Genomic DNA, 72,089 nt, shown 5'->3' on the forward strand with positions numbered 1-72,089 from the left:
CCACTGTATTCCTCCGCCAAAGGTGAGGGTTTATTAATAAATAAATGGAGGTGCCGCCCTCTTTTACCAAAAAAAAAAGTCCTCATAGTGTGGACACTTGGGGAAAATGTATTCCCTTCACGATCTCTCCTAGAAAATTGTCAAACCATTATTTAAGATTGTGCATATTGATCAATCTAAGCTTGGAAATATAATCCCTTGTCAAGGAGGGGTTAAGTGGCAAGGATTTACTATGCTATCCAAAAAGAGTCCATAACTAGGGGCAATAGTAAAACCCTTATATTAACATCCTTAGTTATAAAGAGCTTAAGGATCTTGTGATGAATGGTGTAATCCTAAGAGGGGGGGGGGGGGTGAATTGGAATTTTAAAACTTTTGCAAATTATTTTGTCGATTCACCGACAATATCCCAATCAAATTTAAAGGCATGTATGTAAAACAATCACAACAATAAATAAGCAATCACAACAAAATAAATGTAAACATACATGTACAAAAATTTAAATGAGATAAGGGAGAGAGAACGACACTGAGATTTTTACAAGGTTCGGCTATCCCCGCCTACGTCCTCGCTTTGAGCAAACCACCCAAGGATTTTCACTATACCTGTAATGTCCTAGAAAATGATATGCTTGGGAATGTAAAAATAAAAATAAAAAAATTAATTAATTAATTATTATATTAATAAAATATAATATATTAATGTTATATAATATATTATTATATTATAATATAATAAAGTATATGATATATACATATAAGAGTTCAGGAAGTCTCAAAGAGAGACTTCCTAAAAAATCCAATGACCCCCCTCCCCTTCTCTCTCTCTCTCTCTCTCTCTCTCTCTCTCTCTCTCTCTCTCTCCTCTCTCTCTCTCTCTCTCTCTCTCTCTCTTTTTGTCTCCACTCCCTCTCTTCTCGATTTTCTCCGCCAAATGGGCGCCGATCGAAAAACAAAAAATATCACTGAGATCCTATCTCCGCCACCGACATTTTCACTGGAGTGGATTTGTCGTAGGAGTGACGTAGGCACCACTCTTGGGGTAAGGTATAATCCATCTCTTTCCTTAATTTTTCCTTAAATCTCCAGCCAAATTGACGATTGGACACCACCACAGGGTCCTAGGTTCAATTCTCGTCATGTTGGCCGGAGTAGATTTTTAATTTGGGTTTCCGAGGCACCACTCCAAAGTTAGGTAGGATAGTGGAAATAGGTTTGTTAGTTATTTTTAAAGATTAATTAGTATTGGGAGTGTGTGGGCCTAAGAAATATTAAAATAATTATTATTTTGGGAAGTTGAATTGATTGGTCTGTGAAAAATGTGAATTTCAGGGTTTTGAGCATCGAACGGCGCGGGACGTAGAATTTGTTTATTTTAGCGAGATCTCAGTAAGTCAGGTAAGGGGAATAAATTATAACAGTATTTGTTGAGAATTATTGACTGAGAAATTATGTGAAAACGAAATATGATATTTTGCCTGAAATTATTATGATATGACTATCAGATAAAAATTGTGTGGTATATGAGTTATACTGAGAACATGTTTGAATTGGGTTGTGTGATTTGCATAAAGAAAATGGGAATTTGATATAAATATATATAGTGAAAGGTTTTGTACAAAGATGATTTAAAAGAAACCCAGTGCTATGTATACACTAAGTTGAAATGAAATGAGAATTGTTTTGTTGAGAAACAATGAAAATAATATATGTATATGTATATTGAAGAGTTTTCTGAGAAATGATGAAAAGAGAAACATGAATATGTATATTGGAAAAATAATGAAATGTTTTATTGAGAAATGTTGAAATGTGTGAAATGATATATATGTATTAGTATGAGATGAAATGTGAATATTAAAAATGGGAATATTGCAATGTAAATTTTGCAATATGAATATTGAAATGTGGAAATTGAAATGTGATTTCTGAAATGTGAATATTAAATTGAGAATACTGATTGTAAATTTTGGGAACTGTGAACACTGCAAAGTGCGAAAGCTACAATGGGATCATTGAAATGTAAATGATGAAATTCCAATACCGCATAATGATTGCGGGTATATGGTAATGATAACCCTGATGGATGTTCATGAAAACCCTAATGATGGGTTGTGATATTGAGCACGGTACCGTTGCTAGTGATGATAGTGCAACCACACGGACTCTTGGAGCATGTGACATGACAGTCGACTGAGCCATTTAGTAGAGTTATTGTACCCCCTGAGTCCGGATCAGGGTTATAGGCTAGCCAGTTATACTATAGATGTAGGATATGTGATATAATATTTTGATCTAACCGGGTCGGCCAACTGCTGTTAGATCCAGCCTTCTAGCTGCACAATCCTAACCATGGGGGGAAGCATGGCGTGGAAAAGAGATCCTCAGGGCAGTCATGAGTTACATACGCGATATTGGGACTGGGAACCAAGGATACTCATGTGCTAGATAGTAAAATGGATATGTTTGAGTTAATAACATAACTAATTGAGGCAAAGTAAAACTCTTCGCCCGAGGGCTTACTGAGTAAGGTGAGTGCCCTGATGAGTATCAGTTATAGTCGAACCCGAGTTAATCGGGTAAGGTTACAAACGATATCAGAGTAGAGGGGAGCTGCATGTATGGGCATGACATCTCCCCTATCCTTAGAAACTTCACTAGTAAATATGGGTTGTGTAAGAATGAATTTGAGAAATGGTTTTAAAGCTTGCAAAAGTTGGTTTTTTATATCTATATGATTATAAGCATATATATCAGTGTGTTTTCTCAGATGAATTGATGATTTGAAAAGTAAAATATGTTAAAACTGAATTCATATTGCCATACACTATAAATAATTTATTCCGTCTTACTAAGATGTGTCTCACCTGAATTATCTAAACTTTTCAGGGGACAGAGACAGACCAAGTGATAAAGCTCCGTGTTAGTAGGAAGCTGAGACCCTGATATACAGGGTGAGTTTTTGAACTAGGGAGGTGTGATTCCCCTAGGGTTGTATTATTTTTGGGTATGAGATAGAAATGTATGTATATGGATATTGATACTATGGATATTGTATTATGGGTGGTATGTACATTATGTCTTCCGCTGTTAGGTTGATATAAATAAATTGTCTGTTTACCCGGTACCCAATGCGGGTCAGGTCATGTGAATGGTATCAGAGTGGTTGACGTGGCCAATGTCATGTTTGATGTGTATGACTTATTTATCATTGAATGAAAAAAAAAATGGTATGAAAATCGGGGCGTCACAATACCACTTTTTTAATTGGGCGGAGCAACCACTTACACACTCCTTATAGGCGGAGCCACCTCTCCGAGCAATATTCCCTCACTCAGTCCACTCCTTATAGGCGAAGCCACCTCTCCGAGCAATATGCCCTCACTCAGTCCACTCCATATAGGTGGAGCCACCTCTCCAAACGATATCCCCTCGCTTGGTCCACTCCTTATAGGTGAAGCCACCTCTCCAAGTGACATCCCCTCACTTGGCCAGGGTTCACAACCCGAACCGCAAAGAGTATGAATGAAAATGAAATTTACGTATAATGAATACTTCTTCACAAGCTAATTTGTACAATGAAAAATATAACTAAATGCATTCTCAAATTATTTGAAATGTGAAGCTCAATAGAGTTTGGCGGAAATGATTTTTCTCAAATGACTTTTGAAATATTAAATGTAAGAAGGCTTTCAAGCAATATATATTTGTGTGAATATATGCCCTAGCCTTTCAAGGATAACTCAAAAATATTTTATCCAAAAGATTTTTTCACAAGAAGAGTAGGATAAATTTAAATTTGATGCTTAAGAAGACTTTTGAAATATCAAATATAAGAAAGCTATGAGTGTAAAAAAAAAATATGCTCAAAGCTTTTCAAGAAACACTCAAAATATTTTCTCCAAAAATGTTTTTCAAAAAGAGTAGGAGAAATTTGGATTTGATCTTCAAAAAGGAGTTTGAAATATGAATAAGAATGAAATAATTTTCAACAAAACTTCCTAAACGTTTTTCTAACATTCCCCAAGTGTTTAGGCTTAATATATATTGGAAAAAACCAAATATAGTCATTATATAACCATTGGGGCTTTAAAATAATAGTTTATTTTAAAGAACTAGCTGTTTTTCAACCGTTGGGTCACTTTCCCAAGAGGTCCGGTTGACTGTGTTGAAGATCCAGTCGACTGGATCTTCAAATCCGCGAGTTTCGGTCGACTGACCAATGATCCGGTCAACCGGATTTGGGGTTTTGCGTGGACACCTTCAGTTGTTTTGACATAACTTTTTCTATACAACTCCAAATTGGATGTTCTTGGTATTAACAGATAGCTAAAAAAAAATCCCACAACTTTTATGTTGAACACTGTTTAAGATAAGAAGTGATTGATTGAGAAAATTGCTCATGAATGAGACAAAAGAAACATGAAGGGAATTTTCTACTGCAGACACCTTTCGGTATTTTGGGCATTAGTTTTTCTATAAAAATCTAAATGAGACATTATTGGTAGCAAAATAATGCTAAGAGAAAATCCCATAATTTTCATGTTGAACATATTTTAATATGAGACCAGATTGATTGAGAAAATTACTCATCAATGAGACAGCAAAAACATAAAGGGGATTTTGAAAAACTAGTTTTGGAGTTCTTCATTCCAAAAATGATTTTGACACATGAAATAATTTTTGCACATTTGTAAAATGATGTTCCATGAAATATAGTGCCTAGGGTCCAACTAAGGTAATGGTTGAGAGAGAGCTTCAATTCAAATCAAATGATATGCATGCACATTTTAAACCTATAAACAATATAACTGAAAAATATAAAGTCTTCAATCTTTTCTCTTCACAAATCCATGGAATGTGCCAAATGATGTTATCTTTTAGGTTTTTCAAGACTTCCATTTTGCATCTGTCATCTTTGCTTACATAAACATAAACATGTTCAAACACTTAGCACACAAATGAGATACTGTGATTTGTCATTATCAAAACGAGATAGGACTCAAAAAGTCAACAGATATTTTGTTATTTGAGTATGCCAAAGAAAATGAGGATCCTAAACTATCTTACAAAAAAATAGGATTATCTATAGGTTGATTTCATTTAAAAATGAGAAGAAGAAAAAAACAACCTTAACCTATTGACTAAGAAGACTTCAAAGATCCTTTACTAGTCAATTATTGTAATGATTATGAGGATCCTTGTGCATGCTACTTTTTGATTGGGTATCTTTTAGCTTATTAAAATATAGTTATTGCTTTTGATTATACAATTGAGCAAGTTAGATGCATTAATTAAAATTTTTCCTTGTTTTTGTTAGTTTTTCTTGATAAGGATAGGGTTTTTTGGGCTTCTAAGCACCTTAGAGGACAAGGAAGGCACTCTTGGAAAAAGAAAGTTTTAGTCAAACCCTAGCTCTCATATTATAATAAGAGGCTTAGAGGGGCCAACATTGGAGCATACATTGAATATTTAGTGAAGACTCTATGTTCACTTAATGGGAGGACTTATGTTGAAGCACATATGCACTTGAGCCAAGGAGCTAGAGGGAGGAGAAGGAGATATTGGCATTCTTAAAATTCTCATTCTTTAAGGTATGATGATCTAACTTTATTCTCTTTTCTTTCATTTTTGGTACTAAATGAATATCTGTGCTAATGATTTTTTCATTATTTATACTTGTTTAAGGTTGATACTTCTATACCATCCCTCTTGTCTTCTTCATCATACTTATCACTTACCATCACTCTCATTATCTTCATCATACTCTTCATCACCATTATAATCATCAACACTATCTCTCCTTCATCACCACCATCATCATCAATGTCATCCTGCACACATCACAATCAAACATCATATATGTTATCACCGTCACATTTCTATTATGGTTGAGTTACATATCTTAAAAGGAGAAGAGAACATAGGAAGCAGTAAAGAGAAAAAGAGAGGAAATAGTAGAGAGAGAGAGAGAGAGAGAGGGAGGGGGTGAAAATACAATAGAGAGAGAGAATGATAAAGAGAGGGGGATAAAATACAATATAGAGAAACATTAAAGAGAGATAGACAGAGTGCTTTAGAAAGAGAAGCGTTTTAGGATTAGAAGAAGAGGAAAAAGGATATAGGCAGTAACAGAGCACCGACGAGATATTGACTGGCGATAACGAGCCTAACAATGGTCAAAAAGAAGCTTGAGGGTGGCTAGATAGCCATGGAGGAGTTAAAGAATAATTGGGGGGAAAAAAAAAAGAAAAAAAGGTGGCTTTTCTAGTGGATGTAGGCCACCAAAGCATTGTTAGAGTAAGACAGGTCCACGTGAGGAGTCATTGAGGTTGGATGATAGGTAGATGCCAGTGGTGGGGAGGCGCTGTTGTAGTGGAGCATTGCTAGGGTTGTAGAAAATCCTAACACTACATGCATGGAAGAAGGTGAAGGAGGGGGTCACATGCCCCCTAATGTTTTTAAGCTCGTAATGAATCGGTCAGCCATTTTTTCCAGATTGGTCAACCAACCTAATTTTTTTTTATTAATTATTTCTTTATTTTAAATTCTTTTAAAATAAAATAAAATAAAATAAAAATCATGAAAATAGGGGAAAAAATTAAAAATTATTTAATTGGGAATTTATTTGATTAGTTTTTCATTCGAGTAGGCATTATCATTGCTATTATTAATATCAACGTTATATTATTATTATTACTATTATTATCATCATTATTAATTTTTATTATTTATTGATACCCTAGTTTTTAATATTTTATTTTTATTTTCTTTATTAGTAGTTTTTTTAATTTCATTTATTTGTAGAAAAATCTTAGAAAATCCAAAAAAATTGTAAATAAATTTTTAGAAAATCCCAAAAAAAAAATCAAGAAAACTATTTAAATTCCAAAAAAAATAGAAAAATCCAACACAAGCCAAAAAAAAAAAAAAAAATGAGGATTAAGAAAATTTATTTTTATCTGCACTTAGTTTAAATTTCGTGCATACCTCTATTGCATTTCGACTTTATAGCATGCTGTATCCATTTTGCTTGTATAAATTAGGAATTTTAAGCGTACTTTTGGTTTCATAGATGTTAGGGTGTCTCTATGTTGTCCTTTGTGATTTTCCCTCGGCTTATGATGGAACAAGCAAGAAATTCTCATTGTATGATGTTTTCCCTCGTCCCTCCCTAGGCATGGTGAAAGTGCTCTTCCTTAAGCTCGTATAGATGAATGAAAGTAGGTGCCTTCACCGACGAGATTGGAACATGAGGGGCAAATCAAATGTTTCCATTATGTCATTCTTTCTAAAACGTGTCGGTTTTCAAATCTGATCATCGTTAGATCCCTTAATTTCAATCAAATCAAATATTGTCTTTCCATTTTTTTAATTTCAAATTTAAGGTTTCTTAAGATTACTCCTTTCCAAATAGAGTACATTAGGATTTTTAAACATATTGTGTGGACTCTTTGATGATGATTTTTCATCGAAGGATATAAAATGAATTTTTTTCCCTTTTTGGTTAAGATGCACACATACATACATATTCAGAAGCGACTGTTCTTAGAATGAATGTTGATAGGGGTGCTAGTTGATTGATTTCCTTTAAAATAGTTGGTCAACTACCTTCTCTATGCATAAGTATACTTCTGACCCTTTTCTTTGATTTCTAGATCTTTTAATATTTTTCTTTGTTTTATTTTTAAAAAATAAGGTGACAACTTCATTTTTCAATAATTCATGTCATCTTAGTTAAAGTATTCATTTTCTTTAAGTTTTCTTGTTTGGGGATTGCCATGCAACATCTACTCATTAGCACCCCTAAATAGAATCTAGTGTCGACAATCCAAAATAGGTTGATTGTGGAGGCCTAAATCCTTCTACTAAGGCTGAGATTGTTGAGAATTCCACTTGTGAGCTTGTCCCACATTGGAAAATTAAAGTGAATAATGGGTGCTTATATACATGGATGGACCCAAGACCCAATAAGCTTGAGCTTTTGGGTCAAATTGGTGTTCACCCAAGTGTATTAAGCCCACCCATGGGCTCCTCCGGTCCTAACAAGTGGTATTAGAGCCGACGGTTCGTAACTCTGGGTGAGCGACATTGTAAAAGTCCAGACAAGAAGCTAATTCTCTTGATGTGCTAACAGTTGGAGGACCAAGTGTGTGGCTGAGGCCAATAAGGATCATCTAGGCTGCAGATGGATCTGAATAGGGTCAAGACATGGGAGGTAGGATTGGTTTGGAGGCACGTGGAATGCAATCTGAGGCACGTAAGACGCCAATAGTAAGGCCCACTTGAGCAACTGTTGGAGAATTGTCCCAAAAGGAATACGGTTTCCTTTCAAGGGGGAGCAGGAACTCACAAGTGAGGGGGAGATTATTGAGAATTTCACTTGTGAGCTTGTCCCACATTGAAAAATTAAAGTGGATAATGGGTGCTTATATACATGGATGGACCCACGACCCAATTAGCTTGAGCTTTTGGGTCAAATTGGTGTTCACCCATGTGTATCAAGCCCATCCATTGGCTCCTCGAGGAACCTATGAGCATCCAGATCAAAATGACACTAAAGATTTAACGTGGTTCGGTCAATAACGACCTACGTCCACAAAGCACACACCATGAATTCACTATCTCGCCAGAAAATATTACAATTCTCTCTCTCTCTCTCTCTCTCTCTCTCTCTCTCTCTCTCTCTCTCTTTTTCTCTCTCTCTCTCTCTCTCTCTCTCTCTCTCTCTCTTCCTCCCTACTTCCTCTCTGCTCTCTCTGAGCTTCTCTGTGCTCTTTTTGCACTATATTCTGTGCTGTGTATTACAATTTCCACAACCCTCCATTTATAGGCTTGGAATTTAAATCATAATTAAATAAAATCAATACAAATGGAAATTATAACGAAGAGTTTGATGAAGAGATAAATTCCACCGCGTTTCTGACTCAGCAACGCATCTCCAGCTGTCTCCTGGCTGTCTTCTGGCTCCATCTCTAACAACCTCCCACTTGGAGATAGAGACACCTCCTCAACCAGAGTATCATGAATAAATTATGTGCTCATAATATGTGTCTTCAAGCATGAAGACCAACTGAAGTTGAACACAACTTTAGTTTCTTTGTAGTCACCATCTTCTTGTCTGCTCGATTCCTGCGAACTAATCTGATGGCTGTCATCTTCACAACTGGTGTAAAAATGCCGGTGTAATCAATCCCTTCCATCTGCTCAAAGCCTTTGATTATCAATTGAGGCTTGTACCTTCTGGAGTCGTCATGCTCCTCTTCAATTCTGTACATCCACTTGTTGTGAAGGCCTTTGGGCAACTTCCATATTCTGTTGGAGGTGAGGGACTTCATCTCATTCTTCATTGCAAGCTCCCACTTGCTCATATCTACCACCTGACATGCTTCATCATAGCATTCGGGCTCTCCTTCATCTGTAGGAAGTAAGTAATCAATATACCTCCTGTCTAGTATATGGGACCAAGTAGATCTCCTAAGCTCCGAAGCTGGAGTAGGAGACGGTGGTGCGACGATCTACTCCACTAGTTCATCCACCTGAGGATTCTCGGTATTCTGCTAATGTGTCCCAACACATTTTAAGTGGACCAGTTCTAGTCCCTTCTTCTTTGGGGCATGGGTGTTTATCTGGAAACTAACCCTCTTTTGTTTCCTGACTATACAATCCTCGCACATGTCAACCTACACTGACTGTAGACCACTCAAATTTTCCTTTGAGTGCATCACTTTGAGTCCCTTCTCGCTCATGTGACCAAGTCATTGGTGCCAGATGTTGCTGTCATCATTTCTTGCAACAACTGAAATAGACATGGAGGCATTGGAGGTTAGAAAAAGTGTTCTGCTTTTCTTTCCTCGTGCAATCATTAGTACACCCTTTGAAACTTTCCATTCATTGCCAATGAATTTCGTCGTGTATCCCTCATCTACCAGCTGACCAATTGAGATCAAATTTTTTCTCAGGTCTGGAATATACCCGACATCCTTCAGCTTCCATGCTGAATTTTCACAACCCCCTTGCCGGTTACATCGCAAGGTTGATCGTTGTCAAGGTACACCTTACCAAAATTACCTGGTGTGTACTCCTCTAAGCAATCTCTACAGCATGTGGCATGAAATGAGGCTCCAGAGTCTAAGCCCCAAGACTCATGCTTGCTCTCCAAAGAACAGATCAACATCTCATCATTCTCGGAAGCAATATTTGCTTCTATCTTTGCCCTCGTCTCGAATTTCTTCTTCTGACTCCTGTATTGGTTCCTGTAATGACTAGTCTTTCCACAGTTCCAGCACTCAATAACTTTTGTGCTCTGGGAACCTGTGTCTTGAGTATCTCTGGCATTTCCAGATTTAGACCGCATGGGCCTAGATTTTCTGTGGTTGTTTGATCGTCCATGCTTGTTTCCTCTGCCTCGACTCTCTATGTTCAAGGTTGAACTCAAATTGGAGCCATGGTTCGGCTGCATTCTTATTTTCTCCGTCAAAAATCATGCTGACGACCTCATCATATACAAGTTTCAATTTTCTTGTGGAGCTACTGATGGCAGTGACGACACCATTCCAATTTTCAAGCAACTGACTCAGAATCAGTAGAGCCCGAATCTCATTATCAAACGTTATCCCGAGTAAGGCTAGTTGATCAAACAACTCATTGAAGTTATTCAAATGCTTGCTGAAACTCTCACTTGCAGACATGTTCATTGTAAATAGTCTTTTCATGAGATGTACCTTGTTTGCGGCTAAAGGTTGTTCGTATATATTAGAAAGCGCATCCATCGGAGACTTGGTGGATGTTATATGCTTGATATTGAATGCCACAGATTTTGACAATGTCATTTTGATGGCTCCGAGGGCTTTTCGATCAAGCAATTCCAACTCATCCTTGTTCATGGATGTTGGCTTACCCTTCAATGGTAAGTGTAATTCCGTCCCAAACAAATAATCTTCTATCTGCATCTTCCAGAAACCGAAATTGTTTCCATTGAACATTTCGATTTTTGAGCTCTTTTCATTTGACATCTCGATTTACTAATCTAGAGATGGAATTAGCTCAAATGGATAGTGTGGTTGGATCCGGAATGATTGAAAACCCTAGAAATGGTTAAAGTCACTCGAAAAATGGACCCAAAACGACTCTGAAAAGCTGAGTCAAAGTTTGGTCAAACCTGGTCAAGCTTGCTGACGTGGTAGGTGGGGCCACTGATGACGTGGCAGGGGTGGTCCCACTTATGACGTGGCAGTGGTGGGACCCAATGATGACGTGACAGAGGTGGGCCCACTTATGACGTGGCAGTGAGGTCTGCTGACATGGCACTCTACCGCTGACATGACACTCTGACGCTGACGTGGCGCTTTGATGACATGGCGCACTGAGCGGAGTGTCAGACCTGGGTCAGGAACTGGATCTTGGGTTACCCCGGGTTTGAGTGACTTTCCAGGTCGGGTCAGGTAGTGAACTGGGTCGGGTCGGTGCAGATCGGGCAAAGAAGACGCGTGCAACGCGTTGAGCGCATAAGGGACTGGTCGTAGGCTCGTGGCCGGTGCGTGGAGAGGCGTCTTGCTCCGGCAAGGTGCGTGGGAGCACGTGAAACTTCTATGGAACTCCGTTCGAGCTTCAGATTGCACCTTTCTCTTCATATCGGCGAGCTGAATGCGATGGTGGCCTCAAAATGCAATTTTGATCAACTGGACAGAGCTCTGAATTTTAGGGTCACTTCCGATCAGGTTTTTCTACTCCAACCGGGCTCTGATACCACTTGTTAGCAACTTGTGAGCATCTAGATCAAAATGACATCAAAGATTTAACCTGGTTCGATTAATAACGACCTACGTCCACAGAGCACACACCAAGAATTCACTATCTCGCCGAAAAATATTAAAATTCTCTCTCTCTCTCTCTCTCTCCCTCTCTCTCTCTCTCTCTCTCTCTCTCTCTCTCTCTCTCTCTCTCTCTCTCTCTCTCTTCCTCCCTACTTCCTCTCTGCTCTCTCAGAGCTTCTCTGTGCTCTCTCTGCACTATATTCTATGCTGTGTATTACAAGTTCCATAGCCCTCCATTTATAGGCTTGGAATTTAAATCATAATTAAATAAAATCAATACAAATGGAAATTATAACGAAGAGTTTAATGAAGAGATAAATTCCACCGCGTTTCTAACTCAACAACGCGTCTCCAGTTGTCTTTTGGCTCCATCTCTAACAAAGGCCTTTACAATTAAAGAAATCCTTGATTTTAATGCAGTTTGATTTGTTGGAAAAATTGTTGAATAGGAAAAAAGTCCCTTTTTAGCTTGCTTGAAATCAAGTATAGGGAGGCTAAATTATGTCTTCACTACTTGATTGATCAAACATACTCTGAGGAGACGTCTCATCTTCCTTTACAATTAGAAGTAGAGCTGTGGAGGATATTGTTGATGCCATAATTTAATCAATCAAGAAACTAACCAGCTAAGAAAACAAATACATGTTTTTTTTTTCTTTTCGCGGTGGAGTGATATGGCATAATTTCTCTTTTGTCATCCCATCGCCAAAAGAGAATACAGAGAACGCAAAAGAAATTCTTTGGACATTACATGTTGATCTGGAAAACCATCCGCATGACTCGATACATCTTGAAACGCTATGGATTCAAGTACGCTTCCGCATTTAATTTAATATCCTTGATGATTTGACATGATTGATTTTAGCATGATGATGATTCTCATTAATTAAAGAAATACTCTTTAAGTTCTTAAGAAATTAGTGATTTTCCAAATGGTCGGGGTGTATTCGAAGTTTGACATGCGCAATCAAAAGGGAGGTAAAGCCAACTAAACTTTGGACAATACTTGATTGCTTGACCACTCAACTTAGAGTTACAAAGGTAGTTTTTCAAGAGAGTGTGGGCAAGCGTACAATGTGATCAAATGTAAGATTTGACTGTGTAAAGAATCAAACACTCTTAAAATATGCAAATACTATGGTATATGCATGACAAAATTGAATATTAAGTTGTCCCATATATATCTTATAAATGAGTACATACCATTGCTACTATTGTTTCCATATAAGGATAGAGGTAATTGGGTTTATAGCAACCTTAAAACAACATAATTGAAAGAAGGAAGAAACTAACAGAATAGATGGACAAAAGATTTTAGTAAAAAATACCCAGGAGAACTTTGTTAGTACTGAATTATGTTCAAGTTAACCCTAAATAATTTGCCAAAATCTAGGATAGTTTAAAACCTTAATTGCCTTCACTCTCAATCTATTTTTTGTCATTCAATTAACTTTTCGTCTTTTTTTACCCTTTTTTGGCAATTCAAGGTCATTTAGAATGATTTATGATTCATTACATGAAATTTGAGAATCTCTTATCGATTGTTTAGCCTCCCTCATATTTTTTTAGATTTTTGGGCAATTTTCCTAAGAAATATTTAGAATTTTTCTTCTCATTTTGGATGCTTGTGTACTTAATTATGTAATTACGAACACTTCGATTTGAAGATATAATTATGCATAATGTAATTAATTGGTTTAATTATCTAAATTAATATATATATATAATTAAAATATGCACATAATTATAGACAATTTCGTTTAGATCTGTATGTAATTATGATATCCGTTGCTCCTGTAGTTTGAAACTAGATTAGAATTACATAACTAATACTGTAATCCAAGTGTCTATGCATGTCATTTTATAATTTTGTATGGTTTAGTGCAAATATATATGTAATTACATTAAATACGTACAAATAATCAAATTTATTTTAACCCGATCCATATTGATACTCATCTAATATGCTTAATTTGGTCCAGAATAGTTTATGAAATAAATTGTTTTGTAAAAGGGATTTTAAGAAAAAAAAGCCCATTCCTAAAAGATTAGTTGAATACTGTCATATATTTAACAAGGAAAATATTTAATCTAAAGAAATCAACATTCTAAAATATATATAGTAACCAAATAACATAAAAAAAAAAACACACAATTACAAGTCCACTCCAACTTGGATCCCTTTCATGAAAAATGTTATTAGTGTCCATTTTGATAAAAAAAAATTTGTTTAAAGAAATATAAGAGAACAAAGTAAAATAGAAAATTTATTTTTCATTCTTCTTCTACATCAAATAATATTAAAAATAAATTTTTTAATGTGATTAAAAATGAGAAAATAAATGTTAATAATAGATAAAATTAAATTTTATTGACTGATTTGATATATTTATTTTAATTTTTTTACACTTTCATATCAAAAAATGATTGTTCTTATTATTTTTCCCCCCTTTTTCCTTTTAAATGTTTTCTATGTTTAGGCCTAAAAGTTTATCATAAATATAGAGGAAGATTATTCCCAGAATGATGCTCACATAATCTCATTGTTTGATCCAAATCTCGCTGGACCAAGCAACGAGATTTGCCACACATTAGGACCAACTTATTTTTCCAGACAAATCTCACTAGATCAAGTAGCAGATTTGCTTGCCACGCGTCAAGACTATGCTTGTAAGATGGAATGTTTTAATTTTTTGTGTTCTTCTTTTTTTATTTATAATAATAATAATAATAATAATAATAATAATAATAATAATAATAATAATAATAATAATAACAATAATAATAAATTAAATTTTTGGAGCGAATAATCATTTATTAATTTAAATTTTCACATAAAATAAATGAAAAATTTTAATTTAATTAAAAATATTATTTTTATCATAAATTAATATAACAGTCATACGTTATAATATACACTAATAACAAGATTATTTTTAATTAAAAATGGAAATCTTATATTATTTTATTTAGTAGAAAATATTTAAATATTAATTAAAAATAATAATTATTAAAATTATTAACTAAAAATCTTAATAATTCTAATTTCAATTATCTTTAAAACTAATAATAACATTTATTTAGATACAATCAAACACCACTCATAATTTTCAGGGTTTTTCCAATCTAACACTAATTATCAACATTTATTAAATTCAACACTTTTATATAAGTATTTCAAACGATTCTTTAGTTTATGTTATCTAAAAAGTTGCATTTAGATTGAAGATGATATTTGAAATTTTAGTATACAATACTCTTGAAGTTGAAAGTAATTTTCGAATGAGGAGTTGGGGTAGTTGATAGGGGGAAAAATAAATCTACAACTAGAAAAACCTTATAGCTCCATATAATTAAATTAAATGCACTCTATTGCGGGGTAAATATAGCAGGGATGCTCCTTCGACTCCCGTTGACTTGAAAGAGGAAGAAAAGAAAGGCTTGGAGGACCCGGGGTGTACTCTAGGGGATCACTCCGATACATAAGTAAGAGGAATACTTTTAGAGAGGCTAAATGCAACAGTATAATTGTGTTGAATGACTTACCTTTGCCTTTTCTCCAAATCCCTTCTTATAGGGACTTGAGTTGACCACCGGTTGGCTAGGATTTATTGCACGGGGGCGTGAATCGCTCTCCCGCAATAAGTGCGTGCGTCTATTACTCGGTTATTAAGGGCGTTGGCGTGGATCTCTCCTCCTCTTTATTGGGTCGGAGCCAAGCACTCGTCCGAATGTCAAACCTGGAGAAAGTGCGAGATAGGCGTTGACCTGCCCTCATTAGCTAGATTATTATGGGCATATCAGTTGTCCCCCCTTCAGTTTCAAATTTCTGGATAGAATTTTGAATAATGGTGTTGTCTGCATCTTTCCCCTTAGAGGGTTTAATGCTCCATCGTGTTCCTCCATTTTCTCTTCTTTTTTTTTTTGGCGGAATAGTTGAGCAACTCGTACCGAGCTGTTTTGCTGAGCTGATCGTGCCGAGCTACTCGTGCCAAGCTGCTCGGGTCGAGCTGTTCGTGCCAAGCTTGTCTTGCCGCGCTATTTGTGCCGAGCTTTTTTGCTGGGCTGCTTGAGCCGAGCTATTTTGCCGCGCTACTCGTGCCGAGCTTTTTCGCCGGGCTGCTCGTGCCGAGCTGCTTTGCCGAGCTCCTCGTGCCAAGTTATTTAGCCGAGTCGTTTTGCCGAGCTACTCGTGCCGAGCTGTTTTTCCAAGCTGTTTCTACCAAGCTGCTCAAGCCAAGTTGCTTTGCCGAGCTCCTCGTGCCAAGTTATTTAGCCGAGCTGTTTTTTCGAGCTCCACATGCCAAGTTGTTTTGCCGAGCTCCTCATGCCCAGCTCCACATGCCAAGCTTTTTCGCCGGGCTGCTCGTGCCGAGCTATTTTGCTGAGCTCCACGTGCCGAACTGTTTATGCCAAGCTTTTTCGCCGGGCTGCTCTTGCCGAACTGTTTTGCTGAGCTCCTCGTGCCAAGCTGTTTAGCCGAGCTCCTCATGCCAAGCTGCTCGTGCCAAGCTTTTCCGCCGAATGAGTCGTGCTTGTTAGTTTGGCCTATCCTCTTGATGAGTCGTGCTCATCTGTTGGGCTGTTCTGGCCTCACAAGTCATGCTCGTCAGTTTGACCTATCCGCCTGATGAGTTGTGCTCATCTGTTGGGCTGTTCTGGCCTTACGAGTCGTGCTTGTCAGTTTGGCCTTTCTGCCTGATGAGTCGTGCTCATCTGCTGGGCTGTTCTGGCCCACGAGTCGTGCTCGTCTCTTGGTTGTTTCACCTTTCTGAGGTGTCATCGCACGCTTCTATCCTGCAAAAGATAGATAAAAGCAGGTTTTAAATGCATTCTACCTCGGGAAGTGGGTTGGAGGAAACGTTCTCATTTATGGTCATCCGTTTAATGTTGTGTCCGAGGCAATGTGGTCTTTCCGAGGCACCGTTTGTCCGTGGGAAGCCGCAGCTGTGCATTCGTCAGAGATTTTCTGTGTCCTTTTTCTCCCTCGAGACACAATCCTTTTTGTAGATGGAAATTCTTGAGATTCTTGCCACAGGGATTCGTGCCCTCCTCTCTTTATAAAGGCCAGGGGACTCCTTCATTCTGCACTCATCTTCAATCTGAGTGGACTCCTTCTTTCTCTTCTCTTCTTCATTCCACGGGTCCCCCTTTTGGTGTTAGGTACGTTCTCCCTCTCTACTGCATTTTTGTTTTGTTGTTCTTCGTTGTTCTTGCGTTAACTTTGTATGTTTGATCTTTTCTTGTAAGATGGCCTTGCTGTTTGTGTGTGGAATTTTACTGTCTTGATCTATCTTGGCATCTTTTCCTCTTTTTTTTTGCTGTTGCTTGCCTGTTTGATCCTTAAGTATAGGTATTGTTTTGTTCACCTCTTGTTTTTCCTATGGAGTCTTCCTCATAGCCTTTGAGGGTTCCTACTACAGTTCGGAGCGCTCGTTGTGACCTCACTTCCTCCGATTTGCAGAATGTTCGTTACTTTTTTGCCATACCATCGAGTATTACTGTTAGGTTGCCATCTGCTTCCGAGTCAGCTCTTGATCCAGGCTCCGAAGAGCTCTGCCTCTATACAGATTATCTAGATTTGGGTCTTAGACTCCCTTTTCCCCATTTTGTCTCTAGCATATTATGTTTTTACTACATAACACCTTCCCAACTTGTCCCGAACTCTTATCTTTCGCTCACCTATTTTGCCGTCCTTCTGCTCCGCTTGGGCTACCAGCCTGCAGTTCCTCTTTTTAGAAGTTGTTTCCAGATGCGATCCCATTCTGTCGAGAATGAGCTATATTATTTCAACTCTCTACCCGGCCATAAACTTTTTTCACCAGGCAGTTCTTCCATCCATAACTGGAAGTCTCGTTACTTCTTCGCCTCAGGAGAGTTGAATTACACAGGCTCTTTGGTCTGGTCCTCTCCTCTTAATGGTAACGTTGTCTATCCCTTTTCCTCCTTCTTTTGCAGGGCTTACTAGTAGGTTATCCGCTGACTCATCTTTTCTCCTCTCACCCCTTTTTCCTTTGTAGTTCGGGTGCGCCACCTTCTTCCCAGACTTTCTCCCGAAGAGCAGGCCATCTTGAAAGAACTTCCTGTCCTTGGTGAACAAGGTATTATCCCTCATGAGGAGCTGCTCCAAGAGCGTGTCCTCGTGCAGTGGGGGATCAGCCCCGTTTCCTCAAGTCTTTCCTCACCCCTGATTTCATATATATATATATATGTGTGTGTGTGTGTGTGTGTGTGTGTGTGTGTGTGTGTGTGTATGTTCGGATATTGTCTCTATTGTTGGTGTTTTTACTCCTTTTCTCTTTTATCCTTGTAGATATGGACTTCACAAGGTATGAATCTCTCATGGGAGAAGCCAGGAAGCAAAGGGTGAGTAGGAGTAGGAAGAAGAGAAGGGAGATCGAAGGAGAGTCCTCACAAAGGGACGCACCTGCCGTAGGTGATTCGGGCGCCCTTACTGATGAAGTCAATGCTGCTTCTTCTCCGACCCCGCAGGCTCATATTGAGGTGATTTTTCATGAACCGACCTGCTCTGCCTTTGCTCTCTGTCGGGCTGTACACGCTGAGGATTTTGTGTAGGCCCAGTGCACCCTTCCTGATGCTCTTTCAGTGAAGATCCGCCACACCTCATACCAGGTATCTATTCTTTAGGTGGCTTTATTCTTCTCGCCTTATTCATAGTCTTGTTGACTGTTCCATACTTTGTATTCTTCTGCAGCTGGCGACGATGGCTCTAGCCCAGGAGGAAAAGGTTGCTGAGATGTATCGGCAGACCCTCGATGCTCGGGAGAAGTATGTTGTTGCTCAAAATGAACTGCGTGAGGCTGAGGTCCGTGAACGGGCTTAGTAAGCTGAGGTCGAGCACCTTCGTAGGGAGGAACTACCTGCCAGAGAAGTTGTTGCTGCTGCTACTGCTTCCCGAACTGCAGTAAAGGAGTACAAGGACTCCAACCAGTTCGTCATTGATACCTCTAAAGCTTACCGGGTGGGATTCAGGAGGTGCCGGGATCAAGTCAAGACCAAACATCCTGAGCTTCTGCTGGACGGTGTGAGCTCTCATGGTTATGGCAACGAGAGTCCTGAGTCCGTGGAAGATCTGGAGGAGGATGAGGAAGGGGAGGAGAAGGAAGTTGGAGAGGGGAGTAACGCTAACTAGTCTGTAGGAACTGAACTTGTAATATGAATTTTTCAACTTTATTGACATAGTACAACTATTGTAATTGGTACTTTTATTACTGCAATGTAAGAAGCACTTTTTAGGAATAGTATTTTTTTAACATATCCGAGTTCCATGTGTTCTTAATCTTTTTCCCCCCTACATCTTCCAACTTGTATGTCCCTGGCTTTATCTCGTTTGTGACTCTATATGGACCCTCCCAGTTTGGTTTTAACTTGTGTGACCCTGAATCCAACGGGTTATTTCGCGTCTTCCTCAGGACTAAGTCTCCTGGCCGAAATTCCGTACTTTGACACGATTGTTGTAATACTTTGCTACCCTCTACTGGTACACTGCAACTTTTAAACTCGCCTGATCTTGTCTCTCTTCCAGAAGGTTTATTTCTGATTTGAGTTCTTTATTGTTGGTCTACTCGTTGAAGTATTGCCTTCGCCAAGAGGGCATCCCTACCTCTGCTGGGATGACCGCCTCTGCGCCAAAGACAAGCATAAAAGGGGTTTCCCCTGTTGCTACTCTTTTGGTGGTGTGGTACGCCCATATTAATGAAGGGAGTTCCTCTGCCCATCCACCTTGCATGGATTCGAGTCGCGTCCTTAGTCCGTGCAGTATCGTACGATTCATGTTCTCTACCTGTCCATTGCTCTAGGGGTGGGCCACTGACACGAATAGGAGCTTAATAGATAGGTCCGAACAGAACTTTTTGAAGCGTTCGTTGTCGAACTGCCTCCCGTGGTCTGTAACTATCGCCCAGGGGATGCCGTAATGGCAAACCAATGATGTCTAGACGAAGCGCGTAATGTTCCGCTCTGTTATGGTGGCTAGAGGTTCAGTCTCTACCCACTTAGTGAAATAATCTATTGTTACCAACAAAAACTTTCTTTGACCAGTCGCCTGTGGTAGAGGTCCGAGGAGGTCTATTCCCCACTGTGCGAAGGGGCAGGGACTAGTTAGAGGGGAGAGTAGATTAGAGGGTACATGTGGTACAACCGCACATCGTTGACATCTGTCGCATCTCTTGATGAGCTTAACCACGTCTTTCTTCATTGTAGGCCAGTAAAACCCTTGCCGCATGGCTTTGTGGGCTAGGGCCCTACTGGCTAGGTGGTTTCCGCATACTCCTTTGTGGATTTCCCTTAGTACGTACGTCCTTTCTTCATCGTTTAGACAACGAAGGTAGGGCAGTGTTAGAAATCGTCTGTACAACTCCTGACCTATCAGCGTATACCTTGCTGCTTTCCTTCTCACTCTCTGAGCTTCCTTGTTGTCTTCTGGTAAGGATCCGTCTTGGAGAAATAGGAAAAAAAGGGCCCTCCAATCATTCTTGTTGATTTCGGACTCTATTGAGTTAACTTTTTCTTCCTCATATGAGGGTTTCCCTATTCGCTTTAGATAAATAGCATCTTTCCATTCCGCACCGGTCGCTGAGGCCAATTTCGCGAGTGCGTCAGCCTTTTTGTTTTCTGCCCTTGGTACATGTTCTACATTGAACTGAACAAATGCTTTCTCGTATTCTTGGGCCTTAAGGAGATATTTCTTCATTCTTGGATCCCTAGCTTCAAATTCTCCTTTCAACTGCTCTACCACCTGCTGAGAATCACTCAATACCTTGATCTGTGCCACACCTAATGCATCTTCCAAGCGTAGGCCTGCTAACAAAGTTTCATACTCCGCATTATTGTTGGTTGCTATGAACTCAAGTTTCAGTGCGAAAAGAGTTTCGCTGGCATCTGGGGCCGAAAGGATGAATCCAGCTCCCCCTCCAGCAGCGTTAGATGGCCCATCAACATGTAGTGTCCATACGTCTGGCTTAGTGGATGAGTCAGAGAACCTCTCTACTGTAAAATCAGCGAGCACCTGGGCCTTGATAGCGGGCCTTGGTCGATATTGTATGTCGAACTCACTTAATTCGATTGACCATTTCGTCATCCTTCCTGAACTCTCTGGCCGCTGTAGAATTTGTCTCATCGGTAGGTTTGTTAACACAATTACCTTGTGGGCCTGAAAGTAGGGCCTCAATTTTCGCGCTACACAAACGATGGAGAAAGCGGCTTTTTCTGTCTTGCAATAGTTCTTTTCGGCTCCGCTGAGCACCTTGCTAGTGTAATAAATTGGTTGATGCTTCCTGCCTTCTTCCCGAACCAGGACAGAGCTGACGACATTTTCTGTGGATGCTATATATAGGTAGAGGTCTTCCCCATTCTTTGCCTTCGTTAAAAGAGGAGGGGATCCGAGGTACTGCTTGAGTAGTTCGAAGGCTTTGGCCTGCTCCTCCCCCCATTCGAATCCTCCCTTCTTCTGTAGTGCTTTGAAGAAAGGTAAGCCTTTGTCCCTTGAGTAGGAGACAAACTTGCTGAGGGAGGCTATCCTCCCTGTCAAAACTTGGATCTCCTTTTTTGTCCATGGGGCCTCCATCTCCAGCAGCGCTCTTATTTTATCTGGGTTTGCTTCTATACCTCTACGAGTCACCATAAAGCCCAGGAACTTTCTTGCAGAAACACTGAACACACACTTCGATGGGTTCAGTTTCATGTGGTACCGTCGAAGGAGTTCGAATGTTTCTCTCAAGTCTTTGCAATGTTGCCCTGCTACCAAGCTTTTCACCAGCATGTCGTCCACGTACGCCTCCATTGTTTTTCCGAGTTGATCTTTAAAAATCCTGTTCACCAATCTCTGATATGTGGCTCCTGCATTTTTTAGCCCGAAGGGCATCACCCGATAACAATATAGACCCTTTTCGGTGATGAAAGATGTTTTTTCTTCGTCTGCTCAACTCATGGGGATTTGGTTGTATCATGAGTAGGCATCCATGAAGCTGAGGAGCTCGTGCCCTGAGGTTGAATCCACTAGCTGGTCGATTCGGGGAAGAGGGAAGCTGTCTTTTGGGCACGCCTTATTCAAGTCAGTGAAGTCTATGCAAGTGCGCCATTTTCCATTCGGCTTTCTTACTAGAACCACGTTGCTCAACCACTACGGGTAGTCTACCTCCCTAACGAAGTTGGCTTGTACCAGTTTCGTCACTTCCTCATCGATTATTCTGATCTGCTCCATTACGAAGCTCCTTTTTTTCTACTTCACAGGTCGGTGGTTGGGGTCGACCTGCAGCCTGTGCTCTATTACTGCAGGGTTGATGCCGGGCATGTCTGCAACCGACCATGCGAACAAATCAATGAATTCGTTCAACAGTTCGCTCAGCTCCGCTTTCAAGGTGTCGGGTAAGTGATTCCCGATCTGTATACTCCTCTCCTAGTGGCCCTTCAGTGGTATGTGCTTGATATCTTCATCTACTGTACTGATATGAGGATACTCTCCCTTTACTTCTAGATCTTCCACCGTTAGAGCTTCTCTAGCCTCCATCTTCCCTTTTAGGGCTATTACATAGCAACTCCGAGCAGCGGCCTGATCTCCCTTGGCAAACCCTATCCCTTGTGGTGTAGGGAATTTGATTTTAAGATGGTATGTTGACGTTACAGCCCGAACTGCGTTAAGGAAAGGGTGACCCAAGATGACATTGTATACCGAAGGTCGGTCGACCACTAGGAATTTTGTCAACGTCGTTACCTGCTGCGGGGTCGTCCCTATTGTCACTGGTAACGTGATTGTACCCAAGGGGTGAACAGTGTCTCCCCCAAATCCTACCAAGGGGGTCGAGACCGGCTTGAGTCGTTCCTTGCCGATCTTCATTCCAACCAGGACCGACCATAACATGATGTTGGCCGAACTCCTATTGTCTATCAGTATGCGTCTGACCATGTAATTGGCCACGAGTAGGGAGAGCACTAGTGCGTCATCATGTGGTTGCTGCACCCCTTCTTCATCTCCGCTATCAAAGGTTATGATGTTATCTCTTCTTTTTCGTTTGCTATTGGTTTCCCCCTTCTCCATCGTCAACACTTGTTTAGCATATCTTTTGCGTGCACTCCCGCTATCTCCTCCACTAGTGGATCCTCCGAAGATCACCGCAATTTCCCCTATGACCTGCTTTTCCTTCTCTTTTGTGCCATGCCTCCTCTGCTCGAGTGGTTCCCTTTGTGGATTTTCTTTCTTTATAAACTTTGACAGACGTCCCCTTCTTATTAGGACTTCGATTTCTTTCTTCAACTGAATGCATTCTTTTGTGTCGTGGCCTTGATCCCTATGGAATGCGCAGAACTTGAACATGTTCCGCTTATGTAGAGGCGTTCACATAGGTTCAGGCCACGAGATGTAGTCCTTCTTTTTGATCTGCATCAGTAACTCTGAGCGTGGTACATTTAGGGGTGTGTAGGTGGAGAACTTGTTGTGCTGTCCTCTCATCTTTAGGCCCGTTTGCAGCGCACTAGTCTCATGCCTTTTTACGGATCTATAGGAGTCTCCAAATTCTCTGCTATTGTTTCTCCTTTTTCGCTCTATGCGACTTCCTCTCGTATCCATCATTTCCTCCAGGTTTATGTATTTCTCTACTCGGATCATTAACTCCCCCATATCCACCAGCGATTTTTTTCCCTAGGGAGTATAAGAAGCTTCCAGGTTGGAGAGCTGTTGTCAAGGCGGCCAAAGCTACCCCCATGTCTAGGGTTACTGTGTTGAATCGATGCATGAAGTTCTTTAGAGTCTCCCGCTCCCCTTGCACTATACTCATGAGATGGCCCGTTGTTTTAGCTCTCCGGCTACTAAGGAAGTGGCCGGTGAACATTTGCTCCATCTCTTGGAAGGAACCAATGGATCCTGGTTGAAGAGTTCGATACCAGTCTCTGGCCGTACCCTTAAGGGTGGTTGCAAAAGCTTGACACATGATGGCGTCCGGAGCCCCTTGCAACTGCATCAACATTTTAAAATTATCCAGGTGATCAATTGGGTCATACAAACCTTCGTATCTTTCAAAGGTGGGCATCTTGAATCTACTGGGCAATGGAGCTTCCATGATTTCTTTGTTGAATGGCGGCTCTGAGGACCTTAGGGATGCTTCCCCATAGTAGGGCTTGGTTCTGCCCTCTTTCATCATCTTCTCTATATGATCTATCTTCTTGATTCTTTCTTCAAGCTCCGTGGATCTTTGTTGGTTGATGTCCACGCTATTTGCATCTTCTACCTTATTGTTGGGGCGAGTTTTCTCCTCTTTCTCCACTGGTTTGTTAACTTGCTTGTCTGCAATGGGATTCTCTTGCGGATGGGGGAGGACGTGCCCTTCTTGACTCTTTTGTTGTAAGAGTTGGTTGAGCATGTCCTTCATTTCCTTCTGGAAAGCAAGGAACTCCTCCCTACTAACACCGGATGACTCTACGGGTGTGGACTGGATGGATTGGGATGGTTCTTTTGTAGCAAGGAAGGAGGTAGAATTGCATGAGGTCGGCATTGCTGGAATGTCGAAAGTCGAGAGCAAGATAATATCGCCTCCTAAAAGCAGGTTCCCACAAACGGTGCCAACTGTTGCGGGGTAAAAATAGTAGGGATGCTCCTTCGACTCCCGTTGACCTGAAAGAGGAAGAAAAGAAAGGCTTGGAGGACCCGGGGTGTACTCCGGGGGATCACTCTGATGCCTAAGTAAGAGGAATACTTTTAGAGAGGCTGAATGCAACAGTATAATTGTGTTGAATGACATACCTTTGCCTTTTCTCAAAATCCCTTTTTATAGGGACTTGAGTTGACCACCGGTTGGCTCGAATTTATTGCACAGGGGCGTGAATCGCTCTCCCGCAATAAGTGCGTGCGTCTATTACTCGATTATTAAGGGCGTTGGTGTGGATCTCTCCTTCTCTTTATTGGGTCGGAACCAATCACTCGTCCGAATGTCAGACCTGGAGAAAGTGTGAGATAGGCGTTGACCCGCCCTCATTAGCTAGATTATTATGAGTATATCACACTCAATACTGAATCTTTAAAAAGTATTTGTATATTATGTTAAAGTTCTTTATAAGGCACAAAAGGAATTTCAAGTCACTTATTTATTTTTCTTGATTATAGTAAATCATATAATTTGTGCATGCAAAATTCGTGGTACTTATTTGGCGTCACGACTATGAATTTCATGCAAATATTATTTATTTGTCAAATAATGTCTTAATGAAATTTCTAAAATGTGAGTCTATAACAGTAAGAGACAACAGATGGATGAATTCTTTTGTTTAAATATATTTAGCTTTGGTTAATCATTAATCAAGTACAATGACCAACGTTCAATAAGAATGAGTCACGTAGCAATCATTATATGCTTATTACAGGAAAAGGCTCAAGTCTCATTGTCTCAGCCTGAGTGCCAAGAATTTAGAAAGATATGTGGTCGTACCATCCTTGCAGCCTCACTTGCTTCTTTCCTAACTATCGTTCTTCTTCTTCTTCTTCTTCTTCTTTATTCTGAAGATATAATTAATTAATGGCTAAAGTGGATTAGTGGAGATCATCAACAGTGACTTTGATCAGAGCATTTTTTGAGTGCTTGTCGTTTTTAGCACTTATATATATATATATATGTGTGTGTGTGTGTGTGTGTGTGTGTGTTCTTCTTCTAATTATTTAGAAAAGTTGAAAGCTCCAACCGCGCGCGTGCGCACACACACACACACACACACACACACTTTTCTTCTTCTAATTATTTAGAAAAGTTGAAAGCTCAAATCTACCTTCTGACTATACACTGTGGAGACTATTTAATCCTGATTCTGTCACTGTGCCATCGAGTGTAAGTAAATCTCGTTGTTTTGTTTAGAAAGATTCGCTTGAGAAATAAGCTGGCCATGACGCGTAGCAAATATCGATACTTGGTTCGACGGGATTTGTTTAAATCTTACTGGACCAATATTATTTAATATATTATTATAAATTAATAATAAACTAACAAAAACTCGAAAGAAGTTGGAAGCGAAGCAGATTGGCGTGTTGCGTCTTCTCCCTTCGCCTAAGGTGTAAAGGAGACGAATCCATTGGCAGTGGGCATTCTTCCTCTGCGCCATCGGCCAACCAATGGAAGCCTCTGCATCTCCAATGCGAACCGATTTCGGAAAAATGGTTTACGGGTACGACTCTCTCTCTCTCTCTCTCTCTCTCTCTGGGATGCTGTTCATAGTTAGGTTCACCGGAAACTTGCGCTTTGGTATGTTTATCAACGTATGTGGTATGAAAAAACCCTTCGACTTCGTACTGTTGGTTATTCTATGTGATTGTCTGATAATTTAATTTCTTGTATTTTTTGCTAAGATGCGAGCACTACCGGAGACGATGCAAAATTCGAGCCCCATGTTGCGGTCAGATATTCCCCTGCCGCCACTGCCACAACGAGGCCATGGTTCTCTCTCTCTCTCAATACAGACATACATATCTATTTTGGGAACTTTATGGGGTTTTTTTAATTTTCATCATTTGTTTAAATTAGAGCGCAGTCAGCAACCCCAAGGATCGTCACGAACTTGTCAGGCACGATGTTAAGCAAGTAGGTACATCTGTGTGATCTCTGTCAGTCTCTCTGCATATGTTATTATTATTAATTCGTTACGGCTTTTTGGTTGGTTTGATGACACATCGATTCGAAACTGTTGTTTCAGGTTGTTTGCTCAGTTTGTGATACCGAGCAGCAGGTGTGGCCCGGTGGAGTTTGATGACGTTTTCTGTATTTTTCGTGATTTTATTTTATTATCCCAATTGGGTTTGCGATTATGAATTCTTTTTTCCTTTCGTTTCCAGGTTGATCAGGTTTGTTCAAACTGCGGCGTTAAGATGGGAGAATATTTCTGTGAGATTTGCAAATTCTATGATGATAACGTAATACGGACTTTCATCTTTTTAAGTTGTTTCAATTGTTGTTGGAGATGACCTAGACGTAGTTATGAACCTTGATATGGATTTATTCCAATTTGCCTTTTATTACTTCTATTTTTTGATGCCATCTATTGATTGCTTGCATTGCAGACGGAGAAGCAACAGTTCCATTGTAATGACTGTGGGATTTGTAGGTTAGTAACGAGTGAGTGGAACATATGACTGTCAGTTTCATATTCAATCTGTTTTTATGTCTTTTATAGCCATTGGTGTACAATAACTGACTTTTATTGCTGATTTTTATTTTAATTTTGCAGAGTTGGTGGTCGTGAGAACTTCTTTCACTGTCAAAAGTGTGGTATTCAATTTTACCCCCTTGCTTTTCTTTGGTGATGTGCAAATTTGGGCTTCAGAATTCCATCAAACTGTTGCTCAAATTCAAAGTCTATTGTGAAGTGGCGGAAAAGGGTTTACATAGCTGACCTTATCTAGTGGGACTTAAGGCTTGTTATTGTTGTTGTTGTTTTCATTGGTTTATCTTGTTTTTCCGTGCATAGATGTGATGTGCCTACATCAAAAGAAATTTTATCATTTAAAGTTATTTGGGGTTTTAAGTTTAATCCATTTAAAATGCTACAGAATTACAGTTCTAGAGTTGTAGGTATTTAAGGGGAAATAAAATTAAAAGGAATATAAAATATTCAAAGAGCTCATTTGTCCTAGCTATAAGGGTCAGTTTCACCCGTTCAAAAGGTCTGGGACCACCTTGAGGGGAATCAAAGCTGGAGAGCTTAATGCACATTAGCATAAATTTAAAAGGCTTTTCTGTAATTCTGCCTTTTTTTTCATTATCAACTTTCTTTTTGTTGATTGTTGATGGTTCATGAGTTCAGACTTTAGACTATGGCATTTATATTCACTTACATGCTAACCCCTTAAATCATGCACATCTTTAAAGCTTGCATTGTCACTTTATCTTAATGACTCCTGGTCTGCCAATGACACACACCCCCGGGATGCCTTCGCTCCTGCCAATCTTATTCGTTGTGTTCAGCATAAAGAGTCCAAAGTACCTTGTTTTATAAGCTCTATGTTGCTTTCTTCCCTATTAATGCTTTTTTGGCACAGGATCCTGCTATGCAGTTAGTTTGCGTAATAATCACTTCTGTGTGGAGAACTCCATGAAGGACCACTGCCCCATCTGTTATGAGGTTTGTGCCTTGAGCCTTATAATTGTGTTTCAAAGTTTACAAATTTGATATGTCTAATACTTTCATTCTTGCTGACAGTATCTTTTTGACTCAGTCAAAGGCACAGTTATTATGGCATGTGGACACACAATGCATATGGAGTGCCATGATGAGATGAGAAGCCAAAATCAGTAAGTTTTGGTTTATTATGAATTTTTGCAAGTTAAGCACTTGTCTGTGGTGTGTAAATTGCATTGAATTTGTTACCCAGGTATCGTTGTCCCAGATGCTCCAAGTCAGTGTTTGACATGTCTAGGACTTGGGAAATATTAGGTGCAGAGGTATGAGGTTTGGTCTTTTTCTTGAACATATGTCTGTGTTTTAAATGTTAATAAAACTGAATATTCTTTAAATTTCGTGCTTGAGGTTGTCTAGTTTTCTTTTCATTAGGCAACAACTCCTTTTGGTGATGCTAGTTATTGATTCCTGTGCAGAAGTCATAATTTGCTGAAAAGTTCCATATCCCATGATGGATGATAAAATTGGTTTTTTGAATTCTGTTTTCATGTGTTTTTTCCCCTCACTTTTTGACAAAATAATTGTTACCCCAGAAATATAGGGGAAGTAGTTGAGTTCTTTTAATTAATTTTATCAACAACAGATTTTAGTTTCTCTAATACTATAAAGGGTATTCCCCCTTTGGTGTCTTTTTTTGAAAATACCAAATGACTCCCCATAATAACCCATAATTATTCTAAAATACCATTATAACTACTTATAAGTATCCCAAAATACCCTTATGTCAAAGATATCCTTATAATTACTCATAATTACCCTAAAACATCCCTGTAATTACTCATAACTATCCCAAAACACCATTATATTCTTTAACTTCGGACTATTTTTTATAATTTTTTTTAAAATTTTAAAAATATAGAGTCGTGGAGCACACATGTAGTGCGTGCCCAGGACTAGTTTGTAATTAAGTGTCTAGGAAGAACTTACATATCATATTGGAAAAAAATATGTATAAAATTATAAAACAAAAACTAATATTTAAAATCTTCGAGGAAAAATGCCTTCCAAATTCTAGTGCCTAAGCCAATATAGTTACATAAAGGCACTATTTTTCATATAACAATGGCTATGAAGTTGAAAATATTACATTGTACCACCATCTCTATCTAATCCAAAAGAACAAGCTCTTAGGCTATGGCCTAAGTATTTGACCTTTTAATGTTTCTTCATTATGACAAAAACATTGAAACCAATCCCCACTGAACTTGCAGTCTTGCAACAATCTTCTGAAAAAAGCATTGAAACCAATCCCACTGAACTTGCAACAATCTTTTGACAAAAGCATTGAAACCAATCCTACTAACTTGCAACAAAAACCATCATTTAGGCACCCTAATGAGCCCCCTTATTCAGTAGGGTCATCATAGGGTATCCTTCTTCTTCTTCTTATTCTTCTTCTTCTGACAAAAGCATTGAAACTAATTCCACTAAACTTGCAACAAAAACCATCAGTTAGGCACCTTAATGAGTCCCCTTATTCGGTAGGGTCATCATAGGGTATCCTTCCTACTCCAAGAGTTCCTTCAGCACCTAACAATATGAGTCTGGCTCCCAAAAAGGTTGGTAGACCTGTTCACCCCCTTTAACCTTAGGTCAATCTAGAGACTAGGTTTGAGGAAGTTAACCTTGAGGAGTTTAATAATGTAGGGTAGACTAGGTTTGAGGAAGTTAACCTTGAGAAGTTTAATGATGTAGGGTACCAACCTAACCCTTGGCATGGTCCACACTTGCCTAGGCAAGGTTGGGAGGACTGTGGAGATGCTACAAAAAGGGTCAAGGGAGATGTGCTATGATGGGAAATTAGACCCGAGTTCCTTTTTAGACTAGCTATCGGAGATGGAGGATTTCTTTAACTGGTACCGTATACCGGGTGAGGGCAAAGTTTAGTTTTCCAAGATGAAACTTGTAGGACCAGGAAAGGAGTATTGGTCAACTGTGCAATAAACCCTAGAATGGTTCGGTGAACCTCCTATTACCCAGTGGGAAGTGATGAGATTGAAAGAAAGGTATATCCTTCCTTCCTTTAAGTGCTAGTTGTTTAATGAGCTTTTGAACCATAACAAACCACTATCGTAGCTAGCTATACATTAATCGATTTGAGGAGTTGATGCTTAGGATTGATATTATTGAGGTCAAACTTCTATTGTGGCTAGGTTTGTGTATGGTCTTAAGTAGGATGTTTGGGCGAGAGGTTGAATTGTTCTCAAGAGCTCCCATAGGTCTTCATCTCTGGTGAGTGAGTCTCGTCATTCCAAATCCTTTCCGTAGTTTAGATCTACCATCCCTTAGTCTACCTTTAGAGAGAGTTTCGCAAAGCAAATAGAGTCACATCATGTTGTTCGCTTTAGTGGGCTTAGTATTCTTTAGGCCAGTAGGTCATCTGTGCAGTGTCGTTGTGCCACGCTAGAGATCATATTGCTGTCTTTGGCCCCAACAAGCTTTAGCTTAAGAGCGTGAAACTAATGACTTGCCTGAAGGTGAAGATTAGGTTGTAGATGTTGTTTAGTACTCGAGACATAAGGGTAAGCTTGTTGATGATTTTGAGGAGGATGATTGCCTTGTTGGTGTGGTTAGGTGTGTCTTATACACTACCATGGATAGTGAGAAGTGGAAATGGACCATTATTTTCCACACTTTCATTTGTTGTGGAGATAAGACATGTAGATTAGTTATTGATGGGGGTAGTAGCGTGAATGTGATCTCCAGGGCTGCTTTAGGAAGATTAAACCTTAAGGGAGAGCCCCCACCCTCACCCTTTTAAGGTGAATTGGGTAAATAGGAGAGGTGTCTTGTATCCATCCAGATGGGAGATTATAAGGATAGGGTCTATTGTGATATTCTCTTGAAGGATGTGGCACATGTCTTGTTAGGGGGTGACCATGGTTATTTGATCATGATGTAACCAATCATGGTAGGGAAAACACTTATGTTTTTGGCACAATGATAAGAATATCATCTTGACCCGTACCAAGCCCACTCCCAAGGATCCTAAGTTAATGAACAATATAGCCTTTCAAGTCCCAATTCAAAGAAGCATTCACTTGCTTAATTGTAGGGTTTTTGAGCGAGAGAGCTTAGAGTACAAGTGCATTTTAGCAATCATAACTTGAGGCGTTCCTTCTAAGGGTCGAGAGTCTTTATGTGAGTACCGAGGAGAGTTGCCAATTGAGTTCTTTGATGTTGTGCCTATTGAGTTACCTAGTGAACTAGCACCTATGCTCATAGTTGTTAGAATCTTATGATTCCTGACTCAACTCATATTGATTTGTATCAATTCCACCCCAAATTGATTCGAATCTTTCTAGGGAACTTAAAAACAACTGAATCATTTCCCAATCTATGATTCACCTTGTGAATCTAACAAATCGATTTAAATCTATTGATTCAAACGATTATATAAGTATCGTATCCTGAAAAACCTGACTAGTTTAAACCAATTTTTTTTTTTAATTGCATTTGCTTTTACACAATTAACATTCCTTGTCTACGTTAATATTGTTCTTAAAAAGAGGAGAAAATAGAACTTTATGTTATGAAATAAGTGTGTGGCTGTCAACCATTGTTCACTTCCATCTCTTCTCCGACAATCACACACCCCCAATCTCTCTCCTTTATGTAAATCAATAAAAAAAGAATTAAACACCCACCTGCTCCATTAATAAAAAGGAAATTCCGTCATCACTTGCTCCTCTCATGGCTATATAAGGAGGAGCGGATGATGGAGATGATGTGCGCAGAAGAGAAGAACGAGCATAGAAGGAAAGATAAGAAAGAAGTGGAAAAGAATATGAGAGATATATAAGAAAGTGGGTGAGATATATTATGTACAAGGCCTGATCCATATCATTTTGTAATTCTCCCATAAAATAGTGAAGTATTGATCTCATCCGCCCGTGGAGTAGGTATATCCAAACCACATAAATTCTCTCTCTCATCTCCTTTTAATTTTCTATTATTTTTCTACATATTTTTATAATACGTTATAAGCACGAGACTCTAACCAACTGACATATTTCTTTAATTTTTATTTAATTTACAGGACTCTAATCAACTAAAATATTTCTTTTAATTCTTATTTAATTTATTTATTTCTTGTAAGTTTTACCGCCTTGATGATAGGTTTTATTTCTGTGTATTAATACCGCCTTGATGGTAGATTTTATTGATGTGTATTGATACCGTTTTAATCTCAAGAAGAGATGATAAGATAGTCCTTCTGAAGAGGTTATATATTTAATCTTCCGTATATATATTTAATCTCGAGAAGAGATGCTATATATTTAAATTTCCCGTATGTATTTTTAAATTTTTCGTCTACATATTTAATTTCTTGAAAAGATAGACCTTCTGAAAAGGTTATATATTTCCAGGAGAGATGACAAATATTTACTTCCTGAAGAGGGTATATTTTTAACCTCCCGAAAAGATGTTCAAATCGACCTCTTGAAGAGGTGAAACGTTTATTCTTCAGATGAAGTAATATATTTAACCTCCGGAAGAGGTGATAAATTATTACTCAATTTAATATTGTAAATTGGAATCATATTCCTGAAGGGTGCAAATTGAGAAAAATAAAATAATGTTCCTGAAGAAACATATTTAAGTACCCAGAAGGATGGAAATAATATTTTATTATTATCTCTGTTTTATTTCAGTTTTTATATTTCAGCTTTTACATTATGTTTTTACAAATTTCCTTATAATTGTTAATTTTTTTAAACATCGAACATAAGAAAAATTGAATTTGTTTTCTTGACATCGAAGGCAATAATTGTATATCATGTATTCTTAATGTCAAAATCCATCTGAATGCAATAAAATTGGGAAATACTATTTTAGATGAAAATACTTCATCTTTGCAAGATCGCACAAAAGTCATGATGTAACGACCTGCTACTTATATCACATATTATTATTATTTTTTCCATCTATATATATATAACTTAAATACCATCTGTCTGATATACTACTGAAAATATCCCAAGCTCAAAGGAGCACTGAGGAAACTTTGTATGTCATACACCCCTATGCAGTGGTATACAAGAAAGTGTAAACTGTCAAATACACAATACCAGAAAGTTATAATATTCTGAAGTATATTTACAATACAAAATACCCAGTGAAAACATCAAAAACCTGGGATCTATCTCAAATCACTGGCACCAAAAATACACCTACCCTTCCAGTAAGGGCAGCGCAAGACAACCTCTACTCGTAAATCGATATGCTCGCCTAACTAGATCTCCTGAAAAATAGTAAGTCACTAAGATGAGACAACGCTTAGTAAGAAGAAATATGCTATCACTAGTGTGTGGCGGCTGAGTTGCACATTTAATATACTGAAATAATACTGATACTGTAAAATGAGTAAACTGATATACTATACAAAACACATGTAATGTAGTTTAAAATACAACTGTGTATCTGAGTTTACTATTTGTACATACTGTTAATATGATAATATAAATTGCTGTTGTATGATATATCTGTACATAGAAACTTTTGCTATACCCTGGGATCTGTATGTCATGATATAACCCCTCATGACAGGGTTGTGCGGCCTGTAGACTGGACTTACTCTAGTTGGCCTACCAGGCAAGTCAATCTATATCTCTATCATCTGCCAATTTAGCCCACTATAATCTCTTCGGCCAATCTCCAAATCTATCATCGTCTAACCGGCCACTTCAACCCAACTCGCTGGGGAGACTGTAATCTCTCCTGGCACGGTTAGACGAAATCCACATACTATCTGAGTTATGTGATTGCACTCTATCTATAATAGCAATGGTACCGTGCTCTGCTGTTTGTATCTGTCTGAAATTTTCTCAGGTATCCGATATCGTGTAATACTATATATATATAAATATATATACTTATCTTGCTGTTTTAATATGATTTCAAAGCAATCATAACACTATAAATCTGAGCTGTAATATCTGAAATATCTATTTGAAATATCTGTAATATCTGTCTGTAATTTCTTTATGAGATATTTGTAACATTTGTCTTTAATATCTGTAATTTTTTTCTGAAATATTTGTAATATCTGTAATATCTATCTAAAATATCTGTAACACCTGTCTGTAATATTTGTATTATCTGTCTGAGTGTTATGGTTTAGAAATCATGTTATTCTGAAGAATGATATAAATCTTACTTTCTGCTAATATACTTGTATAATTGGATATCTGTAAAATTTCATAATCAACATATTAAACTATAATAAACTCAGGCCACACAAATGTGTAATTAAAATCTCATGCTTTATATATGTAATTTCACTGAAATAATAACACATGATATTCTGGAAAAATAAACTGATCAACATGCTTGTAAATAAACATACAAAATCTTCTGTTATACATTCTAAAAACTCTCTAGCATAGCATCTTTTCTTTACCTAATTTCTGAAAAGCCCCTACTGTATTCAGACCCTACACCTGCAGGGTTCCCCATTCAATACCCTGAAAACAACATCTCCCTGAACAAAATATCAGTATTTTTTTTGTATTCTACATTTCTTATAGCTGTGGGAAAGACAAATACTAAATAAAATGCCTTATTCCAAGATTGTGATGAATTTCAAACCAACCCCACCAACGATCCGCTCTAATAGACTTGAAGAGAACTTTCCTAGGAGCGTCGTGGTGGCCTCAGATCGTCAAACCGGCGAAAATACGGCCCGAAAACTTAGAGAAAAGGGGGAGGGGATGAACTGAGGAGACTGAGAGTAATTCATGCAAGAATTTCAGCTAAAAAATGAGGTTTAAGCTATTTATACACTAGCCTTCATCGACGAGTCACGTCACTTCGTCGGCGAGGTCAAGAAGGACGTTCGTCGACGAATGCCTACTCCTCGTTGATGAAATTCAGAACTTGGAAAATAGCCTCTTAGTATATTCTCGTCGACGAGACGCGTCCCCGTCAACGAGACCCTAATATGTGCTCGTCGACGAATCCCCTGTGTTCGTCAACGAGACCTTGTTTAATTCTCCAGTTTTTAATTCCTTTTCTCTCCTCCTTCTATTTTAAATTATGAAAAATTATTCGGGTCTCTACACATGATCTTCCTCATATATGATGGTGTATGGAAGGTACATAGACTGAGCGGCTTATTAGAAAAAAAATTATATATTATTATATATATGTATAATAATGCATGGGCTCAGACGTATTTGCCTTTTCTATTTTATATTCAATTCCCTATCTAATTAATTAATAATTCCTCTCTCTCTCTCTCTCTCTCTCTCTCTCTCTCATAATTTTTATCTCTCTTTAATTGCTTTTTCTCTCATATTTTTTTAATTTTATTATTATATTGTATTTATAGAGGAAGAATTAAAGACTAAATACCTCATTGTCAAAGACCCACTTATCCTACGGAAAAAATTTAAAGGATAAATTTGACCATCAAAAGACTCTGATTTTACCAAAAGTTTGATATGAATGGTTGCACCTGAAGTTGTAAGATTTTAAAATAGACAGTATATATAACTCGGCTCTACATAAAATTAGCTTGAAGTTAAAACTATGTGGCAAAAATATTATTGACAAAGACATGTTTGAAAAGACTTTTATTGCTTTCCATCCCACTAATATGCTTCTGTAGTAGCAATATAGGGAGAGGAAATTTAGTAAATTTTCTGAACTCATATTATGTCTTTTTGTTGTTAAGAAATATAATGAGTTTTTGATAAAAAATCACCAAACTTGTCCAACTGGTTCGACCCTTTTCCCTGGAGTGAATATGAACATATCTCGTGGTTGAGGACGAGGCCACATGTATGGTCGTGGGGCATGGTCGTGGTCGTGATCGAAATAATCATTGGCATCAGGAATAACCCCCAGAGGAGGGATGACCCCCAGAAGTGAATTAATGATAAAAAAATCAATGACCTAGGCATCATGAAAATGAATGCTATAAATGCGGAGAAAAATGTCATTGGTTGCGTAGCTGTAGTATGTCCAAGCACATGGTGGATCTATACCAAGTCTTTATAAATGAAAAGGAAATATTTTCATTACTTGAATATATTTTCAACAAATGTCAATACAATATCTGTTTCTATAAATTTGATTAAAGGATCTGGAAGAGCTAATATAAAGTTATCCAATGATACTTTATTACGAAGTGATGAAGCTTAATATTCCAGCAGATCTAGAAGAAATCTATTAAGTTTTAAAGATTTAAGACTCAATGGATATCACATTGAAATTGCAAATGAAGGTAGGAAATAATTTATTTATATTATTTCTATTGTTTGTGAGAAAAAACAAATTTTAGAAAAACTGTCAACTTTATTTTCTAACTTGTATTATATAAAGATTGAAGCAATTGAATCATATAATGTCTTGTACCAGAAGTGTAATGACCCAAGCATTCGTCTTGGACATCTTGAAGATGTAATGATATGAAGAATCATTGAAAATTAACATGGTCATTCATTAAAGAACAAGATTCTTTTATCAAATGATTTCATGTATACTGCTTGCTCTTAAAGGAAATTAATTGTCATTTTAATGAAATAGTAGTCCCTACATTAGGAGGGAGCAAAATTAGTGTCTGAATCGCAACATGAAATCATATAGAATGCTATGTGTTTATCTCATTTAGATTCTCGCACAAATCAAAGTGAATTTGAAGTTCAAAAGATTATACATTTGCAAGAGATTACAAATAAGTTACCAGATTCTTTTGGTACAATTGGTCGGTGAAAACTGCATGTGCATGTTTATGTTGCTTTTTGTAAGTGAGCTTCAACAGCATGCAGTTTTGGCTCTCTGTCTTGTTTATCTAATCTTTATTTTTTAACATTTTGTTTTGCATATATAGGATGAGATTGTTGTTTTTAAACATGTGAAAATATGAGTTTTACAAGAGCCCTGAGCTTTCTTCAGTAATGCAGTGGCATCTTACTTAGGTTCACATGTGGTATGAGAAATTACTCCAAGGCTGTAGAACGATGGGATAGGTTGAGTGGAAGATTTTTGCGGTAGTTGGAAAACGTGCACATCAAAATCCTCAAAGTGTGGGGTATGTTTCTTAATATGGGAATTGAAATTGGTTTCAAGCTCTCAAGTAGCTTTATATGGCTAATTTGTAAGAGAAGCAAAAAATTCTGGCAGTTTGCAGTAGTTTATATGGTGAAATCCTATGCTCCCAAACTCTTGTGGCCGGCTTCCCTTTCTATTTGAAGTAGCTTTCGAGCATAGGCAATGAAAAACTCATATATGTTGGATACAGATGACATCATCTGCCTGTAGTTTCTCCATAAAACTGTGTCCTGCAATATTCAAGGACGTTTGCACATAGTTCTGGTATGTTTCAGCCTGCATCATTGTACCAGAGGCTTGTAGGAGAGGAACTGTTTCTACGTGTTTTTTGTACGTGTATTGAACATGCTATATGCATATTAAAAGACTTGTATATGCGACCATCGCACACAGCTCTAAAAGCAAACATGGATTGCTGCTTTTATTCTGTAGCTGCATTTATTGTTTTTGGTTGGTATCAGAAAGTTTACATATATTTGCAGTATATATTTTATCTTATATGAAATTGCGATTTTGCACTGATTTGCTACTATCTCCTGGATAGATTGAAGCTACTGCTATGCCGGAGGAATACCACTATGAGGTAGCTGCTTTATCCATGTTTTCCTGTTGGATCCTCTCTCAGAAGATAATTCATGGGAAAAGAAATAAAAGAATTAATGATCATTAAAATATCTGCTGCAGGGAACTGCTCCAGCAGACAACATGTACTGAGTTGCAACTGTATTTTTTGCAGGTTCCGATCCTTTGCAATGACTGCAACAAAACAAGCAGGGCCTTCTTTCACATACTCGGCCACAAGTGTAGCCACTGCAACTCCTATAACACTCGTGTGATTGCAACGCCAGATGCTCCCCAATGATTGTTTATGGCTGATTTCCAGACTTCAGATCGATCAACTGCACTCTTTGATCAATTCCTGCCAAAAACTCATTCTCAGCATGCAGGGTATATGACTGAATGTTTTGATTTAGCATTTGATTATTGTCTCCATATTTTGGTTCCATGCATGCCTCTAGTTCATAGTTCCTGTGAAATGAACTTGCTGTCCTGCCCCCAATAAATTGATATGATATTCCCGACTAACAATTGTTTGGCTTTGATCTAATTTCCTTGGATTTGACTGAACTTGTTGCTATTATTATTATTATTAATTTCAAAATTTTTTAATTTTGATAAAATGGTCAACCAAATAATAATAAAATGATAAAGGGATTTTTTTTTTAAAAAACAAAAAAGAAAAGAAAGAAAAGCAACGTGCAAGACATGCTCTGCATGGCGTTCACAAATTTGAACTATTGCAAAGTGTTGATTAGGGGTGTAATTAACTAGTTTGATTTGTTCAAAAGCCTTATTTAACGGTGCAAGTAAGTGGAACCAATATACGAGTTGTTTGCATTCGAGCTCAATTTGCTCTATACCTTGATTTTTTATTTGATTTTTGTTATCGAGTTTGCCTATTTTTTTCTTTTGTGTTTTCAACTTTCCAATATTTCATATTGAGCACCTTACACTAGGGTGGGCATGGTTCCATTAATTGAATCATGCCTTTCGAATTCTTAATCCAACTGAAATTTTGATTCGTTAGCAAATATGAATCGAAACTAAAACATATTAGATGGTTAATTGAAATTTGATTAATTGATTTTTAGAACAATACTCAGTAGTTACTGCTGGATTTACTTCACACTTTTAATGCATTAGGAATTAATATTTTTTATTATAGTAATTAGCTTGTAAATTTTGATATTATTATTAAAATTTAAGAATCATTCTTAGAATAATATAATTATTTTTAATTTAAATTGTTAAAACTTTATATTAAATTATATATAATATATATTTCTAATATATTAGTTGGATTAAATTAATCGTGGTAATTAAATACGTTGAACTGCAATTGATTTTTTTGAAAAATAATTAATTTTACAAATCAATTTAGTTCGTTTGATTTATTTTTTCAGATTACCCTGTTCCTACCAGCAGGTTCGGGTAGTACCACCGCGCTCCCACCACCATTAATGAGGAGTACGGGCATTGATTAGGGCAGAAAAAGGACATGGTACCTGTCATGCAAAAGCCGACTCTCTTTGTTAGGTCAATTAAAATATCTTTTAATAGACATTTCAAATATTGGCTAATTAAAAAATTAGTTAATTTTTTTATTAATATTTGTAATGAACATTTTTCTAATATTTCTAATTAACAATTTAATCAATATTTATATATGAGTATTATTGTTTAAGAGTCAAAATAGCGAGGGCAATTTGGGCCAAAGAGTAGGATTCCCATGAAACTTTCCTGTCAATATTAGATTTTGACAATCTGGAGAGTTTTGGCGTGAAATTGGTGGACGGTAATCATCAGACTTTCATTGTTAGTTTGGTGATCCAATCAACATTATTAGAGATGATTAAAGTCGCGTAAGCTAATGATGAAGAGTTACTCGAGATTGTAGAGAAGGTATAGTAGGGGTTGATTGCAGATTTTAACATATTCAAGGGAGGTGTATTGAGGTTTGAAACCAGACTGTGTGTTCCAAACGACAAGGGGATAAGGAGGACGATCCTGGTGGAGGCGTATCGTTCCTTGTATACGGTACATCTAGGTAGCACGAAAATGTATCGGGATTTAAGCGAATCATTCTGGTGGAGTGGCATGAAAAAGGAGATTGCTTGATTTGTGCAGCAATGTCTGATGTGTCAGTAGGTAAAGACTGAACATCAAAGGGTGGCGGGACCGTTACAGCCATTGAGTATCCCAAAGTGAAAATGAGAGCATATCTCCATGGACTTTGTCATCAGGTTACCACCAGCAGTTCACGGGCAGAATGCAATCTGGGTGATCGTGAACAGGTTGACTAAATCTGCTCACTTTGTACCGATGAAGGTTAGCAACTCTTTGAGTAGGCTAGCTGACCTATATGTGCAAGAGATAGTCAGAATGCACAGGGTATTGGTGTCCATTGTTTCAGATCGAGACCTGAGATTTACTTCTCAATTCCGAAAAAGTTTACATGAGGCACTGGGGATGAAACTTACTTTCAGTACAACGTTTTACCCTCAGACTGATAGACAATCAGAGAGAATGATACAGATCTTGGAGGATATGTTACGGGTGTGCGTGTTAGATTTTGGCGGTAGTTGGATTCAGTTTCTACCGTTAGTGAAATTTGTCTATAACAATGGCTTCCAAGCTAGTATCGAAATGACACCGTTCGAAGCATTGTATAGTCGAAAGTGTCAGTCTCCTCTGTACTAGGATGAGGTCGGTGAACGGCAGGTATTGGGACCCAAACTCGTACAACAGGCTTCTGAGAAGGTCAGATTGATCAGGGATACAATTAAATCATCTCATAGTCGGCAGAAGAGTTACACGGATGTTCGCCGTCGTGAGTTGGAATTTGAGTTGTGGGTAAGATATTCCTGAGAATTACTTTGATGAAAGGAGTGATGAGATTCGAGAAGAAGCGCAAGCTGAGCCCGAGATATATTGGACCATTCGAGATACTTGAACAAGTGGGTCAGGTAGCCTACAGAATTGCACTACCCTCAGTGCACTCTCGGATCCATGATGTATTCCATATATCCATGTTGAGAAGGTATATGCTAGATCCATTACATGTGATTAGTTACGAATTTTTAGAGATTGGAGATGCTTTGACGTATGAGGAGGTACCAGTTTAGATTCTGAATCAGAAAGTTCAAAAGCTGCGTATCAAGGAGATACCGTTAGTGAAAGTGTTGTGGCAGAATCATGCAGTTGAGGAAACTTTTTGGGAATTAGAGATGAAAATACGTCGAAAGTTTCCACATTTGTTTTAAGGGGTGATGTTTACAGGAACGGTTTGGGTAAGTATGTGATGTATCTGTTGTTTAGAGTGTTAATGTGTGGTTAGTCTCTAGGAGGGTTTTGTGATAAATGTGAACTCCTGAGACCTTATGTATGTAACCACGGTATTTCTCCATCATAAGTGAGGGTATGTAATAAATTTGGGACAAGGCTGCTATGTGGGTGGTCGTTGGCTCTTCTTAGAATCGGGTATGCGTTTAGGTATATTGATGAGTTAGCGAGCGAGATAGAGCAAATTTCGAGGACAAAATTTTGTAAGGAGTGGGGGTTGTAAGAACCCGACCTGATTATTTTAAATTAAATAAATAAGAAAAGGGAAGGAAATTTAAAAAGGTGAAAACAGTAGGGCTCGTTGACTAGGTTTCTTCTCTCGTCGACGAAGTCCTTTCTACAGCTCAACGATGAAATTTAGAGGTTCGTCGATGAGTGAATATCGAGAGATTTTGGGAATTCTGAAATCTCAGGCTTGTTGATGAACTCCCTTCTTCTACTCGTCAATAAGCTCTCCACTTCGTCGACGAGTCTAGCTGGGTCAAAGGTTTATAAATATCTTATTCATTGCTTAATTGCTAAGAAATCAAAGATTCTCTCTCTCTCTCTCTCTCTCTCTCTCTCTCTCTCTCTCTAGAATTGGAAGGAGGCTTTATTTCTCTAAGGTTTTGGGCCGTATGTTACTCGAATCAACGATCAGATGTCACTACGTGGATTAGGAGAAGAATCTCTACAGTTATAGCGGATCAGATCTTCGTTTTGAGGATTTTCAGGTTTTGTTCCAAAATCGAGGTAAGGATTTGATTTCATTTTTGGTTCGGTAGATCTATAGTGGTTGGGATTATATTGAAATATTGTTCTTTGGTTTTTATGTTTTGGGAACTTAGTTCGCTGTTTTGGAGCCGTTTAGTTTGTTTATTGATTTTCAGGGAATGGTAAGGGGTTTCTGTTTATATCGGTTATTTTTGTAATTTGAATTAGTAAAACTGTGGTTTACGATTATATAAATGTTTTGGTTACTTACTTATTGGGAAAATCTATCGGGTGAAATTATGAAATTTTCAGGTTACAATTTTTGGGAAAATTGTGGCTTTTGGGTATCATTTCTGTTTCTGTTGGAATATCGTATATTTGGTAGAATAATAATATAGAGATAATCGTACCTTTGATTATGTTAAACTATATTTTCGAATTATCTGTTATAGTATTATTTATATACCTAAATAAGTGTGGAATGAGCTGATATGTTGAATAAAGTGTTATGTGAAAAGTGTGCCGATTAACTACTATAGGCTGTGAGTTGCTGAAATGAGATATAGGAACAAAAGTTCCAAAATATTCCAAGTTTTTGTGAAAATGCCGAGTCAGAATAAAACCGAAGGCCTAGGACAATTGAAGCATTTGGTTAACTATCAAAGGCTGAGATATGAGGCGCGTCAGAATAATACTGTAGGCAGCTGAGTTAGTTAACTACCGTAAGCTCAGATATCTGGCTTGAGGCTAAGGGTGTGAAATACCACCTATGATTTCGGTTGGTCATCAAAGTGTGTGAGTTTGCGTCATGTTTGCACCGGTTCAACGCTATGAGGGCTTATGTTATGTTAGGTTACCGAGGGTGCCGTCTCATGCGGTCGGCTTAGGTTGAAGAGTGGACGACACTAGATCGAGGTGTTTTGGTGAGATGTATACTGGAATTGTGTTGTGAAAATACTAAAATTGTGAAATGTTTATGTTTTATTATTGAAATAACACTTATGTATCCACACACTAATATAACCTGCTTCTCCCTTACTGAGAGGTGTCTCACCCCTATCATACAAATGTTTTTCAGGTCCTTTGAGTAGCCAACACTAGCGTCCTAGCGTTTTAGGAGCGTGGTTGTTGGTTAGCTTTGTAGAAGTACTTGTGTAAGTACTAATCTTTGGGTGGGTTATCATTTTGGGTTATATAGACGCTCGGGGTTTGTTATGTTGTTTTGGGAATTAGACTATGATTTTGTATAAACTCTGGTATGATATGATCGTATGGTATTATGAATGTATTATGTTGAATTATTCCGCTGCCTATATTGTGAATGTGATTGTGGATAAGGTATACGTGAACCCTATGGGGTCGGACCATTATATTGTGTAGTATCATGGATGGTTGTATGATACATGGACATGTTAGGTTACTAAATCACACATTGGGGTCCATTTTCGGGTTCGGGGCTTGACAATCTTGCTAAAACACTCTTGCTGAAGTTTTCTACTAAGAATTTGTTGATTAAAGTCTACGGTTCTTTGTGTTTCTACTGAGTTTCTCAATCCAAGAAAGAACCTCGGTGATAAATTCTTGAGCTTCATCTTTCTACTCTTCAAAAGTAAGGTGATTAAACTTTACTTAACTCATAGATTGTTGTAGAATTTTTTCTTAACTTTTTCTGATACCAATTGAAAAACAAGGTGTACTCCCAAAGGGGGGAGGGGTGAATTGGGATTTAAAAATTTCTTTATAAATCTTTTTATTAAGTCTTTCCCAATTCTATTATATTCATTTCATATTCAACAATCACAGAAGTATAATTAATTTGCAATGACCAACACTCAGCCAAAAATTTAGCATTTATTAATAAATGATGATAAAGGTCAAAACTTCAATATTTAGAATTTAGATTTTCAATATATTAATCAATCAATAACTTAAGCTTGATTTCACAATAAAATATAAATTTCAACAAGTTTCCAAAATTCAGATTTTGATATTAAACAAGTTACTTGAGTTTAAATATGTTAATGAACTTTGATATTCATCAACGTACTTCCTTTAATCAAAGTACTTCCTTTAGTCAAGGTTTCTGAAATCAATATACTTCCTTTAGTCAAGGTTTCCGTAATTTCCAATAACTACTTAATTTCCAGCAATTAAGTAAACATCTACGCAATTTATATGTACAGAAAATTAAAGAGAGTAGGGAAGAGAAAGACACTGAGATTTTACAAGGTTCAGCTATACCCGCCTATGTCCTCGTCTTAAGCAAATCATCCAAGGATTTCATTATACTGCTCTCTTAATCGGGTGGAGCAAACCGTTTACACACTCCTTCAAGTAGGATGGAGCCCTCCTCTCCAAACGATACCCCATGCTCGGTAGTCTAACGATTCAACAATCCTGAACCGTAAAAAACAACAAGAGAAATAAGAACACTTCTTGTGTACAAAAAGCACTCTCAGCAAGGGCAGATTAGTACAAGTTAAAAACAATATACTTCAATTAAATAACAATATAGAAATATGAAGCTCAAGTAATTTATCACATGGATTATTTCTTGGATTTAATGACTCAGTAATACGTGCAACGAATCATAAGCTTTTCTTGGCAAAATCACAACAAGTTGATCAGCAAGAGTATTAGCACAATAGCTTTGAGAAGTAGAGAGTATATAGCTTGATTGCTGCTTGTTGGTGTTTTAATTCTTTAGGTTTAGCATGTATTTATAGAGAGAAAAACATAATTTTCATATTCCCCAAGTTACTTGTAGTATTTCCCAAGTTTTCTCAAAGTTTGGAGCCCAAGAAATCAAATTTGGAAATATTTCCTCGCTGTTTTATTTTGAATTTTACGAAGGTTAGTCGCCAAATCTCGAAGGGTTAGTTGCTTCTACCTTTAAATCAACATATTTTTGAGACACAATACAGGGTTAGTCGCTTGATCTTGAGAGGTCAATTGCTTAACTCAGTTTTGTCTGCATGTCAGTCGCTTGTCCAATTGTTAGCTTCAATCACCTTTCAGTATTTTGGGTATAACTTTCACTATAAAATTCCAAATAAGACGATCTTGGTATCAACAAAAAGCTAAGCAAAAATCTTACAACTTTCATGTTGAATAGTTTTGAAGATAAGAAACCATTGATAGAGAAAATTGCACATCAATGCAAATATGGAAAAAAAAAAAAAAGGAATTTGGAGAATCCTGTTTTGGTGCTTTTCATTCAAAAAATAATTTGAACCCTTTTGAAATAACTTTTGACCTTATAAAAATATTTTTCAAATATTTTAAAAGGTATTTAGGTCGAAGTAATTAACTTAAGAGTTTCATGCATTCATATTGAAATCATTTGAAGTACTTGCATGAAACTTCTTACAAGATTATAACTTTTTAAGTGCTAAGTCTTCTTGTATTTGCTTTACTCTCAGTATCTTCACGTATTTGTTTTGACTTCCTTCATGTTTGACTTGACTTTAAGTTTCAATAGTTTTAGCTTCATAAGATCTTGTAGTATTAAGTTTGTGCTTTTAAAATACTTTGTCAAGTACTTGTTCTTGAACATTTGAGTCCTAAATCACCACTTAACCAAATATGTTAAGTTCCTTTACTTTGTTATCATCAAAACAAGATTCTAAACCTTGTGAGGCCAACAGGGATTGTTGGGGGTTGTGTCTTCGCATGCCTTTGGGCATCCCGAGGTGAGGGTAGCTTTTGTCTTTTGTAGGGTTGCCCAATATGCTGGATTGAAAATTAAAATAAAAACAAAGATATGAGTTTTGATCAATTAATTTCAAAGGTCATCCTAGGCTAATTAAGTACTATCCCTTGGATGCATCTAAAGGGGGTGCTAATATCTTCCCTTTATATAACCAAACCCTCGATCAAAATTTGGTTCGGTCGGTTTTGAGTTTGATTAATATGGAATCAGAGTCAGCTCTTCATAATATGGGGCCCTAGGCGAATGATTTAATCAAGGACCTTTAATATTTTGTTTAATTTTTATTTTTATTTAAAATTAATTTTTCTAACTTTTTGAGATGCAAAATCACTAATGAATGTTATCTTTATTATTATTATTATTATTATTATTATTATTATTATTATTATTATTATTATTATATTTGATTCTAATTCCATCTCTGGAATTGATTGCTTTTTTCTTGGAAGGTTTTCATCTTACTCATTTATATTTTGTTTAGAACTAAAAATAAATTTATCAAAAGCTCTCTTTTGAGATGACACTAATTTTTTTTTTTTTTTTCGTTTTTTTTTATATTCCGATTCATATTTTCTCGTTGACATAATTAAATTTCAAAATTAACACTGACTATAAATTGACAAATTATGTAAACAAATAAAAATAAATTTAATAAATTTATAGAAATAATAGATTGAACCAATATAACCTGATTATTATTATTATTGCAAATTGATCGGCGAGCGAGGCTTTAGAGATATCAGATTTTTGTTGGATACAATGTTCTAGCCTCAAAACTTTCAAAATCTAAGAAAAAATAGAAAAAAATGTTTAGAGTGAAAATAATAGAAAAATAATGCACAAACATTGAAATCATAGGGTTGATGAAAATTACAGAGAATCGGAGGTTCGAAGATGATGAACACAAGAGTTGGAGCAAAAATCATAGAGAGACCGAGAGATGAGAGTGAGAGAGTGTGAGAGATGAAAAGATTTGTTTAGAGAGGCTAAGAGAAAGAGATGAGAGTAATAGACAGAAATATAATAAAATTGTTAGTTGAGAAGTCAATGAGACTTGAAAAAAAATAAAATAAATTACATTTATTTTACATTTTAAAATACAATTTCATTTATTTGTTAGTTGGAAAGTCAAGTATGGGAAGAGAACATAATAAATAATGTTAACATTATTTAATTAAAAAAAATTTGGGGCCTCAAAAATATATTATTATATTAAAAAAAAATTTGGGGCCCCAATCTGAATTTTTAGGGCCCTAGGCGAACACCCCGCCTAATAGTTAGGCTGGCCTTGTATGGAATTTAGGTTTTGTTTAGTTAATGAGATTTTTTAATTATAATTTTTCAAACCGTACTAACCTTACGACTGAATGCTCACCCCTATTGCTAAGTGAGGAAAAACTTTCCTCCAAAGTATGTGGATATCGACTTTTAAGGAAAAACTTTCCTTTAGAGTCAAAATGACCAAACTCAAATTTTTTGTTCTTCAATTGATTAAATGTTATTTCTTAACTATTTCTTATCCAATGGAGAACTTTTGAATTAACCCTTTAACTATTTAGGTAGTCATGCAGTATTTGTAGTAGGAGTGTTTCCTCATAAGTCATTATGCCGATTGGTGTATATAAAAGAAACTTGCCAGTCGTACAGAGGTAGAGACATTTTATCCTCTTTCTTAACTTGATATTTCAAGTAGTTCTAAATTCATATTATAATATACTTTTTCCACTAACTAGGGGTTTCTCTTTTCCTAGGGTACGCATTTGAAGCCTTGTTACAAAGAACAACATAAGATTTATTTCAAAAAATCCACCTATTAAGGTAGCCATAAAAAGGTTTCACTTTACAAATTTAATAGGCATGATGAGAGATAATACTTATTTCTAGGTTTGAGTAAAAATTTTGTCGTTAATTTAAAATTTATTTGTTAGCCACTATCATATACTTAGGCCAAACAAGATACTTCCATAAATTATTCCAAAAGTCAAATGTGCATTAATAATTAATATATCAATTAGAGAAAAAAATTTATCGCGAGAAATTTAATTTTTTTTTAAAAAAATTTATAAATGCAAAAAATTTGTTTTTACATGCAACACATGCAGCAGTTAGTACATAATAAGAACTTAAGTTTTTATGAATAAAGGTTGGGCTTCTAATGATTTAAAATCTAGTGAATTGGTCTTGTTTGACAATCTCTAAATTGCCACAAAATTACCTTTGATTGATCTATCATTGTTGATTTAAGCGATCTATTCAAAGATTTTGTTTGGATAGTTTTAACATTTAAAAATGTAAATTCCACAATACTATAAGATACCTTTTTATCAAAAAAGAAATTATCTCCTATATCCTATCTTACTTACATATTGAGTAGTTAATTGGCCAATGATTAAAATAGTTCACCAATTTATTATAATTATTTTAGTTATTTGTTCCACTTTCAAATTTTATTTTGCAATAAAAATTTTATTCGACATTACAATTGAAAAATAGTAAAAGTATTTTGTAATTGTCATTATTATTATTTTAGGAAATTTTTTTATATTTATATTTTAATTATATTTAAATTCATATGATCATTTAATTTTTATTTTAATTTAAAAGTATATAAAATGAATAATTTAATTAAAACAAAATATTTTTTTACATCAAAATTTCTGGTAATAGTTTGTCAAAATAACTGAAAATCATAAAAGTATGATTTTCAGTTTTTTGACAAGTAGCAGAAAAACTAGTGATAAAAATTAGAAAACTGACAATATAAACAAACACATTTTTATAATCTGTTTCTTCATCATAGAGAAACATAAATAGAAAAAATAAAATTGCAACGATACCAAACGTACCCTTCATTTTTCAAATTTACCCTAAGTTTGTAATGAACTAGAGTTGGATAAAGGTTTTCAATGATTTGCATTTCTTTTAGCTTTATACACAACATACTTGAAAATTTAAAATTATCAACTAATAAGTCAAGGCTTAGGTAGCGTTTGTTTTCCGAAATTTCTATACTTAAAAGTAAAATAATTATAATAAAATTTTAATTATTAATAATAAAAAAGAGTACCAAATCAATGAAAATGAGTAATTCAAGAATTTGGAAAATTGAATAAAGTGACTTTGCATGATCCAAAATTTTTTAATCATAAAATGTTTAAATTACGAGAACTAGCCCCAAGTTCTAAAAGATTTATTGGAGACCTACAAGTTTTGACCATTGGGATCCATATATTGCTTGACCACCTTGTTCTAGGAAATGCATATAAGATTAGTCCTCAATCTAATGTAACATTATTTTGTATATTGAAAGAAGAGAAAGATGAATGAGTATAATAAATACTTAAATTTCTCTAAATAAAGGTTGGACTCTTAATAATTTAAAATAAAATGTATCATTCTTCTATGATAAATCTCTTAATTGTCATAAATTTTTTCCTTTGATTGATCTGCCCATTGTGGATTCAATAAAAGAACTATTAAGTTTACTGGATCATCTTTAACCCCCAGGGTGTGGTTCAAGTGATAGTGCGGACTGTGAGAGTACTTTTCACGAGGTCAGGTGTTCAAACCCTCTCAAATTCGTTTCCGTCCTTGGACTCCTGAATTACCCTCCCTTTGAAATTGTGGGGTCAACTTCAAAGGGCGTAGGATTAGTCACGTGGACCATAAAACAGACACCTAGATACCTGGTGCAAGTTCTAAAAAAAAAATAAAAAAATAAAAAAATAAAAGAATAAAAGAACTATTCAGAATTACTCTGATATAATTTAATGTTTACATTTTTATTTGATTTTTTATATATTTAAAATTTTCTTCCCCCAACCCTACTTACTAATGGGGACACACCTTTGAAAAGGTGCTTTCCCCACTTTCTCGGCTGCTTAGCTAAGCAAAATAAATAAATACCATTACATAAGAGTTGAAAATTACTGTGATGGAGCCCGCCGAAATAAACATGAGCAGGTCACGGATTAACTTTTGCTCACCTCGTTCCTTGAGAAGCAAGAAAAGTCGAGGGAGCTTTTTCAAGATTGCCTTAATGATGACCTCCTTGTCTTCTTCTCCATGTGTATAAAAGATAAGATTTGTGCTCCCCTTTTCCATGCTCAGAGATTTCATTTCCCTTTTCCGTGAGAAAAGTAAAAAATCTCATCCGGAACAAGGCAGATGAACGAGTCCCCTGCACAAGCACAGCCGCACGCAGAGGACGAAGAACAGATTCCAGACGAAGAAGAAGAAGAAGAAGTAGTAGCGGCAGCACAAAATATGAGGACCCAAAACGCCCAACGATGTCGATGTGACTTCTGCGGTGAAAGAGAAGCACTCCTGTACTGCAGGGCAGACTCGGCCAAACTCTGCTTCTCTTGCGACCGAGAGGTTCACTCCACGAATCAGCTCTTCACGAAGCACACCAGATCTCTTCTCTGCAACGCCTGCGATTCCTGTCCGTCTTCCATTCTCTGCTCCTCCGAGAACATGGTTCTGTGCCAGAACTGCGACTGGGAAAAGCACAATCGCTCGCTTTCTTTGCTGCATGAGCGCCGCCTTCTCGAGGGCTACTCTGGGTGTCCTTCGGCGGCCGAGTTGCTGTCGATTGTTGGGTTTGACGACGTGGGAGATAAGGCTCTTTTACTCGACGACGAGGGCGGCGCCGGCGGTGATGGGTTTTTGGAGGATGGGTTCTCCGACTTCTTGGTTTGGGACACTCCTTCTGTTGTGAGTCTTGATGATCTGATGACTGTTTCTGCTGATTCTGACCATAATTTTCAAGCCATGGGTGTTCCTTCTCTGCCTAAGGTTAAGGTTTGTTCTTTCATTATACACTTAAAGTACTCTTTCATTCTTCTTATAAGCTTAAAATTATTCTTGTTTTCTATTATCAACGCTGTTAGAATATATTTGTTTCTTTCAGTTATAGATGCGCGGGATCAATTTAGATTAAATGAGTATTAGGAAATTGAATGGGTATGAACAGTATCACACAACTCAAATAAGAAATGAGAAAATAGAAATTGACACCAAAATTTATGTTAAAAACCTCTAAACAAATCGAGGGAAAAATTACGGGCAAGATTAAAAGAAATCCATTATGAAAAATAATGATACAATTTCTCTCTAATTACAAGAGGAGAACAATGATACCTCTCTCTTGAATTAGGAGTATACATATCTCTCTAAAATTAGGAGAAACTGAGAAACTAGAAACACAGACTACAACAGGGACATTTTACAGGAGAGTACTTGATTTCTCTCTCTAAAGGTGAAGTTGGAGATGCTTGAGATGATATCTTCCTTTACCAACACTTCCCTGTTTATAGGGGTTTTGTAAGCCTTCTTTTTTAAAGCCATCAAATGAATAGTACAACCACCATATGAATAGTGCAGCCCCTAAATGAATAGTGCAGTCACCTTTGTAAATTTGTATAGCCACCAAATGAATAGTGCAGCCACCATATAAATAGTACAACCACCATATGAATAGTACAACCCTTATGTTGGACTTTGAATGTTAGAAATGACTTTACAATTCAACAGTCTCCCACTTAAAGTCATTTTCAAACTTTTTTTTTTTTTTCATCATTTCTAGTCTTGTCAGTTCCATGCCACTTACGTTTCTGTTAGGCCATAAGAGGATCTACACCATATAAACTTGTCAGCGTTGATTGTTTTGTCATAACATCTGCTAGGTTGTCTTTGGTGTGAATTTTTTGCATGTCCACACTCCTTCTTCCACAACTTATCGAACGAAGTGATATTGTACTCCGATATATTTTGTCCTGGAATGAAAAATCGGATTCCTTGCAATATGCAAGACATTTTGATTGTCACAATATAGAGAAATTTTCTCTTGATTATGCCCGACTTCTTCCAATAATCTTTTAATCCATATTCCCTTCTTGCAAGCCTGCGTAGCTGCCATATATTCAACTTTAGTCATAGACAATGCCACAACAGTTTGCAAATTTGATACCCAGCTTACTGCTTCTCCTGCAAGAGTAAACACATAACTTGTAGTGGATTTTTTTTTGTCAAGATCACTTGCAAAATCTGAATCAACATATCCCCTGACAATAAATTCTGATCCTTCATAACATAATGCAGCATCTGAGGTTCTTTTGATGTATCTTAGGACTCTCTTTACTGTATTCCAATGCTCTCTACTAGGATTCGCCATGAACTGACTAACCGTACCAACTGCTTGAGCAATATCTGGTCTTGTACAAATTATAGCGTACATTAGGCTCCCCACTGCTGATGCATATGGCACTCGAGACAATTCCATCCTCTCTGCTTCATTGTTAGGACACATACTTGAGGATAATTTATAATTGACAGGAAGTGGGGTAGAAATTGACTTACAATCTTGTATGTTGAAGCGTCGCAAGACTTTCTTCAAATAATTCTTTTTGAGAAGACCAAATTTTCTTATCTTTTCTGTCTCGGTTAATTTGCATCCCTAAAATCTTGTTTGATAGTCCCAAATCGTTCATATCAAACTCCCTAGCCAATTGTGCCTTCAATTTTTGGACTCTTTCTTTGTTGGGACCTACAACCAACACATCATCCACATACAACAATAAAATTATGAAATCATTATTACCAAACCTCTTGTAGTATGTACAATGGTTTGCACTGAGTTTGTTGTATCTGAGGCTAATTATGAAGGAATCAAATCTCTTGTACCAACATCTTGGTGCCTGCTTTAAGCCGTACAAAAATTTGGTTAACTTGCAAACCAAGTTTTATTTTCCTTTTTCTTCAAACCCTTCTGTTTGGAGCATGTAAATATCTTCTTCAAGTTCTCCATGAAGAAAATAAGTTTTCACATCTAACTGCTCTAGATATAAATCAAACACAACACACATAGCCAATACAGTTCTGATAGTAGTAAGTCTAACAACTGGAGAAGATATCTCATTAAAATCAATACCTTTTTTCTGAGCATACCCTTTCACTACCAGTCTTGCATGATATCGTTCCACCTGATCGTTACCATCTTGCTTGATCTTGTAGACCCATTTATTTCCAATGACTTTACGCCCATGTGGTAATGGAACAAGCTCCCATGTATTATTTTTGTACAAAACTTCAATTTCTTCCTGCATTGATGTCATCCACAAAGAAACATCAGGGCTACTTATAGTCTCATGGAAAGCTGATGGCTCTCCATCTTCTGTTAGAAGACAATATGTAGTATTGCTTGGCATGACATAATCTGAGTGCCATGATGGTTTCCTTGTTTCACGTATTGAACGTCGAACTTTTGTATCATTGGCCTCATTTGGTTCTTGTTCCTTATGCTTTGATGCGGCTTCAGAAGAATCTTTATTTTCTTCTATCTGAACAGTAGTCGTTTTCGAAGTGCTGTTGTTTTCTTTATTTTGCAGTTCATTTTTTGCAAATATTACATCCCTGCTGATTATGACCTTGCGGGCAGTGGGATCCCACAGGTGATACCCCTTGACTCCGTCAGTATAACCCAAGAATATGCATTTCCTGGACTTTGGGTCCAGTTTAGTTCTTTTCCGGGCATTATACATTACATATGCAGGACATCCAAATATGTGAAGAGAAGAATACTGGGTTGACTTACCAATTCACATCTCCATCGGTGTCTTCAAACCAATTGCTGTTGACGGTGACTGATTTATCACATAACAAGCGGTTCTGACTGCTTCAGTTCAGAATGACTTGACTAGATCTGCAGTCTTCAACATAACTCTGGTCCTTTTTAATATGGTTCTGTTCATCCGCTCTGTTACGCCATTTTGCTGAGGTGTATGCACAACAGTGAACTGCCTTTGAATACCCTTTTGCTTGCAAAATGAAATAAAATCGCCGTCTTTATATTCTCCTCCATTATCTGTCCTTAAACACTTGATTCTTTTTCCAGATTCAAGTTCCACCTACGCTTTGAATTCTTTGAACACTAGAAACACATTTGACTTCCTCTTGATTGGATATACCCATAATCTTCTGGAGTAGTCATCAATAAATGATACAAAATAATGTGCTCCTCCTAGGGATGAAATTGGTGATTCCCATACATCAGAATGAATCAAGTCTAGAATGTGTTCGCTTCTGGCAGTAGATCTTTCAAATTTTAATCTACGTTGCTTACTTGTAACACAGTGCTCACAGGAAGGTAGGCTTACTGATTTGAGTCTGGGAAGAAGATTACGTTCTGAAAGAATCTTCAGATCACGTTCAGACATTTGACCAAGTTTGCGATGCCACATTATCGTTGATTCTTCCTGGGTTGATGCAACTGATGCGTCTCCCTGTTGTATAGTATTTACCAGTAGTGTGTATAGATTTCCCACGATCTTTTCTGCCTTCATCAATACAAGTGCGCCTTTGACAACCTTCAAGATCTCATTTTCAATAAGGGTCTTACAGCTGAAGTCATCTAACTGTCCAAGAGACAGTAAATTTTCTTCAAGCCCTTCACATGTCGTACCCCTTGAATAGTGCGAATCGTACCATCGTACATCTTCAGTTTGATATTACCGACACCAGCTATCTATAAGGCATGATCATTACCCATGAATATAGATTCGCCTAAAACAGGTTCATAAGAGTGGAACCAGTCTCGACGAGAGGTTATGTGTCAGGTTGCTCCTGAATCCATGATCCATACATCAGTGAGTTTCTTACCACCTTTAGAGATAGTTTCTGCTTCGCTGTATAGGATTTCACCATCACTGGAGGTACTCGCAGCACATCCTTGAGAAGTGTTCTCCTCAGGAGCTTTCCCTGCATTCTTGTTCTTATGCCAACAATCTTTTGAGATGTGCCCCCTTTTGCCACAATTGTAGCATTTAAAATTCTTCTTACTCCTTGACTTTGATCTACCATGACTATGACTCCTACTAGAGCCACGTTCTGTTGATCTTCCTCTCATCATTGGTAGTGCCTCAACTTGTTGAGAACTGGACGATCCATCTTCCTTGTTTTTGCGCCTGGATTCCTCTTCCAGAACAGCCGCCGCAACATCATCGAAGACTAGATTATTTGACTGAATATTATTTGTAATGTTGATGATGAGTTGATCGTACGAATCTGATAGACTTTGGAGTAGAAGCTTCGCTCATTCAGTTGGCTCAATCTTATGGCTTAATGTTGTTAGTTAGGAGAACAACGTATTAAAATTGTTGATGTGGTCTGTAACTGATGTGGACTCACTCATTCTAAGAGTGTAGAGTCTCCTCTTTAAGAAGATCTTATTGTGAAGTGACTTTACCTTATAGAGCTTTGTCAGCGCCTCCCAAATTTCTTTTGCTGACTTCTTCTCCGCAATGCTTGATAACACCGAATCTGCTAATGCTAAATGAAGATTAGTCATCTCTTTCCATTTTTCATTAGTTATACCTGTTGATTTGTCTCCTATTGTTGCTAAGCAATTGTCCTTTCTCAGGACCGCCTTCATCTTCAATTTCCAAAGGGAGAAATTACTCCCATTGAACTTCTCAATTTCGTACTTTGCTACCATTGTAGTAGATAAGATCTGCTCCTCCACTAAACCGGCTCCCACTTTTTCACCGTGATCAATACCGTATACGTTCACAATATCGTAAATGAATGGAACTGTATACTTGAACAAATCTCGTATACGTTCACAATATTGTAAAAGTATCCGGTGACACGTGTGAATAGTAACCCCAACCCAAAGGCCGTAACCCAAGGCTCTGATACCACTGTTAGGAAATTGAATGGGTAGGAACAGTATCACACAACTAAAATAAGAAATGAGAAAATAGAAATTGACACCAAGATTTACGTGGAAAACCACCAAACAAATCGAGAGAAAAACCACGGGTAAGAGTAGAAGGAATCCACTATGAAAAATAATGATACATCTTCTTTCTATTTACAAGAGGAGAACAATGATACCTCTCTCTTGAATTAGGAGTATAAAAATCTCTTTAAAATTAGGAGAAACTAGAAACACAGACTACAACAGGGACACTTCGCAGGAGAGTACTTGATTTCTCTCTCTAAAGGTGGAGTTGGAAATGCTTGGGATGATATCTTCCTTCACCACCACTTCCCTATTTATAGGGGTTTTGTAAGCCTCATTTTTTAAAGCCGTCAAATGAATAGTACAGCCACCATATGAATAGTACCACCACCATATGAATAGTGTAGCCACCAAATGAATAGTGCAGCCACCATATAAATAGTATAGCCACTATATGAATAGTACAGTCCCTATGTTGGACTTTGAATGCTAGAAATGATTTTAGAATTCAACAATGAGCTGTGTTTCTGTTTGGTTTACATGCGCCGCCTAGCTCTTTATTTACAAATATTTATTTCTGGGACTTTGAATCAATCACGATTTTAGCGAATCAATAAATTAATAAATGGGTATATATTGGGTGAGGTTGTTCCTTTGATTGTTTATTAATGTATTTGATTTGCTAGTTTCTGTATGATAAAGTCAGGGATGATAATTACTTTATTAATGATTCCTAAGTTAGTTTAGGTATGGTTAGTTTGGTGTTCTGCCCATATTGGGATTGTTTATTGACATTGTTATTGTTATTGTTATTGAATTTTAGAATCGAAATGCTGCTTGTGGGCAACACAAGGAAGAGTTGCTTCATCAGCTTCGTGAACTGTCGAGGTTGGAACCTGGCTTGAACAGTGGTCATGGACGTGTTGAATCCCTTATTGGCTTTGAATCCATGGTACATGAACAAGCTTTGCAACTGGGAAATGCGCATGATGGCTGTGAACATAATGCAGAGGCAACTGCATTTCCTGCATATGAGGTCAGGGTTTTTTCCTTCTAACATTGTTTAACTATTGTTATGTTATGTTTTTAGGTGTTTTTTTTTTTTCAAATGTTTGCATGTGCATATCTGCTTAGAATTTTTTTTTTTTTTTTTAATTTTTGTTTATGTTAGATATGTTAGCGGATGAATCTCTTGGCCATGAGTAGTGTCATGTTATGTGATTGTCCTGCTCTGCAGTTCTTTTCATGAATAAATAAATATCACCGTCATTTTGGATGCAAGATATGATGAACCTGCAGCATGGAATTGTAAACCTTAATTTGCTCAAGTTTATGTCATTCATGCAACATGGAAGCGTAAACCTAGTCCTGCTCAAGTTTATTTGTGTTGTGGATGTGCCTTATTTTTTAATGATTGCACAGAACTTGTGTCACCAATAAACGAGGCTTCAAGGTGTAAGGATTGATATTGTTTTGACAACAGCCAGTTTATCTCCAAGTGTCCTCATTAAAAATAACATACAATCCTTTACTAATATAATTTTATTAGCAATGGCCTCGGCATGTGTGGCAGACCAAATAGTGATATCTTAGTGGTAGAAATGGCAATTTTTCCCCATCACCAATGGTATTTCACAATCCTTGACATCATTGGTCAGGCAATGGGATTGTTTTGGGGAGGATAGGGTTGGGAGATGGTGAATTGACTAATTGAGTATTAATTTTGATCCATTTCTAATAAATTACTGGGGTGGGGGTTGGATTGGGGTAGGAAAGCGTCGAAAAAAAACTGGAACAGGGACCAGAAAATGTGATCTTGCCCTGGAGGTGCTTGTTGCTCAGTGTTCTTAGAAGTGCACTTAACTTGACAGTTGATCATAAACTGAACATCTCCTAAAGTTTCTTGCATTAATGATTTTGAAACATTAAATACATGGTCTAAACTTTATTTGAAGGATGAAAAATCATAATCAGACTTTATGGTAATATGTCCAAGGCATTGTAATGGGTCATACAAAAAATAACATATGGTGTTTTGTATCTTTCTTGGTCTCTTTGGTCCTTTGGCTGCTTAGATATCTTCGTGGATTTTCTTTGATTGTTTCGGAAGGGACTGGTTCAGTCATTAGGTGTTAATGAGTCTGGTATATATCATTATGATTCTGCTATCTTTTCCTCCACCCCCCCCCCCCCCCCCCAAAAAAAAAAAAAAAAGGAAAAAAAAAGAAAAAGAGAGAGAGAAGAAGAAAGGAAGAAAGGAAAGGGGAAAATGGAATAATGTGATTTGTGTTCTTTTCATGCAGGCAAGTGCATTTAATTGGCGTAGTGACGGTGGTGAGGCTGCAAATCAAGTTTGTCTTCCTTCTACATTATTAAGAAGCCGCACTGAGGAAAGTCCTGAGAATTCCAACAAACATTCAGTTACTATTTGTAGTGTAAGTAATGTCAGTGGTAGTGATGAGGGTCAATTGCGGCATCCCATTATTTCTAGAACATCATCAGTTCCATCATCCGGTCTTACCAAAGCTGCTCCACATGAGGTGACTAGCCAGGATAGAGAGACTGCAATTTCACGGTACAAGGAGAAGAAGAAAGCAAGGAGGTATGTACTATGCTCCTTTCTTGTACAAGCAGACTACCTAAATTGTGATTTTGTCTATGTAATTATAGATTGCAAGACAGCCCAAAGTGGAGGGAAAGATACGAGGCACTTTATTGCTTAATCTAGCTTTTATGAAAGCTTTAACAATTTATGGATTGGTTGTCCATGAATCTTCCCTCCAAAAAACTCAAGTATTTTTTTTTTTTAGCATTATACGGAAGTTTTTGAAAACTTTATTTTTTTCCACATGCATGTCTTTGTCTTATTCCTTCATTCATTCATTCATTTTGACAAAGTGCTGAAGACAAGTTTCTAAATTTATTTTTGTTAGGACTAAGGGAGTCTTCGTACAGGCTTGATATAGATGGGTGAACACTAACTTGATCCAAAAGTTTAAGTCTATTAAGTTTTTAGCTTAACCATGTATATAAACACCCATCTTACACTTTCTTTTTTTCTAATGTGTGACCAACTCATAAGTCAAATTCTCAACAATCTCATCCTTGTGAGTTCCAACCACTCCCCTTGTCATGGAAGCTATTATTTGTCATGCAGCCAACTAGGAATCATTACTCAACCATGGGAAAGGGTACGAAACCATCTTCCCCTTGAGCGGAAATTGTCTCCATTGTGCGAGCAAGTTAAATTCTCTAACAGTTGTTCAAGCGGGCCTTGTCCCTGTGCTTTACGTGCCATAGATTGCATTCCAAGTGTTTCCAAACCAATTCTACCTCCCATGTCTTGACCCTTTGTAGATCCATCTATCAGATCTTATATGATCCTTATTGGCCTTAGTCACGCACTTGGTCCTCCAATTGTTAGCGCACCGGGAAAATTAGTTTTACAGCTCGATTCTATGATGTCTCTCAATGAGGGTTATAAACCATCAACGTTGATACCACTTGTTAGGATGGGGGAGTCTTTGTACAGACTTGATATATGGGTGAGCTCAAACTTGACCCAATAGATTAAGCCTATTGAGTTTTGGTTCCAACTATGCATATAAACTTTTATCCTCCATTCTAAAATTTGAATTTGGGACAAATTCAGAAGTAGAATTCTCTTAGCCATACCCGGACTTTGGTGTTTGGTGTGGATATTGAAAATTTGAAGAGAAAAGAGAGAAGAAATATGGCATCACTTGTCATTTGGTTTGAAAGCAAGAATTTGTTGTAATCAAAGAAGAGAAATGGAAGGATATTTTGTAACTAATTTAAGAGGGGTTTTGAGATTTCAGAACTATTGAATCATAGGGCATAAACATTGGTCGACGAAATTTTTTTCGTTTTTGGAATGGTTTTGAGTGTTTATTTGTTTGTCGGTGTGGTTGCTTCAATGGTTGGGTATGACTCTTTAAAGCCCCGTGTAAAATTCATCAATCTCATACACTGATCACAATAATGCAGATGGCGTTGCGAAATAGAATGAGCCATGTCCAAAGGCTTTTTATGAATCAGCCTGTTGTCATGTTTGAATTCTGTAGAGCTGATGCTTTTAAAATGCATATCAACAGGTATGATAAGCACGTTAGGTACGAATCAAGGAAGGTTCGAGCAGAAACCAGGACAAGAATTAGGGGACGTTTTGCAAAGGCCGAATGCCCAAATTCGAATATGCAGCCCCGAGAGTAGAATCAATATGGTTGTTAGCTTACATCACACTGCTAGGAGCTAGGAAAATGCGTGTTTTGTTTTAAGTAGGATAAGTTCAATTATTTATCATGTATGATAACAGTTCATTTTGAAGCTGAAGCTTGATGATAGAGAGGTTTCTTTCCTCAACAGTGTCAAGTCTGGCCATTAGCTTTCACTTTTTCTTTTTTCTTTTTGATTTTGGTGAAATTCGAAAGCTATTGATGTTTGAATGATTGATGAAAAAATAAAAGAAAAAAGAAAAAGAAGGCTATGGCTGTATGAAGAATTGCTTGTTAAATTTGAATGTATATTCAACTACAGGAAAAGGGCTTTTGATAGTTTTGATTTGAAGTATGGTTTTCCATTTTATCACCATTGCTATGTACGCATCTTGCGGGGTCAGGTGATCCATTTCCAGAGCAGCTGGCCTGTCAATCAGGCGGGCTGGAATTTGGGCAAGTTCCCAGTTAAGAAAGTAAAAGTGGTGCTGTATTCTGTTTTTTATTTCTATTTCTCTATATTGAAGAAGTAGAATATGAAAATGCATTTGTTTGTATTATTAATTTTCTGTTTTTATAAAAAAACTGAAAATTAGATTTTCATAAATTTTAATGTTTAAAAATATTATTTTGGATTAAATTATTTATTTGTATACTTCTAAATTAAAATAAAAATTAAATGATAATATGAAATTGAATATAATTAAGAGAAAAATATACATACATTTTAAAAAATAATAATAAATCCAATTACAAAATACCTTTTCAATTGTTATGTTCATTAAAATTTTTATTATAAAGTAAATTTTCAAAGTAGAGCAATTAAGTAAAATAATTATAATACATTTTATTTTTATTTATAGTAATTTTTTAATATGTATTATTTGTAATTTTATTATTTTAATTAAATTTTTATAAAATTATTTGATTTAAATATGAAAAGATGCATTTTTAAATTAATGTTTTAATTTTCATTAGTTTCATAAATATTAACCAAACATTTTGGTTTTTATTTTTTAGTTTTTGTTTAGTTTAGTTTAGTTTAGGATTTTTTTTTTTTCTAGTTTTTGTTTCTCTAAATTTTGATAGTGATACCAAATGGCCCCTAAGGCTCAGCACAGTACTTTCAGCAGATTAAGGCGTAAGAAATAGTGGGCTAGCCTGCAGTAACAGATTAAGGCATAAGAAAAAGTGAGCGAGCATAACCGAATCAAAGTTTTGGTTCGTTAGAAAATGAGAACCAAAATCGAACCATTTAAAATGGTTAACGGAAATTTGGTTATTTGGTTTTTAGACTAATGTTTAGCTGTTTTCCTTTTGATTTTATCTTATGCTCTATGCTGTTTATCTTTTATTTTGTTTTGTTGCGTGAGGTTTGTTTTGTAAGTCCTGTTTTGTTTTGTTTTGTTTGGTCTTGTATCTCGGTTTTTGGCTAGATGTTGTTGTTGTTCTTTGGGAGATTTTTAACGTGTTGTCTTTTGTTATCTCCCATTAATTGTCTTGTAACCACGGTATTCTTCCGCTAAAAGTGAGGGGTTATTAATAAATAAATGGAGGTGTCACCTTTTTTTTTTTTTTTTTTAAGAAAAAAAAAAAAAAAAACCAAATCGAACCATTTAAGTATAATTTAAAATTTTAAAGTTACTAAAAATAATATTTTTTCATTGATAATTATCAACATGTAAATTTAAAATATTTAAAATAAAATGTAAGCATGAATATGAGATTAATATAACTTTTTAAATTTAAATTATTAAAATTTTATATGATATTATATATATAATATGTATTATATATATTTATAATATATCGGTTCGGTTTGGTTAATTGTGGTCATTGAATTGACCGAACCGAAATCGAACTGATAACTGAAAAACTCAACAACTCCGAATAGAAACCAAATTGAAAAAATGGTGAATCAAAATTTTCAGTTCGGTTTGGTTCGATTCCCTAGCCACAAGTTCTTCAAGAGGAAGACTGAAAATCCAGAAGCGTGTTCAGCAGGTGTGGAGTAGTTCTTAGACTGACTCTGGGCTGTGGCCTTAAAACAGCGTGGCCCATATTAAAACTCAGAAAAGCATCTCCAATGGGAACTGGGCCTTTTGCTGATCTAACAAAAGGGGAAATCCACGACCTCAGGTTTTGGCTTCACCCTAAAAAGAACAGTGATCCAAGCACCATCTTTGGACTTCCAAGTGCAAAACCACGGATCATTACAATGTCAGGTTGTAAGAGGAAAGAGAGGACGAAAGGAGCTGTGGGCTTTGCGTCTTACTCTCTCCTCTCGCCGTGTGAGCCTGTGTCATGGGCTCATAATAGCCGACCAAAAATTTTCTAAACATTTGGTATGATCAATGATAGTATTGCAGCAATTTAAATGAGATGAATTTGGTTGCCAAGTTGTATGTTGAAAGTCGAGATTAGATTTCAAGTCTTAGATTTGAATTTGTGTGGATTTGGGCAAAACTTGGTATAAAATTATATGTTTTCAGACATCTGAAAAAGAAAGTAAAACATATAATAATAAATCAATAAATAAAAAAATTTACCAGCCATAATTAATATCTAATTTCCTTGATTTAGGCGATGGATTTATGTGTAAGAATCTGTTAAATGTAGAGTACGCCTTATCTCTTAGTTCCAAGCTCTTATGGTGGTGTAAACGTAGTGGTGAGCAGTTGTGTACTTGATTGTATTGTTCTGTGCGACATACTTGGTTAGTCGAACATCAAATGAGGAATGAAATTACTCTATAAATGGAGTTCATCTTTCCATTCGACTCTCTGGTAGAAGCATGGAATTGATCCTAAAATGGAATTCTAAATACATTCCAATATTTATCACATAAAAATAAATTTTATCTCCCTTTTATTGAGAATTTGACTTAACAAAATTAACTCAGTCAATTCATCGAACATCTGACAGTATGGAAATCTCAACACTTCTCGTCTATTCTCCGTTTTCTTCAATAATAAAATTACAAAAGATACAGGGATTTCTTGAATGATTGTAACCACAAGCCAAAGTTGATGCATCCAGGGAAAATAGAAATTTGGATAAAATTCAAGTAATGACAAATTGGCAATTTATGGAACACACACAAAAAAGATCATCTTCGGTCCATTCAATTCTACGACCTTTGCCCAAACATAGCATCAACGAACAACCCCATGAAGTTTTCATCTTGGAAAATTTAGATGTTGTGCAGCCACACAGATGGGATTAGCGCTGGGGATGGCCAGAGCTGGGAGCCGAGGGTGGAAGTGCAGACTATTGTTAGTAAACAGTCGATGGAGATTGTGTCTGAGTCCTTGGGTTGGGATGGGCTGTGCAGCTGGAAGGCTAGGACTAGGCCTGGCAAAACGGGTTGGCGGGTCACCGACGGGTCGGGTCATAAACGAGCCGGATTATAAACGGGTCAATATTAAACGGATTACACACATACCAACCTTAACCCGTCCGTTTAATAAATGGGTGGGTCGGGTCATAAACGAGCCGGATTGTAAACGGGTCAATATTAAATGGATCACACACATATAACCCTAATCCGTCTGTTTAATAAATGGGCGGGTAACGGGTCACCCGTTTAAAAAAATATAATTTATTTATTTTAAAATTTTTTAAAAATTTCATATAAAATGATATCTTTTTATTTTTTTTAAAATACTGCATTATATTTATTAATTTCTAAATAAAAAGAACATAAAATGTAAAAAATAATACATCCCTTTAATTTTACATTTTTAAAAAAAATGTAAAATTTAAAAAAAAACACACACCTCTAAAAATATTAAATATGCATAATACATGCATAAAATATTTATATATAAATCTAAATTTAAATGAGTCTCACAATATTTACATCCAAAACTAAATGTAAAATATTTAATAAGTTCATTCATCATTCATATTTTTTTAATTTATACATTATGCATAACACATGAATCAAATATTCAAGTCCCACAATCAAAACATAATCTTAAAAATTGTTACAATTAAATATTTACAAAAAAAAAAACTCAATTTAAATGAGTTCTATAAAAATTCACAAGATTACAATTTTCAAAAGACAACAAAAAAACTTAATTAGTTATGATTGTTTGTAGAAGCTTCTCCCAAATCATTAATCAAAATATTTTCAAATTTGACTTCTAATTGTTCAGCTTCTTCTCTTTCTTCACTTGGATCCACTGCAATGACAAAATAAATAGATAACAAAAAAGAAATAGTAACAATTGACAAAGGATATGAAAGTAAATAAAATGTAATTATTGAAATAATAATGGAAAGCTCAAAAGAAAAATACATACTTGCGTAACCAAACAATCAATTTCAAGTTGTTATTAATGCTCCTGCGTTTTTCGGCAAAAGTGATCTTCGATATTTGTTAAGAACCTGGGCTCCAATGTTGAATGCAAATTCTAATGCAACGCTTGTGATAGAGATAGTAAGTACATCACATGCCATAAGAAATAAATCAGGATATCGAAATCGATTATCTTTCCAATACTGTAATATATCCATTTTAGCATGTTTCACACAATTTAGCCCAGGCTCTTCCAAATATAAATCTAATTGAGATTTTTCTGTAGTAGCACAATATTGGCTTTCATAAAATTCAAATTCCTGTCATATATTAGAATAGAGAAATAAACAATATAAATATAACAGTTAAAAATAATATATAAAATAAGAAATGAAAAATTAGAAAATAAAAATGAAGTTACCGAAAGCTCATCTCTAATGAGATTGTCACTACCACCAGTACCCCTAGCAGATGGAGCAGTAGACTCCAAAAAAGATTTTGATTTGTTTGCAAAATCTTGGAACAGAGAGTATAACTTCTAACGAAGAAGATTTAACTTTTACTGAGAAGTAGATGAATCAATCTTTGAGTAACAAAATTCGACAAATTGAAGCTTGTAACAAGGATCAAGAACAATTGCAAATTCCAAAACGACACTATAATACTTCCAATATTTATCGAATTTCTCTTTCATTTTTGCAGCCATACCATTAACAATGCAGTCCGGATTTTCCATTGTTTCAAGTAAATGTAATTGAATTTTCTATATATTTGAAAAATATAAATTAGATGTAGGATAATATGAACCCGAGAAAAGTTTTGTCCTGTCGTAAAATGGCTTCAAGAAATTGCAAATGACCTTAGCTCTATTCCACTTTTCATTTGACGGACAATACTTATAATTTGCATCAAGTAAAACATAATGAATTAAAGCCCGTCAATATATGAGTGCACTTTCTATCATCAAGAAAGTTGAATTCCACTTAGTTGGTACATCTAAGCGCAAACAGATTGAAGCAAGTATATCAACTTGTTTAATGCATTCTTCAAACTTAAGTTTTCTGCCTTCAAAACCCTTAATGTACTCGACACTTTCTCTAATGTTATATACAACACGTTCAATCACTTTTAAGTCTTCTTGAACAATAAGATTCAAAATATGAGTACAACACCTTACATGAAAATATTCACCGCCACTTACTAAAGGTGCTTGCAAAGACAATTGACTTGATATAATATCTTGCATACTATCATTAGCAGTTGCATTATCCAATGTGATGGAAAATATTTTCCTATCAATACCCCATTCCTTCAATACATTAAATGTTTTTTCTGACAAAACAACTCCTGAATGTGGGGGTGGCATGTGAGAAAAGTTAATGATCTTACTATGCAAAACCCAATTTTCATCCAAAAAATGAACTGTAATACATAAATGTCCTTCAGTCGTAGGAGAAGACTAACAATCAGAAGTCAAACACACTCCACCAAAAACACTCTATAGTGTAAGTTTAAGTTTCTCCTTCTTCCTTTGATATATTTTCAAAACATTAGCCTTAGCAATGTTCCTAGCAATTGGTTTAACATCAGGATTAAGATATTTATGCACATCTCGATTTCCTTCATGCTCAACTCATGAAAAAGGATAACAATGTTTTATTGCGACAATTGCCATTTTCTCACGATAAACATCTTGCTCAATTTTTTTCGCATGAAGCTTGGTTCCATAATCCATATGCATCTGCTTCACATCATAGTTATCACATAATGGACAACTATTAATGTGGCGTCTCAAATTTGCCGTCCCATGGGTTGAAGCATTAGCAACATATTCAACCTCACATTTTTTACATTTTGCCTTCTGTTTTCCATCAACATCTAGAGGTAACAAATATAATTCATCCCAAGCAACCGATGTCTTTCTACGTTGTCTCTTTTTGCTAGTGCCATCATTGATAGAAGAACTCTTCTTTTCAGATTTATCTAAAGATGGAGTAATATTGCACTCATCATCAAAATCCAAGTTTATGGCGTCCATTATTTACAATTTGTATTCTTCATAACAAATAATTTTTTTTGGATACCCAGGGTGTCTTGGGCTTTCGCACTAGACTAATTTCCTAACAAAGAAAAATTGTTAAGACTCTGGAAAATAGTAAAATAAAGAAAATAATGAAAATATTTATACAACAAACACAAATTTGCGTTTTATAAAAATTATTAACTAAAAAATCATTAGTTTTTGGGACACAAAAACTATTGAAAAGCAGAACAGGTTTTTTGGATCTTTTGGAAATTCAATTGGTCGCTAATATTACTCTTGCATTTTTTTTTAAAACCAACCCTAACTCTTCAACAAAGGCTGTTGGTCTGCCTGTAGACCAAAATAATAGGACCGTAGTAGCTGTATTCAGCATCTCAGCCATTGCCAGCGCATGCAAAGAACCCAGGATATGCTATTTGATGATCCTTATCATGACCTTCTAAGCCAAAAATAGTAGCTTCTACAAAGAATGTTGGGGAAAAAAATTTGATCAAGCATGGAGACTATATTCGAACTAGTGTAATCACCCGGTTATGCCATTTTAGCACAAGAGCAATCGAGTGATCAAGCAGTAAATGGGTCCTCATTACGTGAAAGTTAGGCATAGACTTCTCCATGCCTCTCCTTAAAAAAAGAGGCACTTCCTTTTGGAAGAAGGGAGAAAAATAAAAATAAAAAAACAAACAAACAAACAAGCAAACAAAATAGAAGTCTAAAACTATGGTAATAGAAAAGTTCAACTCGTGCCAGTTGAACGAAAAGAATCCCAATTAGGCCTGGCAAAAATAGATAAAAATACTAAAATTTTACCTCCACGACTCCACCTCTAGTCCTCTGCGTTTGTGGATCGTGAGGGAGCTTGATCCGTGAGGCCTGAGAGAGCTTAATCTTACTGTGGAGTAGCTAGAGGCTAGAGGTGTGGAGAAGTGGTATGTGGAGCTCGGGGGGATTGACGATTGTGGCTGTGGTTCGTGGAGCCTGGAAGAGACGACGACTCGAGCTGCTCAAGGTGTAAAGTGGATTGTTCGCAGGCTCACAACACCGATAGGTCCGACACGTAGCAGTGCACTAGTCGCCAGAGGAGAGGAAAGGAGACTCAGGACTGGAGAGGAGAGGATTGACAATCTAAGATTTGAGAGACAAAGAGAGTGAGAGCTGAGAGATCAGAGACGACTCAGACGAGGAGAGGCGTGGCGCGGGTTAGGGTTAAGGAGTCAGGGACTTCACTTAGCCTTAGGGTTTTTTTTTTTTAAAGTGTGAAGCATTGAAGCTGCTAGCGGGTGACCTGCCTAAACCCACTGAACCCGTTTATAAACGGGTTGACCCGTAACTCGCCCAATTATTAAATGGGTTGACTTCTTTAAACCCGAACCCAATTTAAACGGGCAGGTTCGGGTGACCCGACGGGTTATGACCTGTTTTGCCAGGCCTAGCTAGGACAATAGGAGATGGGAGCTGAGGGCAAAATTGTAGATCGCTCATAGGGAGAAGTAAGGGGGGTGGGGGGGGGGGGGGGTGGCACAATTGCCATATTAGGAATGTCAGAAACTATTCATGGAATAATGTTACTTCAAATATTTTTTTTTTGGTGTCACTGGTGACCCAATAAAAAGGAATGGAATGCCCATTCCAGTGTAAAATTTCTTGAATGCGTATTCTTTTAATTGGAGGAAAAATGTTCATTCCAAAGTAATTTTGATGTTGGTTTTTTGGGAAGGAAAATCATAATATAAGCACGACACAATTTTCTTGAAAATATTGGCTTTTGGAAAAAAAAAAAAGGGGTTCATTTTAGGAACTTATTTAAAAGCCATGTCATAAATAGTATTTAAAAATCATTTTTTTTTTCTAAAGATGAAGATTTTTGATTTTTTTAAGAAGAAAAACCAGAAAACTACACAATTCACGATTTAGAAGACTAAATTCAATTTCACAAAAATCACAAAATCAAGAATATATAAAAAAATATTAGAAAAATAAAAAAATTGGTCTCTGGTCTCGTTGGTCGATTGTCATTTAGTGGGTGGTCAATCTTGTCTGTGCACAATAACTCCTGATCGATCGTCCCTTCGCGAGCAGTTGACTACTTGCACTTCGATAAAAAAGACATTTTTCATGCAAATTTGGGTGCTAGAATGCATTTATCTACTTTGATGCAATTCTAAATGACATGGCCATCGTAAATAAAATCATTCAAATGTGAAAACATTTTAAAAAATCATTCGAATTTCTTTATAAAACATGTTTTGTTCTTTTGAAACACATGCATATACGCTATGAGTTAACCAATGTATACTTTAACGTACAACATCTTGAACTCTGAAATACCAATTGTAGAACTTTAAATATATATATAAAAAAAGCCATATGCAAAAATAAAAATAAAAATATAACATGCATATTCATAGTACATGGAAAGAAAATGCATTGAACTTGAAAGGAGAAAGATAAAGGATTGACCTGAAGTAAGGTACCATGAAAAAACCATGGAAATACACAAAAACTAACAGAAAATATGAAACAATTGGGGTGAAAAGAAAGAAGAATGAAAAATGAGATAATGCACAAGAAATAAATGGAAGGGAGGAAGGATCAAATAGTGGGTATTCTCTTTGGTTTTAAATGCTTCTTAAGGTTCATTTCCCACTGTGTGTGTTAAAATTTGGAGAAAAATAATTTTCTCTATTGATACTCATATATTATGAGGATTCAAAAGGTATATATATATGTGAGAGAGAATTGAAAAAATGGAAAGTGTATATTTCTCTAAATGTAAAGATTATATTTCTCCAATACTCCCCCTTAAGTTGGAGCATGGAGATCTGTAATGCTCACCTTGCGTGATAAGTTTTGGAATGTTTATGATCCAAAGCTTTGGTGAAGATATTGGCAAGCTAACTGTGGGTAAGAATATACTTAGTGAAGAAAAGGCCAGCTCGTAAATTTTCAAAAACAATATGACAATCGATTTCTATATGTTTGGTACGTTCGTGGAAAACATTCTGGGCAATCTGAAGAGCCGCTTGTTTGTCACAATATAAGAGCACAGGTTGGGAATGCGATACACCAAGATCATTTAAAAGAGTTTTGAGTCATGTAAGTTCATAGGTAGTGGAAGCAAGTACCCGGTACTCAGCTTCGGCGGAGGAGCAAAAATTGTAGTTTGTTTCTTAGTGCACCAGGAAATTGGACTAGTGCCCAGTTGAATGAAAAAACCAGTGGTGGAGCTACAAGTGAAGGGAAAACTAGCCCAATCTGAATTAGAACAGGCTGATACTTGAAGAATATTGGTAGTAGGAAAAAATAAGCCTTGGCCTGGAGATGTCTTAATGTATCGAAGAACACGTATAGCAGCATCATAATGTGGTTGTTTGGGCTGGTGCATAAATTGACTGAGAATGTTGATAGGAAATACAATGTTAGGATGAGTGATGGTGAGATATATCAAACGTCCAACGAGTCGCCGAAACGATCTTGGATCAAAGAAAAGGTCACCATCAGTATTATTGAGCTTGAGATTTTGTTCCATGGGAAAGTGTGCAGGACGAGTGCCAAAATGATCGCTATTAGTAAGGATGTCAAGAGCATATTTCCATTGATTAGGAAATATGCCAGTGGGAGAACGAACAACTTCAAGGCTAAGGAAATATTTTAGTTTGTCAAGATCCTTAAGTTTGAATTTTTGAGCAAGCAGAGGTCCTTAGGAAGATTCTCTGTAACATAGGCGGAATAGATTTTCAATTTGGCGTTCCAGAGCACCACTCCAAAACTTGGGTAAGTATGGTACTTTTAATATTAAATTAAGTATTAGGAGTGTGTGGGCCTAGGAGATGATAAATGATAATTATCCTGGGGTTAAACTAATTAAGTAAGGATTTTTGGAATACAAGGTCTCGTTTTCTGTTTGGTTTAGGCAGAATCTCGAGGAGCAGGTAAGGGGAATACATTATAACATATTTTTATTAATTTTTAAACCTATAAATTCGAGTATACAAATTTATATACTTATGTATAATTTTCTGAATGGTTTAGACTTTTGGATAAAAAAATGAATTTGATTATATATCATATTTGGGAAAAACCTTGTGGTATGAGAATAACTTTCATAATTAAATGGTTGCGAGTACTGCTTGATTACGATTTTTGTTCATTTGTGGTTACTGTTGAGTTGTAAATTCTTCTTGGTTGTAAATACTGTTCGGCTGTGAATATTGTTTGATTGTGAATACTGTTGTGATTGCGTTGATGTGCCTAGATGATTGGTTATGCCATAGATGTGTATTGTTCTATGGTTCATATAAATTGCGATATAGCGTTGACAGGGGTATGAGGAGGTCGTTATATCGTACTTCATATAAATCACCATATAACATTGACAATGGTATGAGGAGGTTGTTATATGGACATTTATATTAAAGGGGTAAAACATTGGCAGTGGAATGAGGAGTTTGTTTTATCGATTTACTATGAACAAGGTTGTGTGTGTGGATTTGTAATCTGTGTGGTTAGGAAGCTTGTGTAGTAAACTGTGTGGTTGTGAGTCCTGTGTGGACAATATTCCTCTGTGGATGTGAGTCCTGTGTGGATTGTATTTCTTGTGTGGATATGGACCCTGTGTGGGTGTGAGTGAAGTATATGTGTATCCTGTGTGAATTGGTTGTGATATGCGTATATACGTGGATCTTTGTGAAATGATTAGGCATTAGATGCATGTAAATTTAATTACATAAGTATTTATGGTAAAGTAAAATTCTCCACCCGAGGGCTTGATGAGAAAGGCGAGTGCCCTAGTAATTTTGAGTTGGTACCAGAGTAGAGGGAAGCTACTTGTATGGGCGGGTAATTTTCCCTATTCTTGGAGACTTTGCCTGGATACATAACCCGAGGGCTTATTGAGTAAGGTGAGTGCCATGGTATTGGTACTAGAGTAGAGGGAAGCTACTTGTATGGGCAGGTAATCTTCCCTATTCTCGAGAATTATCACTAAAATAATTATGTATGTGTGTATGATTTCGGATGTCAGTGATATTGTTAATGATGCATTTTCTTAGCTGCTATTGATATTGAATAATAGATGATTATATTGAATAACCATGCATGTAGGGGGTGCTCATACCTTCCCCTCACGTAACCGAACTCCCAAGCCTGACTCTGGTAACATAGACCGATTCTACCCTTAGTTGAGTAGTAATCAAGTGTTCTAACCACACTAGAAGGTTAGTGGCGATTCCATTACATCATGTTTTCCAAAAAAATCATTTTTAAAACAGCCTTGTCCAGTTCGCGTCCGGGAACATCGCGACAGCTTGTCGACTCTACTGGGGATGTTGAGAGTCAAGCCAGTGATTAATTAAGAATTATCCCAATTTCAAATCTAATAAGCCTTTTGATTACTCCACCATATTTTGTACATAGTGTTAATATTTGATTACTTCCATAATTGTATGAGTAAGTATGATTAATTGTGAATACTTTGTCTCCATATGGTCAGCTGTGAATAGCTTGTTTCCATTAAGCATGTGATTAATTGTAAATACTAAAAAGCAAAGGTGTACTCCTAAGAGGAGGGGGGGTGGGGGGTGGGGGAGGGAGAATTGGGCTTTAAAACTTTCTTTGAACTCCTTTTATTAATTCTTTCTCAACTCCTTTTTGTTTATATGTAAGGTTTGATATTAAATCATAGGTCCAGTTAAGACACAATTTAATTTAAAAACTTTATGAATGATCCTGAATGCTTTTCAATTTAATGCTTATTTTAACAATCAAAATTGAAACTCAATATGTCAATTCAATCAATCAAGATAAGCTTCATAATATGAAATACTATAACAATTCCAGCAAGCTCCAATATTCTGATTTTGATATTGGATTGTGGTTGATGAATGACCTGTATAATGAACATACTCCCTTAGAAGTTTCCGCAAGATTCAATCAACGTACTCCCTTAGAAGGTTTCCGCAATTCTCAATCAAAAATTAATTTCCAGCAGTTCAATAAGCATCCACACAGTTTATGTATACTGAAATTTAAATGAGAATAGGGAAGATAGTGACATCGAGATTTTTACGAGGTTTGGCTATACCCGCCTACGTCCTCGCCTTAGGTACTTGCCCAAAGATTACACTATACCCACTCCTTTAACCAGGTGAAGCAAACCTTTTACACACTCCTTCAAGTAGGATGGAGCCCTCCTCTCTAAGAGATACCCCACACTTGGTAATCCAATGATTCAACAATCCTGAACCATCAAAAAACAACTAAACAAGAAAAATTTGATGAAATACTATTCTGAATGATAGTTGAGAACCCAAAGCCTCCTACAAAATTCTCTAAAATCATGACGTGAATCGTGGGTCTCGATCTGAGACTATCGATACCAGCACACCATGGGGTCGAACTATCTCCTGACTA

General features: G+C 36.6%; 3 protein-coding genes across 17 annotated transcripts; 2 read left to right on the forward strand and 1 right to left on the reverse strand.

Moving 5' to 3' along the window:
* Window positions 1-19,387: 19,387 nt before the first annotated feature.
* Window positions 19,388-21,618, reverse strand: LOC131156054 (uncharacterized). Its single transcript, XM_058109505.1, has 2 exons — window positions 20,216-21,618; window positions 19,388-19,460 (listed from the first exon to the last, which is right to left on the reverse strand). The coding sequence occupies exons 1-2, from the start codon at window positions 21,616-21,618 to the stop codon at window positions 19,388-19,390; spliced, it is 1,476 nt and encodes a 491-aa protein (XP_057965488.1).
* A 4,185-nt stretch (window positions 21,619-25,803) lies between these two features.
* Window positions 25,804-42,952, forward strand: LOC131155592 (E3 ubiquitin-protein ligase MIEL1). Of its 12 annotated transcripts, none has more exons than XR_009136849.1 (13): window positions 25,813-25,979; window positions 26,161-26,248; window positions 26,336-26,392; window positions 26,505-26,537; window positions 26,644-26,721; window positions 26,869-26,923; window positions 27,036-27,071; window positions 27,847-27,929; window positions 28,008-28,099; window positions 28,180-28,249; window positions 37,588-37,626; window positions 37,780-37,991; window positions 42,718-42,952. XR_009136849.1 is itself a non-coding variant. In XM_058108831.1 (12 exons), the coding sequence occupies exons 1-12, from the start codon at window positions 25,927-25,929 to the stop codon at window positions 37,903-37,905; spliced, it is 810 nt and encodes a 269-aa protein (XP_057964814.1). In that variant the 5' UTR covers window positions 25,804-25,926; the 3' UTR covers window positions 37,906-38,132. The 12 variants fall into 12 exon arrangements, 3 of the variants coding, with proteins under 3 accessions (XP_057964814.1, XP_057964815.1, XP_057964816.1); XR_009136851.1 differs by having other exon boundaries at window positions 26,869-26,912; window positions 27,036-27,076; XR_009136850.1 differs by lacking the exon at window positions 42,718-42,952 and adding an exon at window positions 39,008-39,251.
* A 6,330-nt stretch (window positions 42,953-49,282) lies between these two features.
* On the forward strand, window positions 49,283-59,677 carry LOC131156241 (zinc finger protein CONSTANS-LIKE 13). Of its 4 annotated transcripts, none has more exons than XM_058109771.1 (4): window positions 49,283-50,148; window positions 55,917-56,129; window positions 57,397-57,695; window positions 59,209-59,677. In XM_058109771.1, the coding sequence occupies exons 1-4, from the start codon at window positions 49,519-49,521 to the stop codon at window positions 59,324-59,326; spliced, it is 1,260 nt and encodes a 419-aa protein (XP_057965754.1). In that variant the 5' UTR covers window positions 49,283-49,518; the 3' UTR covers window positions 59,327-59,677. The 4 variants fall into 4 exon arrangements, with proteins under 4 accessions (XP_057965754.1, XP_057965753.1, XP_057965752.1 ...); XM_058109769.1 differs by having other exon boundaries at window positions 49,350-50,154; XM_058109770.1 differs by lacking the exon at window positions 59,209-59,677 and having other exon boundaries at window positions 57,397-57,937.
* Window positions 59,678-72,089: the final 12,412 nt, after the last annotated feature.

The sequence above is a fragment of the Malania oleifera genome, chromosome 5, assembly GCF_029873635.1.
Source record: "Malania oleifera isolate guangnan ecotype guangnan chromosome 5, ASM2987363v1, whole genome shotgun sequence".
In the NCBI taxonomy this organism is placed as follows: Eukaryota; Viridiplantae; Streptophyta; class Magnoliopsida; order Santalales; family Ximeniaceae; genus Malania; species Malania oleifera.

Excerpts from the sequence above, each read along its gene's own strand:
- LOC131155592 (XM_058108831.1), top strand. The coding sequence starts at position 25,927 with ATGGAAGCCTCTGCATCTCCAATGCGAACCGATTTCGGAAAAATGGTT. Across the intron at positions 26,924-27,035 it reads GATTTGTAGGTTAGTAACGA|AGTTGGTGGTCGTGAGAACT; the intron begins GTGAGTGGAACA and ends TTAATTTTGCAG. Across the intron at positions 28,100-28,179 it reads GAGATGAGAAGCCAAAATCA|GTATCGTTGTCCCAGATGCT; the intron begins GTAAGTTTTGGT and ends TTTGTTACCCAG.
- LOC131156054 (XM_058109505.1), bottom strand. The coding sequence starts at position 21,618 with ATGGAGGCGTACGTGGACGACATGCTGGTGAAAAGCTTGGTAGCAGGG. Across the intron at positions 19,461-20,215 it reads GTGAGAAGGAAAGCAGCAAG|AGGCGGTCATCCCAGCAGAG; the intron begins GTATACGCTGAT and ends TCTTTGGCGCAG.
- LOC131156241 (XM_058109768.1), top strand. The coding sequence starts at position 49,519 with ATGAACGAGTCCCCTGCACAAGCACAGCCGCACGCAGAGGACGAAGAA. Across the intron at positions 50,155-55,916 it reads CTTCTCTGCCTAAGGTTAAG|AATCGAAATGCTGCTTGTGG; the intron begins GTTTGTTCTTTC and ends ATTGAATTTTAG. Across the intron at positions 56,130-57,396 it reads CTGCATTTCCTGCATATGAG|GCAAGTGCATTTAATTGGCG; the intron begins GTCAGGGTTTTT and ends CTTTTCATGCAG.